The sequence below is a fragment of the Cannabis sativa genome, chromosome 2, assembly GCF_029168945.1.
Source record: "Cannabis sativa cultivar Pink pepper isolate KNU-18-1 chromosome 2, ASM2916894v1, whole genome shotgun sequence".
NCBI lineage: Eukaryota > Viridiplantae > Streptophyta > Magnoliopsida > Rosales > Cannabaceae > Cannabis > Cannabis sativa.
In genome coordinates, this window is record NC_083602.1 from 20,751,127 (window position 1) to 20,823,215 (window position 72,089).

General features: G+C 31.6%; 4 protein-coding genes across 8 annotated transcripts; 1 reads left to right on the forward strand and 3 right to left on the reverse strand.

The window, feature by feature from the left end:
• Window positions 1–15,369: 15,369 nt before the first annotated feature.
• LOC115720282 (uncharacterized) lies at window positions 15,370–16,453 on the reverse strand. The gene is made up of 2 exons (XM_030649437.2): window positions 15,844–16,453; window positions 15,370–15,536 (listed from the first exon to the last, which is right to left on the reverse strand). The coding sequence occupies exons 1-2, from the start codon at window positions 16,451–16,453 to the stop codon at window positions 15,370–15,372; spliced, it is 777 nt and encodes a 258-aa protein (XP_030505297.2).
• Window positions 16,454–16,644: 191 nt separating this feature from the next.
• Window positions 16,645–20,740, forward strand: LOC115720594 (probable glycosyltransferase At5g20260). Of its 3 annotated transcripts, none has more exons than XM_030649741.2 (4): window positions 16,645–17,070; window positions 17,180–17,331; window positions 18,149–18,503; window positions 19,908–20,740. In XM_030649741.2, exons 1-4 carry the CDS (start codon window positions 16,777–16,779, stop codon window positions 20,574–20,576), a joined length of 1,470 nt encoding a protein of 489 aa, XP_030505601.2. In that variant the 5' UTR covers window positions 16,645–16,776; the 3' UTR covers window positions 20,577–20,740. The 3 variants fall into 3 exon arrangements, with proteins under 3 accessions (XP_030505601.2, XP_030505602.2, XP_060966234.1); XM_030649742.2 differs by having other exon boundaries at window positions 16,671–17,074; XM_061110251.1 differs by having other exon boundaries at window positions 16,688–16,802.
• A 130-nt stretch (window positions 20,741–20,870) lies between these two features.
• LOC115720595 (uncharacterized) lies at window positions 20,871–24,126 on the reverse strand. The gene is made up of 2 exons (XM_061110252.1): window positions 23,490–24,126; window positions 20,871–20,993 (listed from the first exon to the last, which is right to left on the reverse strand). Exons 1-2 carry the CDS (start codon window positions 23,639–23,641, stop codon window positions 20,900–20,902), a joined length of 246 nt encoding a protein of 81 aa, XP_060966235.1. The 5' UTR covers window positions 23,642–24,126; the 3' UTR covers window positions 20,871–20,899.
• Window positions 24,127–42,394: 18,268 nt separating this feature from the next.
• On the reverse strand, window positions 42,395–50,704 carry LOC133034828 (uncharacterized). Of its 3 annotated transcripts, none has more exons than XM_061110255.1 (21): window positions 50,474–50,704; window positions 49,741–49,839; window positions 48,685–48,836; window positions 48,377–48,449; window positions 48,107–48,229; window positions 47,794–47,902; window positions 47,502–47,581; window positions 47,196–47,277; window positions 46,824–46,963; window positions 46,625–46,735; window positions 46,398–46,514; window positions 46,230–46,319; window positions 46,084–46,137; window positions 45,794–45,868; window positions 45,555–45,630; window positions 45,336–45,435; window positions 45,087–45,156; window positions 44,639–44,712; window positions 44,119–44,231; window positions 43,436–43,687; window positions 42,395–43,063 (listed from the first exon to the last, which is right to left on the reverse strand). In XM_061110255.1, exons 1-21 carry the CDS (start codon window positions 50,597–50,599, stop codon window positions 42,789–42,791), a joined length of 2,391 nt encoding a protein of 796 aa, XP_060966238.1. In that variant the 5' UTR covers window positions 50,600–50,704; the 3' UTR covers window positions 42,395–42,788. The 3 variants fall into 3 exon arrangements, with proteins under 3 accessions (XP_060966238.1, XP_060966237.1, XP_060966236.1); XM_061110254.1 differs by having other exon boundaries at window positions 43,436–43,693; XM_061110253.1 differs by having other exon boundaries at window positions 43,436–43,699.
• Between the last annotated feature and the right edge of the window lie 21,385 nt (window positions 50,705–72,089).

Sequence of the window (72,089 nt, forward strand, 5' to 3'; positions counted from 1 at the left end):
TAGAAATTGAATTAATTAGTCAAAGGAAAATCTAGATAGGTGATATTTTTGCTTGAAGTATTTTTCTAGTGTATTTAATTAAATAAAAAATTAATATTTAAGTTGATTTTTATCATCATACTTAAATATTTGAAAATTTTCTTATATATATTTAATTAAATAGGAAAATTATATTTTTTGTTGTAAATTAATTTTATTAATTAATTTTGGGCCGACAATAAATTAGAATAATTTTTCCAGGATTTATTTTTTATTTTAATATGCATTTTTTCGAAAATTGTATTCTTAAATACTTTAATTTTTCGAAATGCAATATATATTTATAGAAAATCAAATTTGAGTTGTAAATTAATTTAAATTAATTTTGTAACAACTTAAATTGAATATTTTTCTAAATATTTATTGAAAATTATTACTAAGATGGAAATAATTCATGTTATTTTCATATCCATCTAAGTAAAATTTATAAATATTAAATTAAAATTTATATTTAGAATTTTTCATTCTAAATTGGAAATTTTAATTAAATAAATATATATTTAAAATAAATAGAATAAATAAAGAGAATCAAAGAAAATACAACTCTTTTTAAATAATGAGCTTTATTATTAAGATATTCGATCTCCATTGTGGGTTTTACACCGCGTTTGTTTTAGTGAGTAATCCTCCCAAATAGAGGAACGTTCATTAGCAATTTTGCACCGTTTAACCTCGCATGATAAGTAGTTTGTAAGTGTTTTGTATGGTATGGATCACCCTAATGGTGGCGACCATACTTGACTTGCAAATTATGAAACAATGGTGGAAGCTCACAAGATAGAATTGCCTTGACTCTCGCCTAAACGGGACAACGCTGAATTCCAATCTTGATCGAATAAAAGGTCGCTAGAATGGTTATCATTTTAGATGAGCTGACAACTCTATTCAATGGATGATGCTTTGACTCTCGCCTAAACGGGACACTGTATCAGTTTGTTGAAAAACCTTGGAAATTATTTAGGATTGTCAGTTTTAGTATTTTCACTTGTCATTCCTACTTGCTATATGTTTATAATTTCTGAATTGTGTATGAATTTATATTGAACCATGTTATTTTCTGTTATTAAGTTGTAGTTTAATTTCGAATCTTCATTGTTGGTCTCACTTGGCTTGTTTATCTAATGAGATAAATCCCTAGTGGATTTTCACCATTAGACATACATAATAGCGTTAGATCTCGAAAGATAAATATTGTATATGCGACATCTAGCTGTTCATCAATTGATGACACCTTAGACTAGTATTTTTACGATATGAAACGAAGATTGTATAAATAAGATTACTTTGACTTTCGCTAATCGAAGCATCGTTGGATTCTTATTTATAAACGAAATTATCCTAATTCCTCTTAGCTTATTCATTTCGAATTAGCTCAATAATATATCATTGGATGAATGGTCTATAAATCATTTCATGTCATTATATTTTCTCTTAAGAAATTAAATGACGCATATGATTATAATCCCGAAATTCTATTCCCAATTGATATAAATCCTCAATCTTAGAAATCTCCTGCTTGTATGCGCAAATCAGACTTAGAATTCAATTAGTAGTGGTGGTCCAAGAAAGAATTACTCATTATATTTGGTTGAATTTAAGTCTTTGACTTTAATTTTAGAATCCAAACAGAAATTTTCTTATATTTCTAATTCCAGATACAATACAATTACACTTTCTCAAGTGTTTAATATCCATCTTTTAATTAATGGATCCAAACTGTATGGAATATGAGTTAGGTATTCTGTGACCAGGATCCACTTGCACTATTCTAAGAATTCTTTTATAAACCTAAGTCATCAAAAGACACTACCACATTTTTTTTAATCTATGGCATTTGTATCTTGTTCATAGTGGATTTGACAAGATCAATCTCTGCAAAGAGTTAATATGCCTATATCCACTGAAAGTACTTCATCTCATTCGCAGATGGATGTACATTCAGGGGTGGATATGAGTTTTTCGTTGTATTCTTAAAACGATCACTCTAGATTATACCTTATGCAAAGAAATTTGAAATGTTTGAAAAATTTCATTAATTTCTAGCAATGGTTAAAACCATTAAGGTAAGTGGTTAAAGATCTTGCGAACTGATAGGGGTGGAGAAATAGTTAGTAGATATGCAGTTCAAAGATCATTAATTTCATTTTTGAATTGTATCCAAACTTACCTCCCTAGAAATTTCGAGTTGCATGTTGATGATTAGTTACGAGTCGTTGCCTAATTCCTTCTATGGTAATACAATTTCAGAATGATGTAATGGTTGTATACTTAATGTAAATCATTACTAGATTCATGGATGACCTAATCAAAATCTTAAGAAAAGCTAGAACTGTTAACCATGGTTTGTTAGCTATTCTAAGTGATTAGGGGTGGACTATCCCATTGTCAATAGATAAGAAAGTGTTTGATCAAACAAATACTACTTTTCTAAGAAAATGACTAAGTCTGAAAAACAAGTAGCAAATAAAGCAGATATTTAATTCTTGATTCCAAAAGTGTTCTATCATCTTATTTGATATATGATGATCCCACTGCCTCTGTTGTCTTGTCACAACCGAAGAGGTTAATACCATTTAGTCTTCTTAGACATAATTCACGGTACCTTGTCGTAGTGGGAGAGTTTCTAGGAACTCACCTTCTTATGACTTGGGAGACACTAGTGATTAAAATCCATTGTGAGTTTAAACAAGTAATGGATTGTCAAGATAAGAAACTAAGAAGAAAAGCCAATAGAACTATGGTTTAATCCATTCACATGGAACAACCTAAAGTTTTCTATTATAAGGACATAAAAGGAAATTTCGTTTATAAGTCTATTCAATGGACTTAACAAAACTTCCTGTTCCTAGTATTATAGGTTTGAGTTTATCTAAACCTATGGCTTATGGTATACCTGATAATTACTTACTCTAATGCAAGCAACTTACTTTACTAAGATGCTGAAGCATTTTCTTTCTAATGGCAATTTATAGGAGCTTCACAACTTCTTAGGCATAGATTTTATTTATCTAAGGAAAAGTCTTTACTATTCTAGAAAAGATGAAGCCATGAAAGAATTTCTTAAATCAACAGTGAGAGGTCTTAGATATGCTTTTGTATGTCTTAGACCAGACACCTGCTGTTGAGTGGGAGTAATGAGTAGGTATCAGATTAATCCAGGAGAAGAACATTGGAAGACAATCAAGTAAATCTTAAGATTAAGAAGAGGAACTATATGTTAGTCTATAAGGGTGTGTTTAAAACTCTTAGACTAGACCATATCAGATTTTGAAATTTTCCTTTGTGCTAGAAAATCTTTCTGATAAGATGGTGGTTACTCTGGGGGTGGAATAGTGATTTTGGAGAAGTGTAAAAACCTATCTGAAGTCTCTAGGTCTACCAAGAAGGGACTGAGTGTAAAAGTTGCAGGAAAGGTACTTATTCAGTCTAAGGAAAGTTCTATACATCTTTGGCACCATTCCAAATTGCCTTAAACTACTAGTGTTAATTTCCTGATTAACCAAAAGTAGTTGCCAAAGATATAGAATCCAGTATCCCAAGAGAGTAGACATATAGAGAGGAATTTCACATTATCAATGATTTTGTGATTAAGGAAGAGTAATGGTGGAGAAAAGGTTGTGGTTAATTCAACCTTTCAGATCCTATTACGAGGAGTTTACTACTACTACACTTGATTTGTATATCGAGGTGTTGAGATTATTTGAAACGCACTTTTTGTTTTATATTAGTGCAAGTGGGAGTTTGTTGGGTTTTATGCCCTAAATAAAACTCATTTCAATATAATCAGATTTACTTATTAATATAGATCAGAAATAACATTTAATGTTGCATGGTTCACATGATTTATTTCATGATTATATGTACATAATGTATAAATTCATCTGAAACCCTTTTCACATACTGATCCTGTTTATTGTGCCGTCAACACATTGGAAAGTAAACATGACTATGTGAATAAAGTTTCCTAGATTTATCGGACACGGGGTTTTGCGATATGATAATCTACAACGAGTTTACTTGCATTTGGAGAAGTGCTATGTTCTTTCCGCAGCATTGGTTAAAGTAAAGCTCATGTTGGATGCATGGAGTATGCATCGGAAGGGACCGATATTGAACTTTGACTTAGATTTATTAAACTTACCGTAATATCTATTCAAGTCAATATCGCCTAGTTGATCCTAGATCAAATGTTCTTAATCCTGTTATGATTAGGCTCAATCTTGAAAGGCTATTCGTGTTCTTTGATTTGTTAGTTAAGCCTACTTTTAGGTCAGGGTGATACGTACATTTTGGGAACACGGTAGTGCAATTGAGTGGGAGCGCTAGCATAAACATGGAATCTATAGCTTCTATCTGGCGAATAGTAAGCAAAGGATGATCTCCTTCGAGCTTGACCAAACGAACATAAATGGTGGAGTACTCATTTCACAAAAGCTTAAATATCATTTATACGGGGTCAAGTGTTTTAAGGAATAAATACATTGTAGGGTGTAACGGTAATTTAATCCCTTTACAGTGTAGATCATTCATATAGAGGATCATTGATCACATTAGGATTATAACAATGGATAACTAATGATGTGTCTATATGGTGGAACATATAGAGCATTCTATATACTGAGAGTGCAATTCTAAGTTCTATGCGTGGATTCAACGAAGAATTAATAAGTTAGTGAATTTTAGTGCTAAATTCTTGATCTACTTATTGGAAGCTCGGTTATATAGACCCATGGTCCCCCCACTAGTTGAGATAATATTGCTTGTAAGACTCATGTAATTGGTTTTGATTAATCAATTATAATTCTCAAATTAGACTATGTCTATTTGTGAATTTTTCACTAAGTAAGGGCGAAATTGTAAAGAAAGAGTTTTAGGGGCATATTTGTTAATTATGATACTTTGTATGGTTCAATTAATAAATATGATATATGACAATATTATTTAATAATTATTTATAGTTATTAAATAGTTAGAATTGGCGTTTAAGTGGTTGAATTAGAAAATTGGCGTTTTTGAGAAAATCAGGTGCAGAAAAGGTAAAACTGCAAAATTACAAAAAGTGAGGCCCAAATCCACTAGTATAGGGCCTGCAACTTTTGTAGGAAATTTAAACTGATATTTTTATTATTTTAATGCCAAATAATTCAAACCTAACCCTAGTGGAATGCTATAAATAGATAGTGAAGGCTTCAGGAAAATTACACTTAAATTTTCTATTTTTCCTTCAGAGAAAAACCTGAGCCTTTCTCTCTCCCTATCTTTAGCTGCCACTTCTTCTTTCTCTTCCCTCTTGAATTTCGAAATCCTTAGTGTATGAGTAGTGCCCACACACAGCAAGTGATACCTCAATCATAGTGAGGAAGATCGTGAAGAAAGACATTCAGCAAAAGGAGTTTCAGCATCAAAGATTGAGAGAAAGAGATCCAGGTTCAGATATTGATAATGCTCTGCTACAGAAAGGAATCAAGGGCTAGATATCTGAACGGAAGGAGTCATTATATTCCGCTGCACCCAATGTAAGGTTTCTTTAACTTTATATGTGTTTATTTCATCGTTTTAGAAAGTTCATATTTAGGGTGTTAATAAACATACTTGTGAGTAGATCTAAGATCCTGGTAAAATAATTTCCAACATATAGACCCATAGTCCCCATACTAGTTGAGACCATACTGCTTGTAAGACTCAGTTAATTGATTTTAATTAATCAATTATAATTCTAAAGTTAGACTATGTCTACTTTATGAATTTTCACTAAGCAAGGGCGAAATTGTAAAGAAAAGAGATTCTCGGTTTATTTATTAATTAAGAGACTTTACATGTCTAAATTAATAAATATATTAAATTGCAAAATCATTTAATAATTATTTTCAAGTTATTAAATAATTAGAATTGGCATTTAAAAGGTTAAATTGGAAAAATTGCAATTTTGAGAAAATGGGAATGAGAAATAACAAAATGGGAAAGTTGCAAAGTGAGACCCAATTCCCTTTGTATGGCCGGCCACATTGCAAGAATTTACCATTTTATTTTTTCATTATTTTAATGCCATACAATTCTAACCTAAACCTAGAGGGAATTCTATAAATAGAAAGTGTTGGCTTCAAGAAACACACAACTTTGAACATTGATTTCTTTCAGAAAAGCCACACGCCCCTCTCTCTCTCTTTTCTTCTCTCTAAATTTCGAAACACTTGAGTGAATGAGTAGTGCCCACACACATCAAGTGGTACCTCAATCATAGTATGTAAGACTATGGAAAATCTGCATCAAAGAAGGAGAAAAGAAGATCTAGATTCAGATCTTGATTATGCTCTGCTACAGAAAGGAATCAAGGGCTAGAGATCTGAATGGAAGGAGTCATAATATTCTGCTGCACCCACTGTAAGGTTTCTTAAACTTTATATGTGTTTATTTTCATTGTTTTAGAATTCATATTAGGATGTTAATAAAATATACTTGTTAGTAAATCTAGATCCTGGTAAAATAAATTCCAAAAACTAGCACCAGAGCCATGGTAATGATTTACTTTCATGAAATATGAATTAAAACAATGATTTATATGTTTTTGTGTTGACTTGGATGGTTTCATGTTGGTTTATGTGTTAGTAGATGAATGTATATGTTGTACAGTACCTTTTTCCATGAAAAATATTTTTTTCTATTTTTGAAAATATTTTATTTGGATTCCTTGTGAAAAATTAAGCAATTTTCGTTTTTACAAAACTCGATTCCGATAAAAATTGGAAAAGTTATGAATTTTGAAAAATCGGGAAACAATGGTGTCGAGGGTGGTGCTCACGCGCACCAGACCCTCAGTCACCAACTCATCCACGAGCGCGTGACACGCCCGTGTCACCCTGCACCTACGCCCACGAAGACCCTGCAAGCGCCGAGTTTTCTCGGTGCCCCCCCCCCTTTCGATCCGCGCGCGTATGGGCTGCTAGCAGCCCCTCCTGGGCTGCAGATGCAGCCTACTGGGCAGCCAAATCCAAAATTGCGATTTTTGGGATTTTTTTCCCCAAAAATCCAATTTTTCATGGGATTGTTACCCAAAATGCATTTTTCCAATTTTAAATATTTCTAAATTGAAATATTTCCAATTTTAAAATATTTTCAATTTGGAATTTTTCCAATTTTAAATATTTTCATTTTGGAATATTTCCAATTTTAAATATTTCCTATTATGGTTAGATTTAAAAAAATTTGTTAACTTCTTTAATATTTATTTATTATTTAATTATAAGATTAGATATTTTGATATTTAACATATTTTAAATTAAAAGATAACTTTGTCTTTTTATTTAAAATATTATATTAAAATTATCTTATATGACAAATTAAATAATTAATAAATTTGAAATTAACATAGATATTTTTATAGGTATACTTACCATAATATTTTCAAATTCAAAATTTTTTATTTTGTTAAATATTTAATTATTTATAAATTACAAGTTTAAAAATGATATTTTTTTTATATATATATCATTTTTTCATTATTGGAAATTTATAAATCATATCTTAAATATTTAAATAACCTAGATATTTTGTAGAAATTTGAATATTGCTTAATTTGAGATATTTTGACATATAATTATGGTAATTATTATTTATTTATTATTTTATTCCTAAAATAATAATTATCTAACCAACTCTATTTTAAAATTGGTTTATTTTATTACTTTATTAAATTATAAGATTTGAAAGTGATAATGAAGATTCTTTCTTTCAAATCATTGATCTTATTAGATATTTAATTTAATTTGATAAACCTAGATATTTTAAAATTAATTTCCTTTATTTTTGAGATTTTAAGGTTTGTTTTTAACAACCCTTAATTTTCAAAAATTTAATTGGTTAGTTTAAGAATAATAATTTAATTATATTAATATCTTATTTCACATTTGTTACATGGACAATGTTTGTTTAATTTATATTGTTTATTCAAAATTTTTTTTACAAACCTATTATTTATTTGATCTAAATGGCTATGATTAACTTGTTGACAGATCCAATGATCTGATTTTAATCATAGTCCAATTGTCAATAGATTTTATAAATAATTTGTAACAGATAAATTTTGTACTTCTTTCATCTGTGTAAACCTAGTAACATGATAGGGCCCATCCAAATCATTTGACCTGTGTGAGCCTATATGTTTGCTATTGGGCTTAGATGCATATAGGAAGCCCATTTAAGTTTTACTAAGTAAATGGACTAGGTTGCTAAAATAAAATTTGACATAAGTAAATTTATTTAGGCCCAATTAGATTTGGGCTTATTCAATGAATAACAATTGTTTATTTAAAGGTTAAATTCCTCTCTTTTGGGCTTTGTGTGAGAGTTGGGGGCCAATAGAAGTGGGTACGACATACTGAACCCAGCTCCCCCTCACATGAACTACCCCAATTGTGAAGGCCCATTTGCCTTATTTAAATAATTGTATTAGGTTAATTATATTAGTCTAACCTAATTAAAATTAAATTAGCAACATAATTAACTTTTAAAATATATGAAATTTATTTTTCATTTAATATTTTAAAGTTAATTTTAGAAAAACACTTAGTTAATGATATATATTCTAGATAGTTATTTCTAGTACTAGTTATTATTTCTAATATTAAATAGGAAAATATCATTGATTGTGAAATTAATTGTTTATTAATTAATTTTGGTACAATCTAAGTTTAGTATATTTTTCTAGTATTAAACTAGAATTAATAATTTAGTTTTCTCTATTCTTAATTATTTATTTCTTGAATTTAATACATTTAATTAAATTGAAAATTTCAATATCTAAGTTGATTTTTATCATGATACTTAAATATTGTTATTTTCATGTTATTTAATTAAAGTTGGAAATTATTTTAAGTTTGGAATCTTATTTCAGAATAACTTAAATTTGAATAATTTTCAAAATATATTTTATTTTATTTTATTAATCTTTTTCTCACAATTTCGAAATTGCATCACTTTGATGCAGAAATTTCGAATTTTATTTGAAAAATAGATTAAAGTTGAAAATTATTTATTTTGGACCAACTTAAATCAATGATTTTTTTCATTTAATGATTAATTAAAATAAATGAACTAAAATATATTATAATTAGAAATTAAATTAATTAGTCCATGAAAGTCTAGATAGATATTATCTGTTTTGCTTGAAGTATTTTTTTAGTAATATTTAATTAAATAGAAAATTAATGTTTAAGTCGATTCTTAATCATGATACTTAAATATTTAAAAAATTTCTTAGATATTTAATTAAATAGGAAAATTATATTTTTGTTGTAAAGTAATTTTATGAATTAATTTTGGGCCAACATAAAATTAAGATAATTTTTCCAGGATTTATTTTATTTTATTTTAAAGCATTTTCGAAAGTAGTATTATTATACACTTCATTTTTCGAAATGCAATATATATTTATAGAAAATTAAATTTGAGTTGTAAATTAATTTAAATTAATTTTGAAACAACTTAAATTGAATAATTTTCTAAATATTTATTGGAAATTATTACTAAGATGGAAATAATTCACGTTATTTTCATATCCATCTAAGTATAATTTATAAATATTACATTAAAATTTATATTTCGAATTTTTCATTCTAAATTGGAAATTTTAAATAAATATATATTTAAAATAAATTATTAAAATAAGTTTCAAAAGAAAATACAACCTTCATTAAATAATGAGCTTTATTATTATTAGGATATTCGATCTCCATTGTTGGTTTTACATAGCTATTGTTTTAGTGAGTAATCCTCCCTAATGGAGGAACGTTCATTAGCAAGTTAGCACCGTTTAATCTCGAAAGATAAGTAATCTTGTAAGTTTTTTATATAGTATTGATCACCCTAATGGTGGCGACTGTATAAGATTTGCAAGAATATGAAACAATGGTGGAAGCTCATAAGATAGAATAGCCTTGACTCTCGCCTAAACGAGACAACGCGGATTCCAATCTTGATCGAATAAAAGGTTGCTAGAATGTTTATCATTTTAGATGAGCTGACAACTCTATTCAATGGATGGTATCACTGACTCTCGCCTAAACGGGACACTGATATCAGTTTCTTGAAGACCTTGGAAATTATTTAGGATTGTATGTTTTAGTATTTTCACTTATCATTCCTACTTGCAATGTGATTAATAATTTCTGAATTGTGTATGAATTTATATTGAACCATGTTATTTTCTGTTATTAAATTGTAGTTTAATTTCGAATCTTCATTGTTGGTCTAACTTGGTTTGTTTTTCTAATGAGATAAATCCCTAATGGATTTTCACCATTAGACTAACATAATAGTGTTAGATCTCGAAAGATAAATATTGTATATGCAACATCTAGCTGTTCATCAATTGATGACACCTTAGACTAGTATGTTACAATATGAAACAAGAAGATTGTATAAATAAGATTACTTTGACTCTCGCTAATCGGAGCATCGTTGGATTCTTATTTAAAACGAAATTATCTTAATTCCTCTTAGCTTTTTCATTTCGAAATAGCTCAATGATGTATCATTGGATGAATGGTTTATAAATCATACAATGTCATTCTATTTTTCTTAAGAAATTAAATGACGTGTATGATTATATTCCCGAAATTCTATCCCAAAATGATATAAATCCTCAATCTTAGAAATCTCCTACTTGTATAGGCAAATCATAGAGTTAGATTAGTAGTGGTGGTACAAGAAAGAATTACTCATTATACAGTTACACTTTCACAAGTGTTTCATAACCATTTTCTTTCAATGGATTTAAACTGTATGAGATTAGTATTTTGTGACCAGAATCCACTTGCACTATTCTAAGAACTCTTTGTTGTAACTAAACTTAAGTCATCAAAAGATACAACCATATATTTTATAAATCTATGGCATTTGTATCTTGTTCATAGTGGTTTTGACAAGATCATTCTCTGCAAAGAGTTAAAATGCCTATATCCACTGAAATTAAGTTCATCTCATTTGCAGATGGATGTACATTCAGGGGTGGATATGAGTTTCCGTTGTATTCTTAAAACGATCACTCTAGATTTTACCTTATGCAAAAGAAATTTGAAATGGTTGCAAAATTTCATGAATTTCTAGCAATGGTAAGTGGTTAAAGATCTTGCGAACTGATAGGGGTGGAGAAAAATTTAGTAGATACGCAGTTCAAAGATCATTATTTTGATTTTGAATTATATCCAAACTTACCTCTCCAGAAATTCGAGTTGCATATTGACGATTAGTTACTAGTCGTTGCCTAAATCCTTCTATGGTAATAAAATTTTAGAATGATGCAATGGTTGTATACTTAATGTAAATCATTACTAGATTCATGGATGACCTAATCGAAATCTTAAGAAAAGCTAGAACTGCTAACCCTGGTTTGCATGTTTATTAGCTATTCTAAGTGATTAGGGGTGGACCATCCCATAGTCATTAGACAAGAAAGTGTTTGTTTAAACAAATACTACTTTTCTATGAAAATGACTTAGTCTGAAAATAAAGTAGCAAATAAAGGAGATATTTTTTCTTGATTCCATAAGTGTTCTATCATCTTATTCGTTACAAGATGATCCCACTGCCTCTGTTGTCTTAACACAACTGAAGAGGTCAATACCATTTAGTTTTCTTAGACATAATTCACGGTACCTTGTCGTAGTGGGAGAGTTTCAAGGAACTTCACCTTCTTATGACTTGGAAGACACTAGTGATTAAAATCCATTGTGAGTTTAAACAAGTAATGGATTGTCAAGATAAGAAACTAAGAAGAAAGCCAAGAGAACTATGGTTTAATCCATCCACATGGAGTAACCTAAAGTTTTTTATTACAAGGACATAAAAGGAAATTTCCGTTAATGAGTCTATTCAATGGACTTAACAAAACTTCCTGTTCCTAGTATTATAGGTTTGAGTTTATCTAAACCTATGGCTTGTGGTGTACCTGGTAATTACTTACTCTAATGCAAGCAACTTACTTTAATAAGATGTTGATGCATTTTCTTTCCAACGGCAATCTATAGAAGCTTCACAACTTCTAAGCATAGATTTTATTTATCTAAGGAAAAGTCTCAACTATTCCAGAAAAGGTAAAGCCATGAAAGAATTTCTTAAATCAACAGTGAGAGGTCTCAGATATGCTTTTGTATGCCTTAGACCAGACACCTACTGTTGAGTGGGAGTAATGAGTAGGTATCAGATTAATCCAGGAGAGGAACATTGGAAGACAATTAAGTAAATCTTAAGATTAAGAAAAGGAACTATATGTTAGTCAATAAGGGTGTTTTTAAAACTCTTAGACTACACCACATCAGATTTCAAGACTTGCCTTTGTGCTAGAAAGTCTGCTGATAAGATGGTGATTACTTTGGGGTGGAGTAGTGATTTTGGAGAAGTGTAAAATCCTATCTAAAATCTCTTAGTCTACCAGAGAGAGACTGAATGTTAAAAGCTGCAGGAAAGATATTTATTCAGTCTAAGGAAAGTTCTATACAATTGTGGCACCGTTCCAACCTGTCTTAACTACTAGTGTTATTTCCTGAATAACCAAAAGTAGTTGCCAAAGGTATAGAATCCAGTATCCCAAAAGAGTAGACATATAAAGAGGAATTTCACAATATCAAGGATTTTGTGATTAAGGGAAAGTAATGGTGGAGAAAAGGTTGTTGTTAATTCAACCTATCAGATCCTATTACAAGGAGTTTACTACTATTACACTTGATTTGTATATCAAGGTGTTAATGATTATTTGAAATGCACATTTTGTTTTATATTACTGCAAGTGGGAGTTTGTTGGGTTTGTGCCCTAAATAAAACCCATTTCAATATAATCAGATTTACTTATTAATAAAGATCAGAAATAACATTTTATGTTGCATGGTTCACATGATTTATTTCATGATTATATGTATATAATGTATGAATTCTTTTTAAGTCCAGAACATATGAATTTGTTAAAGATTATAGTGTTGTCAGCACAGTGGAATATAATCTTAATTATATGTTCAAAAGTTTATTCCCTAATTTGTCAGAACACTGGATTTAGACTGACATGGTATAATCAGCGATAGGTATTCTTACACCTTGGAAAAGTGTTATGTCCTTTCCAGGACATTGGCAAAGTTTACCAGTATTGGATGTATGGAGTATACATCGGAAGGGACCGATATTGAACTTTGATTAGATATATTAAAACTTACCGTAATATCTATTCAATTCAATATCACCTGTTGATCCTAGATCAAATGACCTTAATCCTGATATGGGTAGGTTCGATCTCAAGAGTACTATACATGTTCTTTGATTTGTTAGTTAAGCCTACTTTTGGGTCAGGGTGATACGTACATTTTGGGAACATGATAGTATAATTGAGTGGGAGCACTACCATAAATATGGAATCTATAACTTCTATAGGAACTTAGAAGTGAAACGATGATATCCTTCGAGCTTGGCTAAACAGAGATAAATGGTGGAGATCTCATTTCACTTTGCTGAAATATCATTTATACGGAGCTAAGTGTTTTAAGGATAAAATACATTGAAGGTGTAACGGTAACTTAGTGCCTTTTCAATGTAGATCATCTATTAGAGGGTCATTGATCACATTAGGGTTATAACAATGGATAACTAATGACGTGTCTATATCATGGAACATATAGAGCGTTCTATATGACTGAGAGTGCAATTCCAAGTTCTAAGTGTGGATTCAATAAGGAATTAATAAGTTAAGAAATTTACTTGGTAAATTCGGTTCGACTTATTGGAAGCTCGGTTATATAGACCATGGTCCACATACTAGTTGAGACCATACTGCTTGTAAGACTCAGTTAATTGATTTTAATTAATCAATTATAATTCTAAAGTTAGACTATGTCTACTTTATGAATTTTCACTAAGCAAGGGCGAAATTGTAAAGAAAAGAGATTCTGGGTTTATTTATTAATTAAGAGACTTTACATGTCTAAATTAATAAATATATTAAATGGCAATATTATTTAATAATTATTTTCAAGTTATTAAATAATTAGAATTGGCATTTAAAAGGTTAAATTGGAAAATTGGCAATTTTGAGAAAATGGGAATGAGAAATAACAAAATGGGAAAGTTGCAAAGTGAGGCCCAATTCCCTTTGTATAGGCGACCACATTGCAAGACTTTACCATTTTATTTTTTTCATTATTTTAATGCCATACAATTCTAACCTAAACCTAGAGGGAATTCTATAAATAGAAAGTGTTGGCTTCAGGAAACACACAACTTTGAACATTGGTTTCTTTCAGAAAAGCCACACGCCCCTCTCTCTCTTTTCTTCTCTCTAAATTTCGAAACACTTGAGTGAATGAGTAGTGCCCACACACATCAAGTGGTACCTCAATCATAGTATGTAAGACTATGGAAAATCTGCATTAAAGAAGGAGAAAAGAAGATCCAGATTCAGATCTTGATTATGCTCTGCTACATAAAGGAATCAAGGGCTAGAGATCTGAATGGAAGGAGTCATAATATTCTGCTGCACCCACTGTAAGGTTTCTTAAACTTTATATGTGTTTATTTTCATTGTTTTAGAATTCATATTAGGATGTTAATCAAACATACTTGTTAGTAAGTCTAGATCCTGGTAAAATAAATTCCAACATAACTAACAAATCAAAGAACATGTATAATACTCCTGAGATCGAACCTAACCATATCAGGATTAAGATCATTTGATCTAGGATCAACTAGGTGATATTGAATTGAATAGATATTACGGTAAGTTTAATATATCTAAATCAAAGTTCAATATCGGTCCCTTCCGATGCATACTCCATGCATCCAACCCAAGCTTTACTTTAACCAATGCCTTGAAAAGAACATAGCACTTATCCAAGGTGCAAGTAAAGTATGTTGTAGATTCACATATTAGTCAAACCCTGTGTACTGATAAATCTAGGAATATATATTTAATCACATAATCTTAATTACTTTTCACTGTGCTGACGACACAATAAACAAGAATATAAATGTGACATGGGTTTGGATGAATTTATAAATCAAATAAACAAGTAAATGATAACATGAACCAAATGACACACAAATATGTGATGAAAATACTTCTGTTTTTTTATTAATATTTAAAGGATAAAGATTATATTGAAACTGGAGTTTTATGTAGGGCATAAAACCCAACATAAAATTGATTCACAACTTTCTCTTTACAAGTTTTCTATCCAACTTTTATCCTTTGCTGTAGCTTTTTTTGGACAAACCCGACACACTCTATTCTTTACCATTAATTTGATCTGTTGCATTAGAGTAAAGATCGTTTGTTGATTTTCATTCAACATTCTTTCATTTCGAGCAATCCATAGAGTATAAACTAGTGCTGCTACTGCTGAACACAACACTTGTTTTCTGGTTTTTGAGTGTCTCCCCTTCTCGATTTTCTTTGATATCTCCACCAGAGTTGTTGCTTTGATGTTCCAGCAAAGCCATGTCTTCACCTATTCGAGCAGATCCTGTGAAAAGGAACACGAAAAGAAAAGATGCTCGGCTGTTTCATCAGCTTGCAAATAGAGTAGACAAGCTGCGTTGTTAATAATATTGTGCCTGTACAACCTATCTTTGGTTTTTAATCTGTCCTAGATTGCTAACCACATAATAAAGTTGTGTTTAGGAACATTTGTTCTGCACCAAACTAGGTTACTCCACTTCTTCTTCTCTGAAACTGGTTGCAGCAGGTTGTATCCACCTAAAAGTTGTGAAATTGTTTAGGCTCATGGTGCTTTTCACTCTATTCCTTGCATCTACAATCTTTTTTAATACCAGCTGCTGGTTGGGGGAGCTTTATACTCTCCCCTTGCTTGATATAAACACTGTGCACCCATTTAATCCATAGGTTGTCTTTTTTAGTAACAATTGACCATACATGCTTGAAAAGGGCTGCTTCATTCCATATGGCTGTGTTTTTGAAACCTAGTCCACCAACAGATTTGGACTTGCATAAAGAATCCCAAGCTACATTGCTAGCTCCATTAGCCACTCCTTGGCTCCATAGGATATTCCTGAAGATTTTTTCAATTTCGGCAATGATTCTTTTGGGAAGAATGAGAAGTTGACACCAATATGTGTGAATTGTGAGCAACACATGATTGATGAGAACCACTCTACCCGCAAAGGAAATATTCCTGGAACTCCACACTTTGATCTTTGCTATCATTTTCTGCACTAAGTCATTACATTCTTCAGCTGAGATTCTCTTGGCACATTTGGGTACCCCAAGGTATCTGAAAGGTACATTTTGCCTATTGAACCCAGATATATTTAGCACCCTGTGAATTTCTTCTTCCTGCATACCACAACAATCCACAGTAGTTTTTTGAATGTTTGGGAAAAACCCTGAAGTAAGTGAGAAGGTCTTCAGTCCTTGCAACATGAGGTATAATCCCTCTCTTTATATGTATTCTCTATTTTATGTGTATATTTTGTTTAGTGTTGTAACATTATTTAATTCGTGATTTTGTCCTTTGTATTATTTATCATTGAATTGGAATCTTGTTGGTTTGATATTTGTATTAAAGCACAACAATTTTCCAACACACTATTCATTTTAGCCATGTGATATATAATTAATGGCTACAAAAGTTTTCGACCGGTAGATAATAATAGACATTCCTATCATAATCATTCTCTATATTACTTATTCTCTACTTTCTTCATGTGAATATGTTAAGGCAAAGTAGTGTGAGCCATTAAGCCATGGGTCAAATGAGTTTAAAATCGCCGTACGTTCTCTCTCTCAGCTTTCTTCTCCTCTTACTTGTTACCATTTACTTCTCTTCATCATTCAACCGAGAAAACCAACTCATCCCTCTTAATCTTTCTTCTCACCATCATCCCAACAATGCTTCTATCAAACCACAAACCAATTTTCAAACAAGTTATATTTCACCGGCACCGGCACCGGCACCGGCACCAGCCCCTTCTCCGGCGACTTACCTAAACAAACAGTCCCTCACAAAACATGGCATTACTACTGCTCACCATTTCAAAGCACGTATATTATTTAATCTTTATATGGTTTATGAGTTTTGAAAACAAGTACTTAATTTTAGTGCTTTGAAGAACTGTTAATTATTATTATATGTATTTGTGTGAGCAGAATAAGAGCAGTGAGGAGAAAATTGAAGAACAATTGAGTATGGCAAGAGCAGCTATACACAAAGCCATTCTTACAAAGAATTATACATCTGACCGAAACGAGATTTACATTCCTAAAGGATCTATTTACAGAAATCCTTATGCATTTCATCAGTTGAGTATACTTTTTTTTTTATCATTATTATTCATTTTTTTAAAATTTATTATTATTGATAGTTAATTCTTTTGTTTCATTGGCATTATGTAACTTGGAAAGTTGTATAAAATTAATGCTACCTTTTTTCTTTTCTTCGATAATGAAACTAATGCTACCTTCGATTGGAAAAAAAATGTTATTAATCAGTTGTTGATAATAATATCCTTGGTATTTCCAAGAATTATTATTATTATTATTATTATTATTATTATTATTATTATTATTATTATTATTATTATTATTATTATTATTATTATTATTATTATTATATTCATATAGAAACATGCAGTACATTTTCATCGTGTTTCTTATGTGTGGATAACTCCAATTTTTGGCATACTCAAATTAATATTTTTGGTGTTATTAAAAAAGAAATATAGTTTTAGTGGTAGTCAGTAGTCTAGACTTATTCCTTTCCTAAAACACACCATTTGATATTATTTATTAATACAAAGTAAAGGACAGTTGTGATTTTGATTTTATTATGAAAAAGAGCTACTTTATTTCGTCATAATCCCTAAATTTTACTGTAAGAGTTGAATTGGATTTGTATAATTGGTCCTTTTTATTCTTTAGCTTCTTTCTATACCTCTTTTTGCTACATATGATAATGATATGCACTCGATTATTGGATGAAAAAAGAGAAAAATACTATAACATGATCATAGAGTCTTATTTAGTTTTTTTAAAACCAGAAATGATTCATTGAGCTTTGTTTATACGCAACGTTGTGATAGTGAATATTATTTAATTTTACTGAATTTGTGGAATTAGGAGCCACATAGAGATGATAAAGAGATTCAAGATATGGACATACAGAGAAGGTGATGTACCTATGGTTCACAATGGCCCTACGACATACATCTACTCAATTGAGGGCCACTTTATTTTTGAGATGGAAAGTGGGCTGAGCCCATTTTCAGCAAAGAGTCCAAATGAGGCCCATGCATTTTTTCTGCCCTTAAGTATCTCAAAAATCACTGATTATCAGTATAGGCCCCACCATGAGACATTTTTCCATCGTATGGTTCGCGTGTTTGCTGACTATGTCTATGTCATCGCAAATAAACATCCCTATTGGAATCGAACTAGTGGAGCTGACCATTTCTTCCTCTCTTGCCATGATTGGGTAACATCTTTTTACTCTTTCTTTTTTTTTTTAAATTATTTTCAGGGAATAAAACCTAAGTAGTCTCTCCTTCATATCACTATATTAATAAAATTAGATATTGAATTTCATAAAATATAGACCTATTAACAATGCATATATATTGAAAAATATTTCCATCCACATTACTTACATTTCTTTATGGTTCTAAATTCGATTATTTTCAATATGGAGAAAAATGATTATATTATATTATGTTGTAATGGATAACTCATAATTTATAAGGAGTGAGAGCTATTTAGTTATGGCTTATAATTTCGAGGGAGTGAAATATTATCCTTTAAACAAGAAAACAAGTATAATTTTTTGTTAATAAATATATCAAATAATTAAAAAAAATATCTCAGTAAGTTAAGATCTGAAGTTTCAATGGAGTCATTAATTGAATATACGTTTATATTTATCAAGTAACAAGTTTATGAATTTTTTTTTTTTTTATATCTATAATTTTCAAGGAGATTCTTTCATAATTTAAAGACTGATATAAAAAATAATATTTTCTTAAATATTTGATTAGTATTTTTTTAAAAGAGACAAAAAGAGTGAATAATTTTTTTACATAACACTTTAATTTACCTCAAATTTGATTTAAAATCTAAAAATAAGTAAACATGATTGTGTATGTTAGAAAAGATACGGCATACCAACTTGTTTAATTTTGAATTGAATTAGATGATTGGTTTAATTAGATGGTTTTTATTTGCTACTTAAGATGCCCAACATTATATCAACGTGGTTTGCTATATTATTTATTAAATAAAAATGTGTAAAATTTAATATTAAAATACACCAATAATAATATATTACCTCTTATAGTGCTTGACATTTTGAAATCCCTAAAACATTCTCTTTTTATTTTTTTATTTTTTTGAAGGAAATATTCTCTTTTTATTTACTTACACTTATTTATAGCTCATAATTAATATTTAAATAATATTATTAAGTACCAGTGATGTTCAATTCTTTTTAGAAGTGTCGACTTACGATTAGTTAACAATATTTACTAAATGTGTATACATTAGATTATATGAGATCTGATATTTAATTACATTAATAACGATATAACACATAAGAAGGTGCTACTAGCATTTCTCTTAATATTATGTCTATTATCATGATAATTAAATTATTATATTATATATAATTTGAGCATTCTAGTTAAGCACTAATGTGACCTAACATTACAATAAAATAATATCTTATGAGTGGTTAATAATTTTTTATAATAATTGATAAATTAAAGTATATAATTCTGATATTAAATTATAATACTTAGTGTTGCCCCCACTAGTGTCCTTTAAGAAATTCTCACATAACCTAGTAGACTTTGTCAACTCATTAATCTCAATTAATATGATTATTAAGGCATCATTGATTACACGTGATCACCACGAAGATCTCTACAAAAACTTCATAAAAGTGTTATGCAATGCCAACACCTCAGAAGGGTTCAAGCCCACAAGAGATGTCTCAATACCAGAGTACAACCTAAAGGCATTCGAACTCGGACCTCCTCAACTCGGTCAGCCACCAAATAAGCGGCCAATCTTAGCATTTTTCGCAGGCGCAGCCCATGGGGACATAAGGAGCAAACTCTTTGAATATTGGAAAGAAAAAGATGACGAAGTGCTTGTCTATGAAAATCTACCAAAGAAGTACAACTACCAACAATTAATGGGACAAAGCAAGTTTTGCTTATGTCCTAGTGGCTCGGAAGTTGCAAGCCCTAGAGTGGTGGAGGCCATGTACCAAGGTTGTGTGCCTGTTCTCATTTCTGATTTTTATGCAATACCCTTTGATGATGTTCTTGATTGGAGTAAGTTCTCTATACAAATACCACCAAAGAGAATTTCAGAGATCAAAACTATCTTGAAAGGTATTCCATACTCAAAGTATTTGACTTTGCAAAAGAGAGTGTGGAAAGTTAGGAGACATTTCATGTTGAATAGGCCTGCCAAGCCCTTTGATGTATTCCACATGGCGCTTCATTCAATTTGGCTTAGAAGGCTTAACTTTAGGTTGCCATTCAATTAATTAATTAGTGTTGTTATTTTATGCAGCTTTATGGTATATTTTTTCGTGATATTATATTATTATTAGTTTCAAGCTCAGCTTTGTGGTACGAACTGGTTTTTTATTTTTTTAAGCTCAATTATGACATGTTTGTATTGCTATTAATTGCATAATGTTGCTTTCTCTACTTGGTGTTGGTCAGCTATCGGAACTTTTGAGACAAAAAGAATCCCAACAAATCAGCAAATGTTGTTGAGAGGAAACAAAGTTTGCTTTCGTCTTAATAACCAAGTGTAAATTATAAGTATATTCTTTATTTGTGCTACTAACATAAACAATTAACGTCAAAAAAGTATACGGAATTGCTTGTCTCCCTTGGGAATATCTTCTTTAGAAGCCTTTGATTCTAGTTCCTTAGGAAGCCTTTTCTCTGCAGCCCTGAAATTTCATTTGATCAAGAGTAATTGTCATGAAGTGTTATCAACAGTAATGGTCAAATAATAAAAATCGAAAAAAAAAAACCATCTAATTCAACCATTACACTTATAAACTATTGTTATGTGGTCATTCTTCGTGACTCATACTGGTACCTGGACTAAAGTATCTAATGTCCAAACACTTGTGAGATGTTCAACAACAATATTGCTCTACCTTAAATATCATAGTCAAGATCATAAACAAAGTAACTGAACTGCCTAACAAACTTCTTTAGACTGGACTGGACTAGTAAATATCTAAAGTCCTGATAGTTGAGAGATTCGACAATGCCCTACCTTAAGAATCATAGCCAAGAGTTGAAACTAAGAAACAAACTACCTAATAAGTGGTTAAAGTTGTTTATTAGGGACCACTCCATAAAGCTAACCTGTCAACTGTAATGAACGAATAAAGAAGAACAAGAGGAAATAACTTATCAAATATTTCAAGCATATCACTTATTTGGGATTTTCCATATCAATACGGCATGCATTCTTTTAAAGAATTCCTTAAAACTAATTCAAGCATTTTTAGCAACAAAAGTGATACGTAATTTACAACCCAAAGTAACCAAGTATTTCTAGAAGCTCTCACTATCCCATCAATTCTATGGAAAGTGCTAATGTACCCTTACTTGATCCATTAACACTACTCAATATTATGCCAAACAGACTTATATTAACAATCCCAATTCAAGATACAGGAACAATTTTTGCTCTTTAAATATTGACTGAATTGGCCTAAAATCATCATATTTCAGTGCCAAACATACATACATATATATAATAGAGGCAACCTACTTGCGATGCACTTTTGTTTTGTTATTCTTTTGTATTTTTATTTAGGCAATTATGTGTAAAACGATGGTTTTAAAAAAACCACTTACAATCAAATATAATTTTACAATCATAAATAATTAAATTAAGCATAAGAACAAATTCTATGATAAAAATGAAAACAGTTGCTCTTAGGGAAGACATAATTGGTTTAATCTTCCATTTGTAGAAATTTAGTTTCAGAAACAATACATGCATGGTTTCCTCTCAATTCCAAAACATAGATCATGAGATTCAAATATGATTCTAAACTCTATTTGCCTTGTGAAAATATCAAAATAAATTCAACTTATTTTCGTAATTAACTAATAAGCTTAATTGAGGTCTAAGTGCTTAACAATGTTGGGAAAAAAAGGATTGGCAAAACTTATGTGTATTAAACATTTATTTATATTATTATCAAAATCATGTGATTTATATATATAAAGTTATATATAGATCTCTTAATATTTAAAAATCTTTAAATTATTTAATTTTTATATATTAATTATTGAAACTTAGAATTATTGTGTTAATTCTTTCATATTTATTTTAACAAATTTAATAATATTAGTATGTGCATATTTTTTTATTAGTTAAATATTAAAATTTTTGTAAACAAATCTTAATTAAAAATTTTTGTAAAGTTTATGTTTTCAAAAATTATACAATAATTATTGTAAAAAATATTAATATTTTTATAGTGCTAATTTCAAAAATATATGTATATATGTTTACTACTCTCACCGTACCACGTACCACAGTACGGTGAATCCTCAATATTAATTTTTATATGATGATTTTTATTTGTAGCATATAGATTTTGTGAAAGAATGGGTACTATTCTCAAATAATTTTTTATATTTGAAAGGTAGTTTTTTTCAAAAGAAAAACACCAACACCTAAAAGACATATACTCAGTGATGTACTACACATTAGATGATCAGTTACACCTTTATGCACACTCATTTAGACACATATCCAAATTTTAATCAGTGTTTTTAGAGTAGGAGGAATACTAGAATAACTTACCCATTTTTTTCATATATGTAGTGTGCGTTAAATACAATTAGCTGCCTGTTAAAAAATGAGGTGTTATTCAAAGTGGATCTGTTCTATCTTTATGATTCTGATAAAGTTAACAAATTTATTACAGGTATTTTCTGTCAAAAACACAACAAAGTTAAATGCACAGCAAAAAACTGTTAGATAGGTATTTATAATAAAAAAAATGTGAATAGATACAACTATTTTATATATATGATTCTGTTAAAATTAACAAATTTATTATAGGTATATTCTATCAAAACGCAACAAAAGTAAAATGCACAACAAAAAATTGTTAGATAAGCATTTACATATGTATGTAAGATATATATATATATTCACAGAGTCTAAAATAGCACAGAAAGAACTTAGAAACAAGTTACTACTGATTCCTCTAAATTTACAATACACATTAAAAAGCAAATCGAACCAATGAATTTCCCATTAAGCTACTAAATTATAAACCACAAAGTACAAACCCTACATTAAAAATACACACGTCTATATATATATATATATATATATAGAAAGAGAGAGAGAGAGAGAGAGAGAGAGAGAGAGAGAGAGAGAGAGAGAGAGAGAGAGAGATAGTTACTTGGTGGCAGAGGCGGACTCTTCTTCAAGCCGGTTTCTTGTGTGCTTAACATTTCGTCTGAAGATGGAGGCGAACTGCTTTACATCAGACCTGAGAAGAAGAACGACGACACTAACACCAGCTACAGTGAAGATAAAGTTGGTCAAAGCCATTGAATCCAATTCTTAGCTTCTCAATTATAACAATACAAACAACCTTAATCTCAGTATGAGGATTTTACAGAGCTTTTTAGAGATGAATATTGTAATTTTCTGACAACATTATTAATCTCCCAAAAAACTCTGGTATTCAATACTTGAACAAAATGTACAAATCAAGAAGATGCCATACAAACTAACTACAAGGATGGCAACCAGCCCTTTCAAGAAACTTTCAGAACAAGATCTATGGTCTTAAAGTCATTAATGAAAATTAGTAGTAACCATACGCAGGGCGGCTAAGTTCAAAAATAAGTTCTCCGCCTCACTTGGGATTCCTAAGCACTATGATAACCGAGTCTCTGCGTAAAAACATTTTGTTGATGAATCTGTCTTGGTTTACTGACAACACTTAAATCAACTTCTCATATATGGGCCTACAACAAGGGACCCAATGCACGAACACACTTATATTTTTCTTTATAAACACATTATGGTATAAACCATAGAGTTACAGTGTTTATATTTATAAAAGAAAATAATAACATAAAACGATTTTGGTTCACTAATATCCATTACCTAATAGTACAAAAGATTTAAGAAATGTACAAAACTAATCACAAAGCAACACAATCATAGAATCCAATAAGCAACACACAATCAAACAAATATATAATCTACTACTACTGAGTGACATGCAATCAAACAAGCCTATAATCTACAACAACTGAGCAGCACACAATCAAGAACAACAAGAATACATAGTTCAGGTTCAAAAGTTAACACTTCATAAATCTATACAGAATAGATTACATACTCTGATATATAAAATCATAATCCCTATTTTTTTTTATGAGCCAACACTACCAGATCATATTATAATTATACATAATGATAAAGAATAACAATCCCTAAAATGATATATTTAATAACTGATCATGCACATAAATCCAAAAGATATGTTTTCGGCTGCATAGATTCATAATCATGCCCACTAAAGAAAAATGGCTAAATAGAGATATTATACCAGGGTAATCCAGTTGATGACAAATATATAAACATACGCGCACACACACAAAAAAAAATCATATAAAATAATATAAACACACAAAGAAAGATGGAGAGATTGATTGTACCTGTTGGAGCTTGAAGCTTTGCTACCGCCTGTCCTTCGTCGAGCACTCAAGACTGGGGTCTTGGATGGAAGTCGTCGAGAAAGAGAGAGGTTGGGACTGGGACAAACGGAGTCGTCCCTAAGGCTGGGGCTAAGGTGAGAGAGAGGGAGTCGTCAGTGCGGCGGGGTTGGAGATGAGGGAGCGAGGGAGCCGTCGTGAAAAATAATTATGTTGTTTTGTTGGTATAATGAATCAATAGTCGGGCTCCAAGGTTAGGGTTGAAGTTGGGTTGGGGTCTTGGGGATTGGGGTCCAAGTGCCTGGTCGGAGTCCAAGTCCACATTGAGGTCCAAGTCTTGGTCTAGGTCCAAGGTGGGGCCTGTTGGAAATATTTTACCATGATCTAGATTTACTACCATGTATGTTTTATTAACAACCTAATATTGAATTCTAAAACAATGAAATAAACACATAAAAGTTTAAAAAAACCTTACATTGGGTGCAGCGGAATATAATGACTCCTTCCGTTCAGATCTCTAGCCCTTGATTCCTTTCTGTAGCAGAGCATAATCAAGATCTGAACCTGGATCTTTTTCTCTCCTTCCTTGATGCTGATTCTCCTTCTTTGTTGTTTGGATTCTCCTACAGTCTTACACACTATGATTGAGATACCACTTGATGTGTGTGAGCACTACTCTATCACTCAAGGCTATTTCGAAATTAAGAGAAGAAAAGAGAGAGAAAGTGGCGTGTAGAAAGTTTGCTCTGAAGGAATGAGATGCAAGTGCATAGTTTCCTGAAGCCAACACTTTCTATTTATAAAATGCCCTCTAGGTTTAGGTTAGAATTGTATGGCATTAAAATAATAGAAAAATAAATGGTAAAGGGCTTGCATAGTGGGCGGCCATATAAGGAAATTGGGCCTCACTTTGCAACTTTTCCATTTTGTTATTTTTCATTCCCATTTTCTCAAAAATGCCAATTTTCCAATTTAACCATTTAAATGCAATCCTAATTATTTAATAACTAAAAAATAATTATTAAATAATATTGTCATTTAATATATTTATTAATTTAGACATATAAAGTATCTTAATTAATAAATAAACCTAGAATCTCTTTTCTTTACAATTTCGCCCTTGCTTAGTGAAAATTCATAAAGTAGAGATCGTCTAACTTTAGAATAATAATTGATTAATTAAAATCAATTAACTGAGCCTTACAAGCAGTATGGTCTCAACTAGTATGGGGACCATGGGCCTAAATTTCTGAGCTTCCAATAAGTCGAACCGAATTTACCAAGTAAATTCCCTAACTTATTAATTCCTTATTGAATCCACACTTAGAACTTGGAATTGCACTCTTAGTAATATAGAACGCTCTATATGTTCCACGATATAGATACGTCATTAGTTATCCATTGTTATAATCCTAATTTGATCAATGACCCTCTAATAGATGATCTACATTGAATAGGCACTAAGTTACCGTTACACCTTCAATGTATTTTATCCTTAAAACACTTAGCTCCGTATAAATGATATTTCAGCGAAGTGAAATGAGATCTCCACCATTTATCTCTGTTTAGCCAAGCTCGAAGGATATCATCATTTCCCTTCTAAATTCCTATAGAAGTTATAGATTCCATATTTATAGTAGCGCTCCTACTCAATTATACTATCATGTTCCCAAAATGTACGTATCACCCTGACCCAAAAGTAGGCTTAACTAACAAATCAAAGAACATGTATAGTACTCTTGAGATCGAACCTAACCATATCAGGATTAAGATCATTTGATCTAGGATCAACAGGTGATATTGAATTGAATAGATATTACGGTAAATTTTAATATATCTAATCAAAGTTCAATATCAGTCCCTTTCGATGTATACTCCATACATCCGATACTGGTAAACTTTGCCAATGTCCTGGAAAGGACATAACACTTTTCCAAGGTGTAAGAATACCTATCGCTGATTATATCATGTCAGTCTAAATCCAGTGTTCTGACAAATCAGGAAATAAACTTTCGAACATATAATTGAGATTATATTCCACTGTGCTGACAACACTATAATCTTTAACAAATTCATATGTTCTGGACTTAAATAGAATTCATACATTATATATATATAATCATGAAATAAATCATGTGAACCATGCAACATAAAATGTTATTTCTGATCTTTATTAATAAGTAAATCTGATTATATTGAAATGAGTTTTATTTTGGGCACAAAACCCAACAAACTCCCACTTGCACTAATATAAAACAAAATGTGCATTTCAAATAATCATTAACACCTTGATATACAAATCAACTGCAGTAGTAGTAAACTCCTCGTAATAGGATCTGAGAGGTTGAATTAATAACAACCTTTTCTCCACCATTACTTTCCCTTAATAACAAAATCCTTGATATTGTGAAATTCCTCTCTATATGCCTACTCTTTTGGGATACTGGATTCTATACCTTTGGCAACTACTTTTGGTTATTCAGGAAATAACACTAGTAGTTAAGACAAGTTGGAACGGTGCCACAATTGTATAGAACTTTCCTTAGACGGAATAAGTACCTTTCCTGCAACTTTAACATTCAGTCTCTCTCTGGTAGACTAAGAGACTTCAGATAGGTTTTTACACTTCTCCAAAATTACTACTCCACCCCCAGAGTAATCACCATCTTATCAGCAGACTTTCTAGCACAAAGGCAAGTCTCGAAATCTGATGTGGTGTAGTCTAAGAGTTTTAAACACACCCTTATTGACTAAAATATAGTTCCTCTCCTTAATCTTAGGATTTACTTGATTATCTTCCAATGTTCTTCTCCTGGATTAATCTGATACCTACTCATTACTCCCACTCAACAGCAGGTGTCTGGTCTAAGGCATACTAAAGCATATCTGAGACCTCTCACTGTTGATTTAAGAAATTTTTTCATGGCTTTATCTTTTCTGGAATAGTTGAGACTTTTCCTTAGATAAATAAAATCTATGTCTAGAAGTTGTGAAGCTTCTATAGATTGCCATTGGAAAGAAAATGCTTCAGCATCTTACTAAAGTAAGTTGCTTGCATTAGAGTAAGTAATTACCAGGTATACCACAAGCCATAGGTTTAGATAAACTCAAACCTATAATACTAGGAACAGGAAGTTTTGTTAAGTCCATTGAGTAGACTTATTAACGAAAATTTCCTTTTATGTCCTTGTAATAGAAAACTTTAGGTTACTCCATGTGAATAGATCAAACCATAGTTCTCTTGGCTTTTCTTCTTAGTTTCTTATCTTGACAATCCATTACTTGTTTAAACTCACAATGGATTTTAATCACTAGTGTCTTCCAAGTCATAATAAGGTGAGTTCCTAGAAACTCTCCCACTACGACAAGGTACCGTGAATTATGTCTAAGAAAACTATATGGTATTAACCTCTTCGGTTGTGTCAAGACAACAGAGGCAGTGGGATCATCATGTAAAGATGATAGAACACTTTTGGAATCAAGAAAAATTATCTCCTTTATTTGCTACTTTATTTTCAGACTTAGTCATTTTCTTAGAAAAGTAGTATTTGTTTAAACAAACACTTTCTTATCTAATGACTATGGGATGGTCCACCCCTAATCATTTAGAATAGCTAACAAACATGCAAACCAGGGTTAACAGTTCTAACTTTTCTTAAGATTTCGATTAGGTCATCCATGAATCTAGTAATGATTTACATTAATTATACAACCATTGCATCATTCTGAAATTATATTACCATAGAAGGATTTAGGCAACGACTAGTAACTAATTATCAATATGCAAATTGAATTTCTGGGGAGGTAAGTTTGGATATAATTCAAAAATCAAATTAATGATCTTTGAACTGCATATCTACTAACTTTTTCTCCACCCCTATCAGTTCGCAAAATCTTTAACCACTTACCTTAATGGTTTTTCACCATTGCTAGAAATTCATGAAATTTTTCAAGTCAAATTTCTTTTGCATAAGGTAAAATCTAGAGTAATCGTTTTACGAATACAACGAAAACTCATATCCACCCCTAAATGTACATCCATCTACGAATGAGATGATTATACTTTCAGTGGATATAGGCTTATTAACTCTTTGTAGAGATTGATCTTGTCAAAACCACTATGAACAAGATACAAATGCCATAGATTAAAAAAATGGTTGTAGTCTTTTGAAGACTTAGGTTTAGTTACATCAAAGAATTCTTAGAATAGTGTAAGTGGATTCTGGTCACAGAATACTAAACTCATACAGTTTGAATCCATTGAAAGAAAATGGTTATTAAACACCTGTGAAAGTGTAACTGTATAATGAGTAATTCTTTCTTCGACCACCACTACTAATCTAACTCTAAGTTTGATTTTCCCATACAAGTAGGAGATTTCTAAGATTGAGGATTTATATCATTTGGGATAGAATTTCGGGAATATAATCACATGCGTCATTTAAATTTCTTAAGAGAAAATATAGAATGACATGAAATGATTTATAGACCATTCATCCAATGATATGTTATTTAGCTAATTTGAAATGAATAAGCTAAGAGGAATTAGGATAATTTCGTATTTAAATAAGAATCGAACGATGCTCCGATTAGCGAGAGTCAAAGTAATCTTATTTATACAATCTTCTTGTTTCATGTAAATACTAGTCTAAGGTGTCATCAATTGATGAACAGCTAGATGTTGCATTTACAATATTTATCTTTCGAGATCTAACACAATTATGAAACTTAATAATGACTTAATTTGGAGGTGTTTCAAAACTAATTGCATTTTTTCTATTTGTTCGTACTAGAAAATGATTTTAAGTTGGTTATGTTAAAAATAATAATCAATGAAAATTGAACTTTAGATACTATTGTTTATTATTTTAAAAAGAGATAATTGACGAAGCTTAAGAACAACAAAGCTTGGACGAAGGCTGAGAAGAATGGATGGGAAGGGTTCTTACAGTAGTTCTGGTATCAATAGTAGAAGGTCGAGAGTAGCTGATGGTTCAAATCGTGAAAGGGAACCTCAAAATTGTTACTGTGGTATCTCGTGGATTACAAGAATATCAAACACGAAGGCAAACCCAGGTCATCATTTCAGGAGGTATAGACTTTCAAGTGTAAGGATTATATTTTTTTCCCTTATATTATGTTTTTTATTTTTGTCCATTATAAGAAAACACGGTAGTTATTTTCGAAAATTTATTCAAGCTGATGGAGGATGTAAGTTCTTTGAATGGATGGATGTTGAATCTTGTGGAAGGTGCAGAGAAATAATTCTAGGTCTATTGAGGAAGATAACTAAACGTGAAGATCAATTGATGTTGTATGAAGCAAATGAACATTTGAAAGTAAATGAAGATTTGTGAAAGGTTCATGGGTGTGATTTTGGTCACATATGGGTATTGAGAAATTGGAAAAAAAATTCTGATGGTTATTTGTATATTTTATATGGTAAAGTAGTGGTAATCTCTATGTATTGCCAATTTTCAATTAGGGGTGTTCATTGGATCACATCCAATGTTTTTGGCCTATCCAGATCCGATCCAATTATTTATTAGATGTTACATTTTACCATCCGATCTGATCTAATTAATTTCAGTCATCCAATCGATCCAACATCCATTGGATGTTGGATTGGATCGGTTCTATCCATTGGATGTATTTCATATATATTTATTAGTTTAATTTAGGTTTACCCAATATATTAGACCTAGTATTTTTTAGATCAGATCAGATCCATCTAATATTTTAAGTCTAGTATGTATTGGATTGGACTAAATCCATCCAATCCAAAAAAAAAAAGAGTAAAATATTAATGTTAATTTTCATATATTAATTAGTTCGATTAAATGTTGGATGTATTGGATTTTTAGACACCTCATCCAACATCCAATCTGATCCAATTGGATATTTGAAAATAACATCCAATCCGATCCGATCACAATTGGATATCCAATATTTGGCGGTCGATTGTCATTGGATCGGACGGTTCTCATTGGATTGAATCGATTCATGCACACCCCTACTTTCAATATCATGTAATGGACATGGCACTTGTATTGCCATTGTTATTGAGTTTGTAATGTATATGTACTGGTTTTGGTGTTTGTATAACAGATATTGTTAATGAAATTTTGTGATCAAAACTGAAATTGTTAATGCAATATGGTACTGCCAACTTAGGTATACTTGCTTACAGTTTTTGATACAATTGTATTATCAACTTAGGTATATTTACTTGCAGTTTTTGATACACTTGAAATTGTGTTTTAGATACAATTAAAATTGTGTCAATTGAGACAAAAGATGTAATTCTATTTTCGCTTACAATCACACAGTTGCCATAATTTTATTTCCTTTTTTTCAAACAAAACCTGTCTCAAACAAAATATGTTTCAGACATAAATTGTCTAATACAAGATCAAAAAGAAAGCAAAAGATAACATATGGTGTTTCACAAGTATATAAACCTGCGATCAAAAAGATCATACAAGATAACATTCAACTACTAATACCATTAACAAAGCACAAGGCAATGTTTTAATTTTGTATCACAAGTACAGATTGTTTGAAAAAATATATAATATGCCATCTAAGGTGTTTATAAGATTCTAAGTCAGTACCTAACATTCATTACAATATATTGCCCTAATATTTCCACTTATAAAGTCTTATATTTCTATTTTTCACAAAATATGGCCTTAATATGAGTTACAATTCCTTAATCCAAAATACAATACAAAAGATGAAAAGTGCAACAACTAATGTGCAGATGACGGTGGCTCAATAATTATTGATTCCCTTGCTTGTTGCTTGCTTCTCCTCATGTTCCTCTTAACAGTTTGAGGATTTGGATTCTTTCAGGAGGACGACCCATCTTTTTCTTCTAGGGAGATTCCTAGTACCATAATAATTTTTAGGTTAACAAAGTGTGTATACTGTACAAATTTCAATACAAAGTTAATTGACATTAAGAAAAGAATATACCTTTTCTTGTACTAGTTGTTTGCAAGTGGTCTTTGTATGACCTAGTTATTTGCAATTAGAACAATTGTTAGACTGCCTAAATTTCCTTATTTTAGTTGCACCAGGTGGAGGTTCATTCACTTCTCTTCCCCTTGATCTCTTGGGCTTGCCAGGTAGAACAATTTTTGCTGGTAGAAGGATTGGATTTAGGCCTTTATCAGGCCAATGTTTAGGACTAGACATAGGTGCAATTGGCCCTTCATAAGTAGCTGAGAAGGCTTCTTTCTTGTAACATTCAGCAAAAAAATCATTCTCACTAAGATTGAAATACAACAAGCAAACTAATGCATGAGCACAGGGAATACCTATAAGGTCATAAGATCTGCAATAGCATGTTTTGGTCTCTAAATTTATTGATTCCACCTGCCCAGTAGACACTGTCACTTGGAATGATCCTCCAACAGACTTTGTACACTGACATTTCATTACAAACTTCTTATTCTTCCTGACAGATTCTTTTTACTTTCTCATTCTATCCATCAACCAATAACAAACATACTCTAACAGAGTTATGATTGCCTTGTCTCTTCCATCTAGTATGGCTGAGTTGAAACTCTTACAAAGATTACTCAACAACATATCACACTTAGTAGAAGTCCTAAAGTGGGACTTGGTCCATTCAGATGTTAACTTTTTGGACAACCAATCAAAAGCTGTTGCATTAGTCTCCTTCAATTCATTCATTCTCCTTTTGAATTCTTCCACTGTAGTAGCTCTAGCACAAGCCCATAATTGTTGCTTCAACAACAATTCAGGAAACTCCATCTTGAAGTTAGCATAAAAATTCCTAACACAAAATTGTATTTCAAAACCTTCATAAACTGTTCCTAAAGCCTTTTCCAGTCCCTTTTGTCTGTCTAAAATGAAAGTGAAGAATTCTGTGTCTTCTACATCTAGGTCCTCTTTCAGTAGTTGCACAAACCGAGTCCAACTATTAGTGCTTTCCTTTTCAACTATAGCATATGCAAGAGGAAACATGTTGTTATTTCCATTAATACCAATGGCTACAAGTAACATACCTCTACAATATCCTTTCAAAAAGCACCTATCTAGCTTGATGATGGGTCTGCAGAACTTGAAACTAGATTTACATGTTGAGGGCATATATAAACCCTTTCAAAAAACCTTATATCATTCACTAAACTTGTTCTGATGAAAGTTGTGCTGCCAGGATTAAGTTTTACTACTTGTGCAAAATAATCATGTGGAATATCATACTGATCTTTAGCAGTCCCATGTATCTTGGCTATAGCTTTGTTCTTAACTCAATAAAAAGTCCAGGGGGAGAGTTTAGAGTACCTACCCTCAGGATTTTCTTTCTTGAAATCACCAAATGACATAGCTGGATTTTCTCTGAACTTCTCTAAGAACTCTTTTGCAATCCAATCAGCATCCACCAGCCTGTTTTCCCATAAAATTTCACAGCTGTGTTCTTCCTCAAATTTATTGATTCACATTATAGTGCATTCATCTCTCATCCTATGAGCATACATTAACAATTTATAGCCTTCTTCTTTGCATACAACTCTAATTCTTAACCTATCATTGTTAATATATCTGTATTGCCTATCAATGCTGATAAAATGTTCCTTTAATGCTTCTCTCAAGTACTCAACAGACAGGAATTCCATTTCCAATTCAAACGTGATATCTTTAGGCTTGAACTGTGGATCAAATTCAATGTATTTCTTTTTAAGCACTGGTCCATCTTCTTTATCACTAACCAAGCTGACCAAATCATCATCCTTTTCATATCCTCCACCATCATCATCATCTTGGTAAGCTTGACTGCATAAATCATTGACTGACCCCAACCACTGGCTAGGGTCAGTTGTTCCTTCTTCAACTAATTTTGGATCTTGGGTTTGTGGAGCATATTCCTCTTCCACAAAATTTGGATCTTCTACTGATTGTTTTTTTTTTCCTCCTAGTTGGTGTTGCAGATGGTGTTTCTCTTACTCTCTTTCTGGTTTGGGGTGGTCTTTGGTTACATTTTGAGATCTGGTTTAGGGTGTTGTTTTGGATGGTGTTTCTCTTACTCTTTTTTTGGTTTAGGGTGGTGTTCGAGATACACTTCTGGATATGGTGCAGGGTGGTGTTTGGGCTACTATGTGACTGGTTTATGGTGTTTTAGAAGGTGTTTGGAATCTGGTTTGTGGTGTTTTGGAACAACCTTCTCCTTTTCTGGTTTTGGATATTGTTTGAGATCTGTGTTTGGGGTGATTTGTTGAGATTTGACTGGCCTTTGTTTCTTCTGGTTTGAGGTGGTGTTTTGGATGGATTTTTAGACTAGGTTTGGGGTGATTGGAATAGTTCTGTATGGAAAGTTTTTTTCTTGGATTGGGGTGGTATTTTGGTTGTTATTTGGGACTTGGTTTTGGGTGATGGTGTTGGGCTTTGTGCCCTAAATAAAACTCTATTTCAATGTAATCTTTTCTATTCAATTATCAATAAAGAAACAGATTTAATTCCATTACTTGTTTAATGTGTTATTTGGTTCATGTGATCATTTATTTACTTATTTGATTAATAAATTCATCCCAACCCTTATCATACTAATATTCTTGTTTATTGTGTTGTCAACACAGTGGAAAGTAATCAATATTGTGTGATTAAATGTATTCCTAGATTTATCAGTACACAGTGGAACATATAGAGCGTTCTATGTAACTGAGAGTGCAATACTAAGTTCTATAGTGGTTCATGTTGGAATTTTATTTTACCAGGATCTTAGATCTACTCACAAGTATGTTGTTTAACACCCTAAATATGAACTTTCTAAAACGATAAAATAAACACATATAAAGTTAAGAAAACCTTACATTGATGCAGCGGAATTAATGTCTCCTTCCACTCAGATCTCTAACCCTTGTATCCTTTCTGTCGCAGAGTATTATCAAGATTTGAGCCCGAATGTCCTTATCTTTGTGTGTGATCCTTCACAGTCTTCCAATCTATGATTGAGTTACCACTTGCTGTGTGTGGGCACTTACTCTATCACTAAGGTTCGAAATTTAGAAGAAGAAAAGAGAGAGAATGATTTCGGCCAAAGAAGAGAAAAGGGAAGGCTTAGTTTTTCTAAAGAGAAAATTTTTTGACAGAAAAACTTATTCAAAGTTATAATTTTGACTGAGCCATCACTTTCTATTTATAGGCAACTACTAGGTTTAGGTTAGGAATTATTTGGCATTAAAATAATAAAAATATCAATTTGAAAATCCACTATAAGTGGCCGGCCATGGTGTGTGTAATGGGCCCCACTTGGTTTTGCAGTTTTCACAAATTTTATTTCTATTTTCTCAAAAACGTCAATTTTCCAATTCTAACCATTTAAATGCCAAAACTAATTATTTAATAACTAAAATAGAATATTAAATAATATTGTCATTTAATTTAATTATTAATTAGACATATAAAGTCTATTAATAAATAAATAAACCTAGAATCTCTTTTCTTTACAATTTCGCCCCTGCTTAGTGAAAATTCACAAATCAGACATAGTCTAACTTTAGAATTATAATTGATTAATCACAAATCAATTATTGAGTCTTACAAGCAGTATGTTCTCAACTCGAATGGGGACCATGGATCTATATGCTGAGCTTCCAATAAGTGAACCGAATTTACTAAGTAAATTCCTACTTATTAATTCTTCGTTGAATCCACTCTTAGAACTCAGAATTGCACTCTCAGACTTATATAGAGCATATTATATGTTCCACGATATAGATATGCTATCTCATTTAACCATTGTTATAATCTTATTGTGATCAAAGATCCTCTATATAGATGATTTACATCGAGATGGGATAATTTTACCGTTCTCACCCCTCAATGTATTTTGCCCCTTAAAACACTTAGCTACCTGTAAATGATGTTTAGTGATCTAAGAATTAGTCACTTAAACAAGAGCTCATCCATTCACTTCTATTTGCTAAGCTCGAAGGGAATCATCACATGACTTCTATACACCAATAGAAGCTATAGATTCCATATTTATGTTCAGCACTCCCACTCAATCATACTATCATGTTCCCAAATATATATGTATCACCCTGACCCAAAAGTAGGCTTAACTAATAAATCAAAGAACATGAATAGCACTCCTGAGTTGAGCCTAAGCATATCAGGATTTAGATTCTTTTAATCTTAAGATCAACTACTGAAATTGACTTGGAAAGATATGACGGTAAGTTTATAATATCTTAACTAAGTTGCAATATCGATCCAGTCCAATGTATACTCCATACATTCGAAACTAGTATACTTTGCTAATGTCCTGGAAAGAACATAACACTTACTCCAAGTGTAAGTACACATCATCGCTGATTATCACATTAGTGTAAATCCAAAACACTGATGAAACAGGGACTTAGTCTTTTGATTCATATGATCACAATCACATTCCACTGTGTTGACGATACTGTAATTGTGAATAAACATATGATCTGGATTTAACTGATTTTGTGTATAAATGTAATAAACATATTAAACCATTAGCATGTAAAATTCATGCAAACATAAATCACTTCAAATTTCTTATATTGATAACTAATCAGATTGTAAAGAGTTTTATTTAGGGCATAAAACCCAACAGTTCAACGAGGAATTAATAAGTTAGAAAATTTACTTGGTAAATTCTAGATCTGCTTATTGGGAGTTCGGTTATATAGGCCCATGGTCCCCACACTAGTTGAGACAAAATGCTTGTAAGAATCAGTTAATTGATTTTAGTTAATCAATCTTAATTCTAAAATTAGACTATGTCTAGTTTGTGAATTTTCACTATGTTATGGCTTGATTGTGAAGAAATGGTATTTTAGGGTTAATTTATTAATTAAGAGACTTTGTGGAGTCTAATTAATAAATATTATAAATGATAATTTTATTTGATAATTATTTTAATTATTTAATAAATAGTTTTTGCATTTATTGAAGTAGCAAAAAGTGGTATATGTGAAAAATAGATAAAATAGTTGAGAAAAATGGAATAAACCAAACTAGTGCAGGGCCCACTATGTGGCCGGCCACTAGGTGCCAATTTTACTCTATTTTATCAATTTTTTATTCCAGATAATTGAACCCTAACCCTAGTAGAAATTAGTATAAAAGGAAGGTTATGGTCTCATATTATCCAACTAATGCCTCTAAAGATAAAAACCTAGTTTTTCTCTCTAGGTTTATGAGACCTCTTCCTTCTTCTTCTTCTAATTTGAAAATACCATAGCCTTTCTTCACAAAACAAAATTCAGCCATTAGTGATTGAGTACATGTCCACACATAACAAGTGAGTCCTCAATCATAGTATGTAAGACTGTGAAGAATCCAAACAATAAGAAGGAGAATCGGGCTCAGATCTTGGTGATACTCTGCTACAGAAAGGATACAAGGGTTAGAGCTCTGAGCGAAAGAGTCATTTAATTCCACTGCAACCACTGTAAGGTTTCTCATACTTTTTATGTGTTTATTTTCATCGTTTTAGAAATTCATATTAGGATGTTAATAACATACTTGTTAGTAAATCTAGATCCTGGTAAAAGATATTCCAACAGATGGGTAGGAATTTAACTGGCCAATTTTTTTCTTGGTTTGGGGTTGTGTTTTGGATGTTGTTTGACACTTAGTATTGGGTGATGGGTAGGGATTTAATTGGCTTGTTCTTCCTTGTGTTTGGGATCTGGTTTTTGCTGATGTTTTGCTAGTTTGGGCTTTCTCTCGTTTGGATGGTGTTTGAAAGTTGTTCTAATTGCTCTACCACAACAAACAAAAATGGGTCCTCAAAGGAGGTTGGGTATGAATCTTCGTCTAGTATTAAATATCTTGAACCCACAACTCGAGATATATTTATGGTACGTTTTGCCAATCGTCATTTTGATGAGACAAGTTTCTCAGCTTTAGGGAGAGGGGAAAAGAAATTATATGGAATGCACAATCTGTGTGGATTTTATACCCTAAATAAAACCCATATCAATACAATTTGATTTGTTATCTATAGAAGATTAGAAGTCATTTATGTTTACATGTAGTTTTCATGTTTATGGTTTAATGTATACAATTTCTGTTAAATCCAGAACATATAGTTATTCACAATTAGAGTGATGTCAAAACAGTGGAAGGTAATTGTGATTATATGATTCAAAATATAATGTCCCTTGATTCATCAGTGTACTGGATTTACACTGATGTGATAGTCAGCGATAAAGCTTACTTACACCTTGGATAAGTGTTATGTTCTTTCCAGAATATTGGCAAAGTATGCTAGTTTCGGATGTATGGAGTATACATTGGACTGGGACCGATATTGATCTTGGTAAAGATATTATAATCTTATAGTTGTATTTTTCTAAGTTAATATCACTGGTTGATCTTAGACCAAAAGATCTTAATCCTAACATAGTTAGGTTCAATCTCAAGAGTGTTATTTGTGTTATCTGATTTGTTAGTTAAAGCCTACCATTTGGTTCGAGTCGAACGTACATTTTGGGAACATGATAGTACAATTGAGTAGGAGCGCTAAACATAGATATGGAATCTGTAGCTTCTATCTGGACATAAAACTGAAATGATGATTTCCTTCGAGCTTGGCTTAATAGAGATAAATGGAAGAGCTCTTATTTTAGTGATTATATTAGTTTACTAAAGTATCATTTATAGGAAGCTAAGTGTTTTAAGGATAAAATACATTGAGGGGTGAAACGGTAAATTTGTCCCTACTCGGTGTAAATCATCTATAGAGGATCTTTGATTATTGGGATTAGAACGATGGTTAAATATTCATAGCGTATCTATATCGTGGAACATATAGAGCGTTCTATATAACTGAGAGTGCAATTCCAAGTTCTATAGTGGTGCAATGAGGAATTAATAAGTTAGAGAATTTACTTGGTAAGTTCTAGATCTGCTTATTGGAAGCTTGGTTATATATGCTCATGGTCCCCATACTAGTTGAGACAATACTGCTTGTAAGACTCAGTTAATTGATTTTAATTAATCAATTATAAATCTAAAATTAGACTATGTCTTATTTATGAATTTTCACTAAGCTAGGGCTTGATTGTGAAGAAAAGAGGTTTAAGGGTTAAATGGCAATTTTATTTGATAATTAATTTCAATTATTAAATAAATAGTTTTGGCATTTAAGTGGTTGTATTGGTAAATATTGCATTTGTGAGAAAAATAAGATAAATAGTTGAAAAATGGTAAAATTGCAAGTGATGGGCCCACATCCTATGGTCGGCCACATGTGCATGATTTTACCATTTGTTTTATCAATTTTTAAATGCCAAATAATTCAAACCTAAACCTAGATGGATTCTTATAAATAGATAGTGATGGACTCAAATTAAAAGATGATGAAAACTTAATCACATTAGCCTTCAGTCAAATTTTGAGCATTTAATCTCTCTCATATTCGAATCATTCTCTCTCTCTTTCTCTCTTTAATTTTCGAGCCCTATATTGATAGAGTACATGCCCACACATAGCAAGTTGGTACTCAATCATATTGTGTAAGACTATAAAGAATCCAAATCAACTAAAGGAGAATCGGGCTCAGATCTTGGTGATACTCTGCTACAGAAAGGATACAAGGGTTAGAGATCTGAGCGGAAGGAGTCATTTAATTCTGCTACAAACCAATGTAAGGTTTCTTGAACTTTATATGTGTTTAAATTACATTGTTTTAGAAATTCATATTTAGGATGTTAAATAACATACATGGTAGTAAATCTAGATCCTGGTAAGATAATACCCAACACAATCATTATCTCAATTTGATCCTCGTACAAATCAATGTGAACTTGAAGTTCAAAAAATAATTTATTTGTAAAATATTGCAATCATTTACCAGATGGATTCACTGACCCAAAGAAAATTACAAAATTACATATTCCAGCTAAAAATGTTCATGCTTGAATTGATGTTCTAGAAGGAAAAGTTGAAAATGAGTCTAAAGCACGCTTGAAACGTGGTAGACCAGTTGGTTCCAAAGATACAACACCTCGAAAAAAGAAAGGAGCAAATAATCTCTGTGGTCCTAGTGAAGAGGCTAAAAATTTCAAGGAAGATGTTGACATGAACGAATATCTTGAAGAGATTTAGGTACCTAAAAATAATAGAAATAATGAGATCTCAATAAATTATGTCAATACATGAAAAGAATGGGACCTACTTGAAGTAATTATCGACAATATTTTTGCTTATAATATAGCGCTAGAAATTATAAATGAAAATGAGAATCTTGAACCTAAATCTGTCAGAGAATGTCAAAATAGAAAAGATTGGCCAAAATGGAAATAAGAAATTCAAGCAGAATTGAATTTACTTGCTAAACGCAAAGTATTTGGACCTATAGTCCAAACACCTGAAGGTATAAAACCCGTTAGATACAAATGGGTATTTGTACGTTAAAGAAATGAAAAAAAATAAAGTTGTAAGATACAAAGCAAGACTTGTAGCACAAGATTTTCCTCAAAGACCATGTATTGATTATGAAGAGACATATTCTCTTGTGGTGGATGCAACAACAATAAGATATCTGGTTAGTCTGGCTGTGAGTGAAAAACTTGATCTATGATTAATGAGTGTAGTCACATCTTATTTATATGGATCACTAGATATAAATATTTACATGAAGATCCCTGAAGAATTTAGGATGCCTGAGTTATATATAACTAAAGTCATCAGAAAATGTGCTCAATTAAATTGCAAAGATCATTGTATGAATTAAAACAATCAAGACACATATGGTACACTTGACTTAGTGAATAATTATTAAAGGAAGGATATACAAATAATCATATTTGCCCATGTGTTTTTATAAAAGGTTCAAGTTTTGAGTTTGTTATCATTGTTGTTTATGTTGATGACTTGAATATTATTGAAACTCTTGAAAAACTTTAAGAAGCTATGGAATATCTAAAGAAAGAATTCAAAACAAAAGATTTAGGAAAAACAAAATTTTGTCTTGGTTTACAAATTGAGCATTTAAAAAGTGAAATTTTCATTTATCAGTCAACTTATACTGAAACGATTTTGAGACAGTTTTATATGGATAATCACACTCATTGAGTAGCCCAATGGTAACTAGATCACATGATGTGAATAAGGACCTTTTCTGACCTAAAGAAGAACATGAAGAGCTCATTGGTCCAGAAGTACCATATCTTAGTGCAATAGGAGCATTGCTGTATCTTGCTAACTGTACAAGACCTAATGTAGCTTTCTCTGTTAATTTATTAGCAAACTTTATTTCTACTCCAACATATAGATATTAGATGGGGATTAAACATATACTTCGCTGTCTTTAAGGTACTATTGATAAAAGATTGTTCTATTCTAATAATTGTGGGTCACAAATTATTAGCGACGCAGATGCATGATATTTATCTGATCCACATAAAGCTAGATCTCAAAGTGGTTATTTGTTCACTTGTGGTAACACTACTATATCTTGGCAGTCAACAAAGCAAACTTTGGTGGCTACTTCCTCAAATCATGCTAAGATACTTACAATTCATGAGATAAGTTGAGAATGTGAATGGTTAAGATCAATGATACAACATATTCGAGGAACATGTGGATTAACATCCAATAAAGAAGTACCAACAATTCTCTATGAAGATAATGTTGTTGTCATCACTCAACTGAAAGGAGTGTACATTAAAGGAGAAAGAACTAAACACATTTCACCAAAATTCTTCTTTACACACAATCTTCAAGAGAATGGTGATATCGATGTTTAACAAATTCGATCAAGTGATAATCGTGTAGACTTATTCATAGAGTCATTACCAACATCAACTTTCGAGAAGATGGTTCACAAGATTGAAATGCGTCAATTAAAAGATCCCGTGAATGCCAAAATGAGGAGTAATTTTATATTGCACTCTTTTTTTCTTGACCGAATTTTGTCCCATTCGGTTTTCTCGGTGAGGTTTTTAATGAGGCAGTTTTTATGAACATGCAAGGAAATTTATAAATAATAGATATTTGTGGATGTGCAAATTTTTTTTCAAATCGACTACCATTTATTGTAATTATTATTACATTTCCATAGTTTCCTAATCTATAAATCATTTATTTGCATAAATAAAGTTCACCTCATTAAAATAATATGCTCAAACAATTCTATCTCTTTGTAGTTCTAGATCGAATTAAAGTTCTTATACAAGAAGAAGAAAAAAAAAACTTTATTTTTATTTTCTAAATGGAGAAATAAATTATGTTTCTTCTGACATTCGGAGTCGAGGATCTAATCTAGCCTTATAGTTGTAAATCATTCCATAGTACACTTACACTGAACATAAAAAAAAAATGAATTAGTAAAAGTAATCACTTATAAATAAATAAATAAATAAATGCAGAAGAAAGAAGTTACATATTTTAGGTTATCAAATCGACAAATCGTGTAATTCCTAAACAATTACTACATGCGTAATAATTTGAATGAGAAGATTCCTCAAAGTCCAAACTCCATTTCAGATAAATATGCATAACTAGTGATAAATAGTGATACAATGCCTACATGGAGGTTAATACTCAAGTTTGATAAGCCTGTGTTTATTATAAATAATGACATTGGCGTTGAATAAATAACAAAATGACACAGTACAAATCATTCAAATAGAAAAACTTAAATAGCTTTTATACTACAAAATATTGATATTACATCCCAAAATGTTTATAGCCCATCACACAGTCACTGCTGTCTACAACAAATGAGTCAAACTTACATCAGAAAGCAGAGATAACAATTAACTGTCCTTTTCCTTTTCTTTTTTTTTTTTTTTTTTTTTATGTAAAAGACGACAATCTAGAAGAAACCAAAGAATATTATTACAAATCAAATTATATGTTGAAGAAAAATGCAACCAATACATTTCCTGGTGTGGTGACATAGCATATTACTCTCATCTTTAAGATGACTACCAAGCCAGCCACCAAAAGGGGGCAAAAAATCTACAGTTTGAAGCTTCCTTTAACTGTCATCTTGTTGTTCCTTTGTATGTAATTCACATTCCAGATGATGTCCGGTTTATCCTTTGGGCACCCAATTTTGGAGCAGCCGGTTTAGCTCCCCGACCTCTACCAAGTGATAAAGGCTTTGCCTTGGTAGTGGGTGCAGGAGCGGCGATAGCAGCCCAAGGATCGTCGTCATCAACTATTGCACTTGCTTTCAAGTTCAAAGATTTTGATGCTGTTCTTGGAGCAGGAGCAGCAATGGAACCCCACAAATCGTCGTCTTCACTTTTAGCTGTTGCTGTATTTTTAGGTCGTAAACTTGTAGCTACCGTCAAAGAAAATAGAAGAGATGAGTAAAATATCTCATTAGTTAAAGCCACAGCTGTGTAATTAAATGTCAAAATACAAAAATGCAATCATTTGTATACAAGTTTGTTCCTGGCTACCAACTAAAATGGCACAAGGCATAAAAAGCAGCTGATACTAACGTATATTTTGTTACTATGAAGTTTTTGTATGCTAAAGCCTAAGTACAAGTGCAAGAGGGAAGAAAAACCTTATGACTTGGACAAAGTAGATTTTTAGTTGTAACGAGTGAGAGAGAAAAAGGTTGAACATGCATTCAGATTGAGACAGTTCATTTGGCATTATCAAACATTACATTAATTACGTAGAAATCTAATTATTAAAATAGTACCTGCTTGTTTTGGCTGAGAAGTGGGTACAACAGGCCGCTTTTGAGCCGCTTGAATGCTTGCAAGTGCTGGAGCCGGTTTTGGTTCTTCAAGGGGTTCAATATCGTCCCAACCATCCTTGTCGCTTTCATGCTCTTCACTAATACCATTTTCAATTTCTCCCCAGCCATCAGTTGATGTGGGTGACTCCGGTTGAGGTTGCTCAGCCAAATCCGTACTGGAACTTACATGAGCAAGGGCGGTACTTGGATTATCTACAACTACAACTAATATTGTCAAAGAATTGTGTGAGATATTAGATTTTGGAACAAACCATGTATTTATAATAAACACTAATATGAAGGATTAGTAATATTGTGATCATATAGAAATAAGCATTGTTATTTGGCATCTCAAGGTGCTTATCACCACACCGATGTAGCACCCTATAGTTAGTTAGCGGTTTTTCATATTATTTATTAATTTAAAATGTGTGGGACCTGATATTAAAATATACCAATAACAGTATGCCACGTCTTGTGGTGCTTGGCACCTTAAGGTACCTATTAGCATTTCTCTATATAAATATGGCTATAAGGGAAAAAACAATCTACATTAGCATCAAAATTGTGAAAATCATTTATCAAGATGGATGTGCGTCTGTGTGTGAGCCATTCATAAGCATAAAAACCACCGTGATATGCACCTGAGCTTGCATTGGAAGTTGAAGAAGATAGAGGGGCAGTGCTAGTGTTCGCAGGAGCATGTGAAGTTTGATCAGAGGGTTTACCCTTGAGAGTCAACGAACTCATAGCCCATCTGCATGGTCAATAAGAGCTCCAGACTATTACTGACTCCACATAATAAGAACTCAATAAAACATGTTCATGATAAACCTCTTAACAATTTCAGTTCAAAAACAGATATGGAACATAGAATTAAGCACTCCGGCACAGTATACACTATGAGAAAGTAGGAAATAAACTAATGAGGGTATGTCATAAAATATCAAAGGCAAACTTAATTATCAGTTAGTGAATGACAGATTCCTCCATAGAAACGAAGTTATTCACAAACAAATTATACTATCATCAGTACAACCACCAAAACATAGTAGAAGTAATAATATCTGGATCCAAAATAATTTCCCATTCAACCAATGCTTCATAAAAGCCAATAGCATTGAACTATGAACATTATAAAAGTATTATAAAGTAGTGGCATACCCCAATAAACTAGCATTTCCGGGAATTGACGAGAGTCCAACACTTGCAGCCCCACTGGTATCTCCTGAGTTTATCTACAAAGAACGAGAGAAAAATCACCAAATCACACACACAAAATTGTGTTTTCATTTCTTTTCACAAAATCACCTCAAGATAGACTTTAGAAAGCACTATCATTTGGAATAATAATAATAATAATATATATCTAATGAGCCCTGTCGTTTAAAACTTAATTATCATAAATAATAAATGTAAGAAGTGAGAAGGAAGGAGTTTTTTGAGACAGACGGGGAAAGTTTGTGAAAAATTTAATGGGCCAGAAAAAAATGAGGAAAAACAGTATTCAGTCCAATCACATCCAACAGTGAAATCCTTTCTTATATTACATGCAGCCACATAAAACAGAAACATCATTGGAATTAAAAGCGGCAAGTATATATTAACACACCTTCTCATTGTATTGTTTCACTATTTGCATAAATTGATCAACTGCTTGAAATGCTTTTGATCGAACATCACTGCTTGAATAAGTAGAGAAAAAATACATTAAAAAATATGTCATAAAAACATCAATTATATTGAAAAAAGAGAATGCATACAAAGTAAAGCACAAACGTCTAAGCAGAGCCTTATGGTTGATAAGATGGACAAAAATACTGAAATGACGGAATTACACATCAAATGAAGAATGTCTGACCTGTCAGGATCAATAGTAAGGACAACAACATTCGGGAGAATCCGAGTTGCAACCTCATTGATGTCATAATAAGAACTGGTTGCACATAATGCCATGATGCCTGCCACAGAAATCTTTACCAGGTTGGAAAGCATAATAAAGTGCCCCAAAAAGTACGCTGGAAACAAGAGTATGTAAAAAGAAAAGCTAGACTAAATTCCACATTAGAACGTCATATACCTGCTCCTCTGGCAGGGGGAAATGTATCACGCAATGCACGAACAGTAAATGCATTAATCAAAACTCTTTTCCTTGTCTGCATAGGTAAACAGCAAAACATTTGGTAAATATAATGACCAAGTGACGTACGGTACCAACATTTAGTAGAGAACATTAAGCTGAAGATTAAGGACAACTAACAAAAATTTCAAGATTTAGATGTATATTAACAGTACAACTTATAATGCGCAGATACTAACCCCATCATTCAAGTGGCTTGCTATATTCCCCAGCAATATAGTAGTGTTTGTTCTGATTGCTGGCTCTTCATCAACCTGCAAGACTTGCAGAAATTAAAAACAAGATAAACACAAATAATTATCGCGAGAAATATCTACAATCTACTGCATTTATATTTATATAAATCTTAACCATGTTATTGTCAAGGAGCATATGTCTAGCCTAAAATGGTAAAAAGTCGGGAGCATTCACTAAATGAAATTGAAATAAGCTATAGATAGATCTATTGAAATATTTGTATAAGTCACACCTGTAACTTAGAAAGATACTTCAAGAATGACCCTGAAATGGTACGTTGAGAGAGCTGCAATCCAAGTCAGATAAGTAAAATACACATATATTTATATATATAGGTTCAAATGATTCCTACAATTACAGCATACATAGCATACAAACCTTGGGAGCTAGAACAAGCATGGATTTAAGTGTCAATTCTCGGAGAAAAGCAGAGGTATCAGAGAACCCAGTTGCTACATGAGGGTAAACCTAGTCACAAGCATTGAAACGAATTTAAAAAACCACATTCAAAAGTAGGGTTATAATCTTTCTATCATTGCTTCATACTTGCTCATCAACCACGTGTGCCGATAAGGATTCTCCAAATTGATCTATATGTTGCAGGAGACCAACTCTAATAGCTCGATCATTGGAGGCAAAGAGTTTCACAATTGTAGGCAGCACCTAAAAAATCCAAAAAAAAAAATCCACAATTTATATATTAATTTATTTATTTAAATAACTGTGAGCATCAGAGCAAAGACAGCCTCCATAGAAAGCAGAAAAATTGAGACCTTAGCACTGAACTCTTCTGTTGAAAGCCACGAACCCATTTTTAACAATGCAGTCAGAGCGGGAGCAGCAGCTGAACCAAATTCAAGGGCGGAAGCTAATAAAGGAAGCAGCTGTAGGAACCAGTATAAGTGATATGAGCAACATAACTAGAAAAGTATGTTTTGTCCAAAAATAAAATGACAACTCCAAGATCCACACCTTTTTAAGAACAATTGGTCGAGGAAGCTGCTCTGCCAAATTTGGAAGCTTGCGGAAGAATGTATCTTTCTCAACGCTATCTTTCAAATTTAAGATTTCCATGAAATGTATGGTATCCACCAATTTATTTTGGAAATATTCTGTAAATCAAACTGTGATACTTAGTACCCAAAAAATGAAACAAAAGCAAGAAGATGGAAAGCAATCCATGACTTGAGAAGCACTATCTAGCCAAAGAAAAAGAGGAATAAGAATATATATATAGAATACTCCTAGCTCTCTCCTTCTCTATGTACGTGTGAAATTCTAATTACTATCAAGGACTATTGATGCAGATAACTTTTCAGTCTACAAAGCCATTCAAAATCTCACCACTGTTTTCTAAAAGCTTTGATGTATTCAGCCTGCGAGAAGGCAAGGAACTCAAGAGTCGCTGATAATCTGGAAGCAGAGACTGTGAGACAAGAAAATAGACATATGCAAATGAAATGAATCTTCCAAAAAAAGTGAAAGCCAAAGAAACATAATGATATTTTGGTAACTACAATAAATTTAAGAAATACCCGTAAATGACCTCACAGCTGTGGACTAAAATAGTCAAGATGCATGCTTACAATAAAATAAAGCATATAAGCAAAAGATAACATAAAAAAGTGTCCCAGAAAATCTAAAGAAAACCTTAGGAATGGATGCAGTATTGCGCAATTCCTCTGTTTTGCTCAACTTCAAGCCAGAGAAGAGCTCATATATTAGACAGCCTATCAATGAAAACAAAGAATTTAGATTTCTAACAAGAGGCCAAGAATAAAAGTTACCGGTGATCTAAAAAATGCACAAGACACAATGGAAAAGCTCTAAAATCTTGTTAAGATCTCCGGATATAAGCATAGACGGAAGTTATCCAACATAACGCCCTTCTGTTAGATATACCACGGAATTGGATAATAAAATGAAGCAGCAAAACACGTACCCAAACCCCAAGAATCAATGGCCCACGGTGGAGATTTTCTAATTGCAGCCCAGTCAGACTTCGACAACTCCACTGGTTTGTATTGTGATCCAATAAGCCAAGCATATTGCTGGATGCAAGTAACAATTTGTGAGAAATAAACTCATTTATCATTTCCAAAACTTTCTTCTTCTCAAGAGAATTTTTGACAAAAACGAACTCAGAACCAAGAAAAACAACAGCCAGTACCAGTCACAACATACTAAGAGATGTGTGTGCGGTAGAAAATAGACAAAAGCAACTGGATAATCAAATAATATGAATCTTATTTTACCAGCATTGATCCACCAGAAGCTTCAGTGTTATTATCAATCTCAGACAGAACATCAAAAGCATGTAGCTTCCAGTCTAAAGTTGGTGTAACAACAACACTAGCTAAGCAAACATTAGCATGAACCTGTAATAGAAAAAGTTAGTTCAGCAGTATAAAGGAAAAAAAAACAAGTGCATATAGAGAGTGTTATATGAAGAAGGTTTTCAAGACACATGCACTCGTACAAACAAAAGCTATGTCAACAGCATAAGCAGGAAAAAAAAAACTTACAAGTTTGCAATCATTATTTAAGAAGCTCACAGCTTTAGCTATCTGGTGTAGTCCCCATGCAAAATACTCATCCCTGCCAACCAGGTCAAATTAAAAATGTACCACAGAAATAACCAACAAGAAAACTAGCAGATATATCAAAAGTTTTCTGCAAATTTTTTGTGTACAAAAAAGGGATGCTATAGCCCGTTAATCATAGAACCTGAACCTGTAACTATCACTTCATCCATCCACAAAAAGAAAATTGGAAAAAGAAAATACATCTACCATATAAGACAGGGAAAAAAATATTGTTTATGTTTATATACCTCTGTGTGCCTTCTAAACCCAGTTCCTTGATCTTCTCTGATAGAGGCATAACAGGCTCTGTGACAATGTAGATGGTAACCTTTGTGGTGGAGCCATCAAAAGTTTCAGTCTCAGTACTGTGAAGAAACGATAATATATTTGGATGCCTGACCTGAAAAAAATATCAAAAATAAAAATTTAGCTGGTAAGTGTAGGCAAATTTTCATTTTCATGTGATTTCTACATTCTGTGAAACAAAAATGTAGATCGAATGCATGAAGAAATTGAGGATACATATTCAAACTATAGTTCTCTTGGAAATACATGAATCTTGAGGCTCAAAGACAGGAACTCTCGGCAATAATCAGGTAATCTCTAATTAAATAAAAAAGAATTAATATTGTGAGTTCTAAAAACTGTTCATTATTGATATTCCAGAATTTTGAAAAGATTCTTCTTTAACAATAAACCTTTACATTGTTTTATTATATCTAAAATATATATAAATATATATATATATCAATGTGTACCAGTTATGAAAATTATAAACAGGAAAAGATATCACTTTTTTATGCATGAATCAGATAAAAGTAAATATGGGAACAATGGTAGAGAACAATTCAAATCTGCCAAAAGAAAAACATAAGATAGAGTACTTGGCACTACTCCTATTGATTTCTTCAGATTTTATTTTATGTCCAGCAAACTAAAACCCTTGAGAATTTATTTCTTGACATGAAACAAGTAACCATCTAAACTTTCTGGTAGCAAGTCTATGAAAGACTAACATGCTCAGCTAATTCCCTAGAAATAAAAATTTCCTAAATTCTGCAATTTAGTCCTTATACTTAAATCATTAGCATTTTCAGGTCAATGTGGAAATTGAATTGCTTAAATTTAAGCTACTATTTTGATGAAAACTCCAATCAACCAGCCATGAATTACAAGATTACTCAAGAGCTATAATCGCAAAACTGATAATAGTAATAAGCATTCAAGCTAAATGAGTATGTGAGTTTATAGAGTCAGGGGTAAAACAAATTAATAGAAGTTAGTACTAGACATTGCTAACTTACAGTTCGAAGGCGCTTCACACCATTGCGACCAGCTGCTAGATGCCCATCTTGGGCATTACTTCCAGAAAGGGAAAAGATAGATACTGGTGAGCCATCATCCTGAAATGTAATCAAAAAGCATTTAAGAACATAACAACATTAAAACGTACGTAAAATTTTTGATACATATTGTCTAAACATATCAAATCAGATAACTGAGCCCTGGCCTCCTCTAAAAATGATGAAACAAGCAGAAAGTCTCCTGATTTAACAAACAATCTGCCAAACAGTCGATATGAACACTTGACAGGCAATCAATACTGCCTCCACATGATACAGTTGGTAATTACGACTAAAAACAGCCTGATCACAATTAGAAACACTTGAGATTCAAATAAATTTCCCAATTACACGAATATTCCAACTTTATAACCAATTCCATTAGCTCAGCAACCCAGAAATCAGATAATGAAATCATCACGGTTTACCATTTCCAAATAACACTAGTCCAATTCTTCTTCGAAACAAAACTCAAATCGTTAAAGCAATTGCAAAATGAGATCCAACAATTGAAACTCCAAAGTCCAAAACAAAAATGCAAATCCGGAAGGTTTCCAGTTCGAATCACACAAAGAAGTAACAATTATGATCACAATAATCGCAAGTGTGAAGCGAAATCCTACAAAAATTTTGAAATTGAGCAATGATCCATATCGAAATGAGAGATTGGATCGTATAAGATAAGATGTAATACCTTGGAGGTGCCGCGAGAGTGAGTCCAAGAGCCCCAAGCAGAAGAGTAAGGTTCGCCGATGGTGTAGGGCAGATCTTTGGGACCGGCACCAGATCCACCGACCACTCCCTTAAGGAACTTAAACATTTCTTCTTATTATTCTTCTTCTTCCTCTTCTTCTTCGGGTACTCCAAGACTCAGTGGGAGAGGAAAGAGAAGAGAGTCGGAATCCCGATTGGAAGAACGGGAAACAAGCCCAATGAACATGAACTAAACAAACAATGTACGTGTAATTACAATTCAATCCCTTTACTTTCTCAATTTACATAGCGTACCCATTATGTTTCTAAATTTAAAATTATCCCATCCACTACTTACATTCTAATGGGTAAATGTCATTTTGAGAATCGTAAAATTACAGTGAATGAATGGCTAAAGATTATAAGACTATGAGGTAAATTGAAAAATACATATTTTATTTATTAATTAATCAAATTTATTTTTAATTTATATTTAATTGAAACATATCTCTTTTTATTTGTATTGTACAAATACTCTGACATGAGGAAATAACATGAAAAGTATATTGAAGTGACAGGGCAAAATTAGTAAAATGTTTAAAAAAGAGGTAAAAATAATAAACTTTAAAAAAGAGAGTAAAAATAAAAAAGGACAATATAAAAATGGTATAAAGTCTAATTTCCTCATCATATCATCATTCAAAATTTGTAAAGAAATGTCCCTTTTTAGACTATTTATTATTTATATTATTTTTTGTGATATAAAAATATCAATAATTTTTTTTCATATTTTGTATTAAAGATTATGGTATATCTATATTAGTTTTGTTAAAAAAAAAATTATTTGAAAGGGAATGTCGATTTTTTTAACTTTTTATGAGTTGTTGTAGGTTGTTGGTATATAGATTTTATTGTACAATGTATTTCTATTTTGTTGTATGGTATAATATTATTCTTCAGATGATATTTATTTTTTATTTTGCTATGTTTAATAGTGGCATAAAATATTTTTTAGCATAATACAAATATTTTAATGTATGTATATAATTTTATTGGCATGCTACATGTTGACCTCGCTTTTGGCCAACGACAATGAGTCTTAATTGTAAGCGAATAATGATATAATATAATTGTAATAATAAGTAAAGACACAGAGTTTTTAAAGAGGTTCGGCCCCGAGCAGTTCGGTAATAGTCTACTCCCCTTGATTTGTATTGACTGAAGAACAAAGAATGCAGTGATTCTTCTCTTAGAGCTTTTACAATGATATCTCTGAGTATATCTCTTAGATAAGTTTTTTCGACCCCTTGCCCAGTGAGAATAGATCACTATTTATAGGGCTACAAGCCTTGAGGGAAAAGTTTCCCTTCTGTTTACAATGTCTATATTTGGTAAGATTACACATTAAATACAGAATGCACTGATTAAGGGATCTGGATAACTTGCCATATCTCTGTAATATAATCCCAGAATTATAGGGATTGCTTCTGCGATTCACGATGCGAGTGTTGAAGTTGCTAAGTGTTGGCACGCCATTCGGACCGTCCACTGCCCGGCCAGGAAGGCTTCGTTCGTGTAGAAATATGCGATGCTCTGTTCGGCATATCTATTTCGAGCAGATATGTGAAGTCGATTCCACGTGTCACCAGTATGTGATGCCACATTAGAGTGCCAAAATTAGGATAATATTTGCCCCCCAAGTCTGTACGGGACTTCCTGAGTTGTGCGTAGACTTCATCCAAGCTGCCTTTGCATTTGAATGGGTGACATGTGTTAGGCGCGTCTGTTCATGATTCGATGTGAGGCTGACCAGACGTCTCCTCAGTTTTCGGCTAATTAATGCTTTGACTTAATAGTTGAAGTGACCTTTGTTGGTTGGTATCCCTGGAGGAACATCTAGTCACAATACTCTTTCCGGAACGAGTTAGAGTTTTCTTTGGGAACCCTTACACTGTCACTTCTAGCCTTCTTTGGGAAGGAGAAAGACAACCTACTGTTGGGTTTTATGCCCTAAATAAAACTCATTTCAATATAATCAGATTTACTTATTAATAAAGATCAGAAATAACATTTAATGTTGCATGGTTCACATGATTTATTTCATGATTATATATAATGTATGAATTCTATTTAAGTCCAGAACATATCAATTTGTTAATGATTATAGTGTTGTCAACACAGTGGAATATAATCTTAATTATATGTTCGAAAGTTTATTCCCTGATTTGTCAGTTCACTGGATTTAGACTGACGTGATAATCAGCGATAGGTATTCTTACACCTTGGATAAGTGTTTTGTCCTTTCCAGGGCATTGGCAAAGTTTACCAACATCGGATGTATGGAGTATACATCGGAAGGGGCGGATATTGAACTTTGATTAGATATATTAAAATTTACCGTAATATCTATTCAATTCAATATCACCTGTTGATCCTAGATCAAATGATCTTAATCCTGATATGTTTAGGTTCGATCTCAAGAGTATTATACATGTTCTTTGATTTGTTAGTTAAGCCTACTTTTGGATCAGGGTGATACGTACATTTTGGGAACATGATAGTATAATTGAGTGGGAGCGCTAACATAAATATGGAATCTATAACTTCTATAGGAATTTAGAAGTGAAACGATGATATCCTTCGAGCTTGGCTGAACAGAGATAAATGGTGGAGATCTCATTTCACTTCGTTGAAATATCATTTATACGGAGCTAAGTGTTTTAAGGATAAAATACATTGAAGGTGTAACGGTAACTTAGTGCCTATTCAATGTAGATCATCTATTAGAGGATCATTGATCAAATTAGGATTATAACAATGGATAACTAATGACGTATCTATATCTTGGAACATATAGAACGTTCTATATACTGAGAGTGCAATTCTAAGTTCTATGCGTGGATTCAACGAAGAATTAATAAGTCAATGAATTTAAGATATAAATTCTTTATCTGCTTATTGGAAGCTCGGTTATATAGACCCATGGTCCCCATACTAGTTGAGACCATACTGCTTGTAAGACTCAGTTAATTGATTTTAATTAATCAATTATAATTGTAAAGTTAGACTATGTCTACTTTATGAATTTTCACTAAGCAATGGCGAAATTGTAAAGAAAAGAGATTCTAGGTTTATTTATTAATTAAGAGACTTTATATGTCTAATTAATGAATATATTAAATGACAATATTATTTAATAATTAATTTTTATTTATTAAATAATTAGAATTGGCATTTTGAAAATTGGCGTTTTTGAGAAAATGAGATGCAGAAATGATAAAACAACAAAATTGCATAAGTGAGGCCCATTATCCAAGGCCCATGGCCGGCCACACTTATAGGGTTTTATCATTTATTTTTTCATTATTTTAATGCCAAATAATTCTAACTTAAACCTAGGTGGTTACCTATAAATAGATAGTGATGGCTCTCATTCACACTTAACTTTGTGAACTTTGTCAGATGAAATTTGAGCCTCTTTCTATTCTCTATAGCCGAAACCTCTTCTTCCCTTTTCTTCTCTAAATTTCGAAATCCTTGAGTGAATGAGTGAGTGCCCACACACATCAAGTGGTATCTCAATCATAGTGTGTAAGACTGTGGAAAATCAACCAACAAGAAGGATTATCAACATCAAAGGAAGGAGAGAAAGAGATTCAGGTTCAGATCTTGGTGATGCTCTGCTACAGAAAGGAATCAAGGGCTAGAGATCTGAACGGAAGGAGTCATTATATTCCGCTGCACCCAATGTAAGGTTTCTTAAACTCTTATGTGTTTATTTCATTGTTTTAGAATTCATATTAGGATGTTAATGAAACATACTTGTTAGTAAATCTAGATCCTGGTAAAATAATATCCAACAACTGGCCTCAGAGCTATGGTAATGATTTACTTTCATGAAATATGAATTAAAACGATGTTATGTGTTGATTTGGATGGTTTCATGTAGTTTATGTGCTTATTTGATGATAGTTTAGAAATTGCAATATATGTTACTGAAATATTTTTTATTTCGATCTAAAATTATTTTTTCTGGAATGTAGACGAATAATTAATAAATTTAGGCTTTTACAGAACCTAATTTGGATTTTTTATGAATTAGTTATGATTTTTTGAAGTTGAACGAAAATATCAGGATTTGACTGCACACGCGCGCGCGGACGCTCAGACAACATCTTGTCTGAAGGGCAGCTCGCGCCCTCGTCCCTCGGTCAAATGAGGCTGCTTGGAGCCTCTTTCCTAGGCCAAAATCATGCATCCGCGCGCGCAGGGGTATGCAATGCATACCCCTGTGCCTCAAACTTGTTTTCGTCATAACTTTTGATTCAAAAATCGTTTTTCATTGAAACAAAAGCCAATTTTTGGTAGAATTTTGTGTAGAATCTGAATTTTCAATAAAAAATCTAATTTTCAGAATAAAATTAATTTTTATTAATTTTTTAATTAATTAAAATTAGTTTCTAATATTAGTAGGCTTTGAATTTTGAAAATTTGATTTCTCACAAAGGAGCCTTATGGTTAATTTTGAAATTTTAGATTATTTTATTTATTTTAATTATAAGATCAGATATTATTTTTTTTATTAAATTTTAAATGATCTTACTTTGATATTAAAATATTATCTTAAAAAAATAATCTTGTACTAATTTCAAAATTTGCTAACCATATTATATCTTTTTCAAATTTGTTATTTTCAAAATATATTTTATTAATTAAAATTATAAGATTAGGAATATGTTAAGTTTAACATTTTATCTTATTAGACATTTTTTTTATTAAAATTATATTTTGACAAAAATAACATGAAGATTTGAAAATTTGGTTAGTTTAGTTTGAATAGATATTTTAGGATTTCAAACCATAAATTTTTCAAACTTATTATTTTATTATTTTTTTTTAAATATTCTAAGCATATAAAATATCTTATTTCTCAATTAATTTATTTATGTAATATTTAAATTTATTAAATTATAAGACTCAGAATATAATAATGAAATATCTAAATTTAAAATTCAAGATATTTTATTATATTATCTTATTAGAAATTTTAAATAAATTTAAATTTTGAATAAACTTGATATTTAAAAAATTGGTTAGATATTTTTGATTTTTTGTTAGAATTTAAGAAATTTAGGAGTTTGTTGAATTTTGAATTTTTTCAAATATTCTCTAACAACCTAAATTTGAATTCTAGTTAAGATATTTATTTTAAAATTTAATTTTATTTTAAATTTTAAAATTGAGATATTTTAGCTTACTTTCCAGATATTCCAGATCAGTTATTATTGTTTGTATTGTTTGATTATATTATTATGTATTCAAAAAATTTTTTACAAACCTATTATTTATTTGATCTAAATTGCTATGATTTACTTGTTGACAGATCCAATGATCTGATTTTAATCATAGCCCAATTGTCAATAGATCTTATAAATAATTTGTAACAGGTAAATTTTGCAATTTCTTTCATCTGTGTAAACCTAGTAACATGATAGGGCCCATCCAAATCTTTTGACCTGTGTGAGCCTATATGTTTGCTATTGGGCTTAGATGCATATAGGAAGCCCATTTAAGTTTTACTAAGTAAATGGACTAGGTTGCTAAAATAAATTTTGACATAAGTAAATTTATTTAGGCCCAATTAGATTTGGGCTTATTCCATGAATAACAATTGTTTATTTAAAGGTTAAATTGCTCTCTTTTGGGCCTTGTGTGAGAGTTGGGGGCCAATAGAAGTGGGTACGACATACTGAACCCAGCTCCCCCTCACATGAACTACCCCAATTGTGAAGGCCCATTTGCCTTATTTAAATAATTGTATTAGGTTAATTATATTAGTTCAACCTAATTAAAATTGAATTAGCAACATAATTAACTTTTAAAATATATGAAATTTAATTTTTTTATTTAATATTTTAAAGTTAATTTTAGAAAAACACTTAGTGAATGAAATTATTCTAGATAGTTATTTTTTCTAATATTTAATTAGGAAAATATCATAGATTGTGAAATTAATTGTTTAATAATTAATTTTGGTACAATCTAATTTAAGTATATTTTTCCTAGTATTAAACTAGAATTAATAATTAAGTCTTCTCTATACTTAATTATTTATTTCTTGAATTTAATACATTTAATTAAATTGAAAATTCAAATATTTAAGTTGATTTTCATCATGATACTTAAATATTATTATTTTCATGTTATTTAATTAAAATTGAAAATTATTTTAAGTTTGAAATCTTATTTCATATAACTTAAATTTGAATAATTTTCAAAATATATTTTATTTTATTTTATTAATCTTTTTCCACAATTTTAAAATTGCATTTCTTAAATGCAGAAATTTAGAATTTTATTTGAAAAATAGATTAAAGTTGTAAATTATTTATTTTAATTTTGGACCAACTTAAATCAATGATTTTTTCATTTAATGATTAATTAAAATAAATGAAGTAAAATATATTTAATTAGAAAATGAATTAATTAGTCAATGAAAATCTAGATACATATTATCTGTTTTTGCTTGAAGTATTTTTCTAGTGTATTTAATTAAAGGGTAAATACCATTTTGGACCCTCTGTTTTACAAAAGTTACCAATTAGACCCTGTGTTTTGTTAAATGACAAAATGGACCCTGTATTTTCTAAAATAGTACAAATAGGACCCTGAATTGATTTTTTTGTCAAAATAAAGTTTAATTATAATATGATCTAAAAGTGCTATGACAAAACTGTTTACATTTTTTGTATCTGATCGTATTAAGCATTGTCTTCAAGTTGGTTGTATTAAAAAAAAAAGTTGTCAAAAATTAAGCTCAGGGTCCTATTTTTACTATTTTAGAAAATACAGGGTTCATTTTGTCATTTAACAAAATACAGGATCCAATTTGTAACTTTTGCAAAACACAGGGTCCAAAATGGTATTTACCCTTAAATAAATAGAAAATTAATATTTAAGTTGATTTTCATTATGATACTTAAATATTTGAAATTTTTCTTAAATATTTAATTAAATAGGAAAATTCTATTTTTTGTTGTAAATTAATTTTATTAATTAATTTTGGGCCAACATTAAATTAGAATAATTTTTCCAGAATTTATTTTTATTTTATTTTAAAGCATTTTTTCGAAAATAGTATTCTTAAATACTTCAATTTTTTCGAAATGCAATGTATATTTATAGAAAATTAAATTTGAGTTGTAAATTAATTTAAATTAATTTTGTAACAACTTAAATTGAATATTTTTCTAAATATTTATTGGAAATTATTACTAAGATGGAAATAATTCATGTTATTTTCATATCCATCTAAGTAAAATTTATAAATATTAAATTAAAATTTATATTTAGAATTTTTCATTCTAAATTGGAAATTTTAATTAAATAAATATATATATTTAAAATAAATAGATTAAAATAAATATTAGAAGAAAATACACTTTAAATAATGAGCTTTATTATTAGGACATTCGATCTCTATTATTGGTTTTACATAGCTTTTGTTTTAGTGAGTAATCCTCCCTAATGGAGGAACGTTCATTAGCAAGTTAGCACTGTTTAATCTCGGAAGATAAGTAGCTTTGTAAGTGTTTTATATGGTATGGATCACCCTAATGGTGGCGACTGTATTTGACTTACAAAATATGAAACAATGGTGGAAGCTCATAAGATAGAATAGCCTTGACTCTCGCCTAAACGGGACAACGCTGGATTCCAATCTTGATCGAATAAAAGGTTGCTAGAATGTTTAACATTTTAGATGAGCTGACAACTCTATTCAATGGATGGTAGCTTTGACTCTCGCCTAAACGGGACACTGATATCAGTTTGTTGAAGACCTTGGAAATTATTTAGGATTGTATATTTTAGTATTTTCACTTGTCATTCCTACTTGCTATATGTTTAATAATTTCTTAATTGTGTATGAATTTATATTGAACCATGTTATTTTCTGTTATTAAATTGTAGTTTAATTTCGAATCTTTATTGTTGGTCTAACTTGATTTGTTTTTTCTAATGAGATAAATCCCTAATGGATTTTCACCATTAGACATACATAATAGTGTTAGATCTCGAAAGATAAATATTGTATATGCAACATCTAGCTGTTCATCAATTGATGACACCTTAGACTAGTATTTTTACAATATGAAACAAGAAGATTGTATAAATAAGATTACTTTGACTCTCGCTAATCGAAGCATCGTTGGATTCTTATTTATAAACGAAATTATCCTAATTCCTCTTAGCTTATTCATTTGGAATTAACTCAATAACATATCATTAGATGAATGGTCTATATATCATTTCATGTCATTCTATTTTTTCTCTTCAGAAATTAAATGACGCATATGATTATAACCCCGAAATTCTATTCCATGATATATGTCCTCAATCTTAGAAATCTCCTACTTGTATGGGAAAATCTGACTTAGAGTTTAAATTAGTAGTGGTGGTCCAAGAAAGAATTACTCATTATATTTGGTATAAATTTAAGTCTTTGACTTTAATTTTAGATTCCAAATAGAAATTTTCTTATATTTCTAATTCCAGGATACAATACAGTTACTCTTTCACAAGTGTTTAATAACTATTTTCTATCAATGGATTCAAACTGTATGGAATATGAGTTTAGTATTCTGTGACCAGGATCCACTTGCACTATTCTAAGAACTCTTTGATGTAACTAAACCTAAGTCATTAAAAAGACACAACCACAAATTTTTTTTAATCTATGCCATTTGTATCTTGTTCATAGTGGTTTTGACAAGATCAATCTCTGGAAAGAGTTAATATGCCTATATCCACTGAAAGTAAGTTCATCTCATTCGTAGATGGATGTACATTCAGGGGTGGATATGAGTTTTTCGTTGTATTCTTAAAACGATAACTCTAAATTATACCGTATGGAAAAAAATTTGAAATGTTTGAAAAATTTCTGATTTCTAGCAATGGTGATTAACCATTAAGGTAAGTGATTCAAGATCTTGCGAACTGATAGGGGTGGAAAAATAGTTAGTAGATATGCAGTTCAAACATCATTAAATTGATTTTTGAATTATATCCAAACTTACCTCCCCAGAAATTTCGATTTGCATATTGATGATTAGTTACTAGTCGTTGCCTAAATCCTTCTATGGTAATACAATTTCAGAATGATGCAATGGTTTGTATACTTAATGTAAATCATTACTAGATTCATGGATGACCTAATCGAATTCTTAAGAAAAGCTAGAACTGTTAACCATGGTTTGCATGTTTGTTAGCTATTCTAAGTGATTAGGGGTGGAACATCCTATAGTCAATAGATAAGAAAGTATTTGTTTAAACAAATACTACTTTTCTAAGAAAGTGACTAAGTCTGAAAATAAAGTTGCAAATAAAGGAGATATTTATTTCTTGATTCCAAAAGTTTTCTATCATCTTATTTGACATATGATGATCCCACTGCCTCTGTTGTCTTGTCACAACCGAAGAGGTTAATACCATTTAGTTTTCTTAGACATAACTCACGGTACCTTGTCGTAGTGGGAGAGTTTCAAGGAACTTCACTTCTTATGACTTGGAAGACACTAGTGATTAAAATCCATTGTGAGTTTAAACAAGTAATGGATTGTCAAGATAAGAAACTAAGAAGAAAAGCCAATAGAACTATGGTTTAATCCATTCACATGGAGTAACCTAAACTTTCTATTACAAGGACATAAAATGAAATTTTCAATAATAAGTCTATTCAATGGACTTAACAAAATTTCCTGTTCCTAGTATTATAGGTTTGAGTTTATCTAAACCTATGGCTTGTGGTATACCTAGTAATTACTTACTCTAATGCAAGCAACTTACTTTTGTAAGATGCTGAAGCATTTTCTTTCTAATGGCTATCTGTAGAAGCTTCTCGACTTCTAGGCATAGATTTTATTTATCTAAGGAAAAGTCTCAACTATTCCAGAAAAGATAAAGCCATGAAAGAATTTCTTAAATCAACAGTGAGAGGTCTCAGATATGCTTTAGTATGCCTTAGACCAGACACCTACTGTTGAGTGGGAGTAATGAGTAGGTATCAGATTAATTCAGGAAAGGAACATTGGAAGACAATCAAGTAAATCTTAAGATTAAGAAGAGGAACTATATGTTAGTCAATAAGGGTGTGTTTAAAACTCTTAGACTACACCACATCAGATTTCGAGACTTGCCTTTGTGCTAGGAAGTCTGCTGATAAGATGGTGATTACTCTGGGGGTGGATTAGTGATTTTGGAGAAGTGTAAAAACCTATCTGAAGTCTCTTGGTCTACCAGAGAGAGATTGAATGTTAAAGTTGTAGGAAAGGTACTCATTCAGTCTAAGGAAAGTTCTATACAATTGTGGCACCGTTCCAACTTGTCTTAACTACTAGTGTTATTTCCTGATTAACCAAAAGTAGTTGCCAAAGGTATAGAATCCAGTATCCCAAGAGAGTAGACATATAGAGAGGAATTTCACATTATTAATGATTTTGTGATTAAGGAAGAGTAATGGTGGAGGAGAGGTTGTGGTTAATTCAACCTGTCAGATCCTATTACGAGGAGTTTACTACTACTACACTTGATTTGTATATCAAGGTGTTGAGATTATTTGAAATGCATATTCTGTTTTATATTAGTGCAAGTGGGAGTTTGTTGGGTTTAATGCCCTAAATAAAACTCATTTCAATATAATCAGATTTACTTATTAATAAATATCAGAAATAACATTTAATGTTGCATGGTTCACATGATTTATTTCATGATTATATATATAATGTATGAATTCTATTTAAGTCCAGAACATATCAATTTGTTAATGATTATAGTGTTGTCAACACAGTGGAATATAATCTTAATTATATGTTCGAAAGTTTATTCCCTGATTTGTCAATTCACTGGATTTAGACTGACATGATAATCAGCGATAGGTATTCTTACACCTTGGATAAGTGTTATGTTCTTTCCAGGGCATTGGCAAAGTTTACCAGCATCGGAAGTATGGAGTATACATCGGAAGGGACCGATATTGAACTTTGATTAGATATATTAAAATTTACCGTAATATATATTCAATTCAATATCACCTGTTGATCCTAGATCAAATGATCTTAATCCTGATATGTTTAGGTTCGATCTCAAGAGTATTATACATGTTCTTTGATTTGTTAGTTAAGCCTACTTTTGGGTCAGGGTGATACGTACATTTTGGGAACATGATAGTATAATTGAGTGGGAGCGCTAAAATAAATATGAAATCTATAACTTCTATAGGAATTTAGAAGTGAAACGATGATATCCTTCGAGCTTGGCTAAACAGAGATAAATGGTGGAGATCTCATTTCACTTCGCTGAAATATCATTTATACGGAGCTAAGTGTTTTAAGGATAAAATACATTGAAGGTGTAACGGTAACTTAGTGCCTATTCAATGTAGATCATCTATTAGAGGATCATTGATCAAATTAGGATTATAACAATGGATAACTAATGACGTATCTATATCGTGAAACATATAGAACGTTCTATATACTGAGAGTGCAATTCTAAGTTCTATGCGTGGATTCAACGAAGAATTAATAAGTCAGTGAATTTAAGATATAAATTCTTGATCTGCTTATTGGAAGCTCGGTTATATAGACCATGGTCCCCATACTAGTTGAGACCATGCTGCTTGTAAGACTCAGTTAATTGATTTTAATTAATCAATTATAATTCTAAAGTTAGACTATGTTTACTTTATGAATTTTCACTAAGCAAGGGCGAAATTTTAAAGAAAAGAGATTCTAGGTTTATTTATTAATTAAGAGACTTTATATGTCTAATTAATAAATATATTAAATGACAATATTATTTAATAATTAATTTTTAGTAATTAAATAATTAGAATTGGCATTTAAATGGTTGAATTTGAAAATTGGCGTTTTTGAGAAAATGAGATGCAGAAATGATAAAACAACAAAATTGCATAAGTGAGGCCCATTATCCAAGGCCCATGGCCGGCCACACTTATAGGGTTTTATCATTTATTTTTTCATTATTTTAATGCAAAACCTAGGTGGTTACCTATAAATAGATAGTGATGGCTCTCATTCACACTTAACTTTGTGAACTTTGTTAGATGAAATTTTAGCCTCTTTCTATTCTCTATAGCCGAAACCTCTTCTTCTCTTTTCTTCTCTAAATTTCGAAATCCTTGAGTGAATGAGTGAGTGCCCACACACATCAAGTGGTATCTCAATCATAGTGTGTAAGACTGTGGAAAATCAACCAACAAGAAGGATTATCAGCATCAAAGGAAGGAGAGAAAGAGATCCATGTTCAGATCTTGGTGATGCTCTCCTACAGAAAGGAATCAAGGGCTAGAGATCTGAACGGAAGGAGTCATTATATTCCACTGCATCCAATGTAAGGTTTCTTAAACTCTTATGTGTTTATTTCATTGTTTTAGAATTCATATTAGGATGTTAATGAAACATACTTGTTAGTAAATCTAGATCCTGATAAAATAATATCCAACAACTGGCCTCAGAGCCATGGTAATGATATTATAAATGATATTATAGTGAATTAATATAATCACTAAAATGAGCACTCTATCATTTATCTCTATTTAGCAAGCTCGAAGGAAATCATCACTTCACTTCTAAATACCTATAGAAGCTATAGATTCCATATCTATGATTAGCGCTCCCACTCAATTGTACTATCATGTTCAAAAATGTACGTATCACCCTGACCCGAAAGTAGGCTTAACTAAAAAAATCAAAGAAAATGTATAATACTCTTGAGATCGAACCTAATCATATCAGGATTAAGATCATTTGATCTAGGATCAACTAGGTGATATTGAATTGAATAGATATTACGGTAAATTTAACATATCTAATCAAAGTTCAATATCGGTCCCATCCAATGTATACTCCATACATCCGATACTGGTAAACTTTGCCAATGCCCTGGAAATGACATAACACTTATCCAACGTGTAAGTATACCTATCGCTGATTACCATGCCAGTCTAAATCCAGTGAACTGACAAATCATGGAATTAAACTTTTGAACATATAAACATGGTTATATTCCACTGTGCTGACAATACTATAATCATGTACAAATAAATATGTTCTGGACTTAATAGAATTTATACATTAAACAGTAATCATGAAATAAATCATGTGAACCATGCAACATTAAAATATTATTTCTGATCTTTATTAACTAGTAAATCTGATTATATTGAAATGGGTTTTATTTAGGGCACAAAACCCAACAGAAGTTTTTGTCCCCCTCCTACCTTTTGTTGCCTTCCTACCTCTCCGAGTTTGAGAAGTTTGTGTTGCCCCAGTTCCCTTCGCGGAAATAACCATCACTGAGGCAACAGTGGGCAAGAAAATAGGAATGGAACCAATCAAGATACGTTCATGGCCCCATTCCTTTTGGATCATTATGGGGTAGCCAATCTTCGTTGGCCTCCCTTTTGTCTTGACAACCTTTGTCGCGGACCTTTTTATTGCCCCGGCTTGCCTCTTTTTGAAGCCCTTTGCTAACTTGCTTCTTAAGGCCTGTGCAGTCTTAGGGACCTTAGGGAGGTCCTTCACACCTTTTTCTCTTCTAGCTCTTCTAATCGGTTTAGGTATCTTCACATTCTCAACTGGTTTGGGTACCCTGCATGAAATGGGTGCCCATTTGATAGAGAATGTCGCCAGATAGCGATTCTTTTTGCCTCCTTGAGTAGAAGAGGTCACTGATAACTTGTGGAAATAGACTGTCACTTGTGGTGCCATTTTTTCCAGAAAACGATAAACATGATTAGCACCATAATATTAAAAGTAGAATAGTCATCATAATTGGAGATGAAAAGGAGAACGGGTCCCACCGGGCGTGCCGAAAATTATGTTATGCAAAAATTTTACATTTAGAATATTAAAAATAAATACAAAACATAATTTTACCTATGCCAAATTTATAGCATAAGAGTTTATTAATTTAAGTTCGACCCATCAAAGATTATAAGAATAATCTCTTAATTACAATCCTTTTATTTAAAGGAAACACCCTTTGATTCCAATTACGATGATATTAAACTTTGAGGTAAATTTTGGAAAAAATTGGGAAATTCGAAATTGCAGCTGAACTCAGTAATTTTGGCTAACCGAGCTGCCTATATATCTTCTTTGTGAAAGATCAAGCCACTTGTAGTTTAGAATACGTTATTTTAGAATTTTAATATAAGGATTCCAGTAGATAACCACTTTTCAGGGATCCTTTGCTATATGAAAATTTGGAAAAATTTCTAGGTGTATGACCTTTTATGGAATTTTAAGATTTATGTTTTATACTATTTTGCGGTATAAGCGACTGCACTTAGTCTTAGGCTAGCAACTAAGTTGCCTACGTATCCTTTTATAGGAATCAAGTAAAACGCAGTTCCAATCTTTATTATTATTATTATTATTATTATTATTATTATTATTATTATTATTATTATTATTATTATTGATTATGAGGTGAATGACCACTTTTTTATTTTAAATACCATTTAATTTATTATGGCTTTAAATTTTAGTGCACTTTTGAAATTTTTTGGTAAAATTACTATTTTGAAATTTTTGTGAGGTAAACAACCTCTTTTTTGTGAGGTGAATGACCTTTTTGGAATTTTGAAATATTTCATCACTTAAAATTATTTTGGTGAGCTGGTTTAGAATTTTGTACCATTTTTTATCATTTTAGAATTTTACTATTTTTTTTGATAAAATTAAGCTTTGGGATCTTTTTATTATCTTTTATAAATAAAAAGATTGTTTGGCTAATATTTTAATTATTTATTCTAAAATTCGAGGAATAATAATTATTTATTTCTTCAGTAATATCTCAAATTTAAATTTAATTTAAAAAATTAAAATTTAAGATATTGTGCGTGATATTAGCATTTTAGTTTCTTATTTCAATTATATAAGGGAAATATAATTGATATATATAGTCTTTGTCCATTTATTGGGCATATTATACTGTCGTATCATACATCGATAAGAGTTTGACACATTATACTCGTAACCACATACAACATGCCATTGTGTGTGCACATTATGTTTTTTTCCTTTTCTTCGTTTCAGCATAAATATTATGTATATAATTATGAATATATACATATAGGGAAATTTGAATTTCTATGCATGTATTAAGGGATAATTTTTTCCCTAAACTAATACTTTTCTACATTAAAAATATATGACAACTTTTTAAAAACCTCAAAAATACTCCTCTCAAAAACTCAAACCCTTTCTCTCTCCTTCCCTCAAACTCTCTCTACATCTCTCTTTCTCTCTCTATCTTGGCATCTCTTCACCGCCCCACCCAAACCGTCCCACAACCTCCACGGCTTAACCAAAGAGCACGGCTCCGACGACCTCCACGACCTCCGACGACCACCGAGGACCACCCAGCCCCCCTCTCTCTTCCTCTCTCTCAACCCGTGAGGACCACCCAAACGCACCACCACCTCCACGGCTCACCTCCACCACCTCCGACGACCACCGAGGACCACCCACCACTTCTGACGAAGGACCCAACCCCCCTCTCTCGGACCCACCCTCCCTCTCTCTTCCTCTCTCTCAACCCGTGAGTCTCAACCGAAAACCAAAAAAAAAAAACCAGGGGTCCGATGGGTCCGATGGGGAGCCCGACGGGTCCGATGGGGACCAGAGGGGGGAGGGGGTCCGATGCTTGCAAGCTAGGGAAAAAATTGGGTTGGGGTCCGATGGGGGGGTCTGACGAGGCCGATGGGGGGTCCGACGGGTTCGATGCGGGGTCCGACAGGTCCGATGGGGGGGGGGGGTCCGATGCATATGCGGGTTGGGAAAAAATGGGGCTGAGTTATGAGAGGGGTATTTTTGGGTTTTCGATAAAAGTGTCATATATTTTTTAGTTGGAAATGTATTGGTTTAAGAATAAAATATTAAGGTTTTTTATTGTTGTGATCCATTCTTCTGCAACTACTGTCATCGTTGCTGTGAAGCAAGACCTTTTTTTTTTCCTTGTAGCCTGTAGAGGATCAATAGATGGAGTTTTCTCACATCTTAATATATAATGTTAATTGGTTCAGTGAAAGGGTAATAAAGCACGTCGTAATATGTGAAATTTTTGGATGAAAACCTCTCAAACCATAAGCTCCTCCACGATTCTCCTATCTCTCTCCCCCTCGCTCTAGTCGACGCTGACACCGAAGATGTTCAGATCTGGTTGGAGAAGCTCTGGTCAAACGCCTCGTAGATGGCCTTGGGTGTCAGCTCGATATTAATGGATGCATGCACCTAAATTAGTGTCGGCCACGGTGATATTTAAAAATCCATTTTCTTGATCCGCAATTAAATTTCTTGATTCTGTTTTTGGAAACGCTGGTTGGTCTTCCCTCATACCTCCCTCCTTTGAGTATGTTACACAGGTAAGTTTTATATTATATACTTTTATATTTATATTCATATTCTGATTATTTAATTTTGTTTTATAAAGAGTTTCTCTTGTTTTTTATTTCGACGTGATTTTTTGTGTTATCGCCAAAGCTAGGTTTGGTTATTAAAAGCTTTGATATGTATTGTTACAAATCTGTCTGTCTTTTCTTTTGATCTCATCTTTAAGTTCAGAGAGTCATCGCCATTAGAGTTTCCCAAAGAGTAGTGAGCCGACAATGTCCGTCGGTGGCCTGTGGTGGTTACGGTAACATTGAAAGCTGATTGGAGTGATAGTCCGCTTTTCACGCATTCTCCCTTTATTTCGTTCCGTAACTTTGTTAGTATTAATTGTATTTTTTAGCCAACTTTTCTTATTCTTTATTACTATTTATGATTTTTTTAGTCAACTACTATTTAATAGTTTTAAAAATATAATTAATAAATACATTTTATTATAACTTTTACTAGTATAATTTACTATATTAATTTCACATTTATTGTTTGTCAAAAAAATTCACATTTATTGTATTTCATATCATATATATTATTTCTATATCATTTTTTTATTTCTTTTTTATTATTTTTATATATATTGTTTTATAGCGTTTCAGCTTTAAGAATGTTTTGGCTCTTCTATTTTTGCTCTAATCTACCTTATAGTTTTTTCTTTTAATAATTTTAAATTGATTATTCCAATTGCCAAAGCTTTTGTTTATTTATTGGGCTTTAGTTTTCAATTTTATTCTCAGTTTCATTTTTGTTTTTAATTGCTTTCAATGCCATTTTTTGCCGTTAAAACCTTTAGTGTCAAGTACATTTATTATAATTTTATTTATTTTGGCATAAATCTTTCACACTTTTATATTATTAATTTTATTATTTACTTTTAATTTAATTAATTTATTTCTTAATTAATAACGATTTAATTTTAATTTTAAATTTTTGTTATACAAATATGATAAAATATTCTATTATTCATATTTATTAATTATATTCGTATTTATTTATATATATTTAAATATGAATGTTTGATTTATTTCTTTTACTAGCTATTCAAATCGTATTATTATATGACTAAAGTATATATGCTTATAAGACCATAATTATTTTTGCACATTTTTTCCATGGTTTTATGTCTTTTAAGGCTTTTGTGCCTAGGGATGCACATTTTTCCCATGGGGATGGGGCCCCGCGGGGACCCGCCCCTAATGGGGTGGGGATTCCCCGTCTAAATGGGGAACGGGACGGGGGCGGAGATCAAATTTTGTCCCCGAATGTTAAACGGGGCGGGGACGGAGATGACACTCCCCGTCCCGACGGGGACCCGTTTAATTTATTAATTATTTTTTTATTAATATTTTATATTTTATATATGCGTTTGTATTGTTTTAGTATATTAATATCATTTTTACAATTTTTGAAGTTGTGTCTTTGTATAATAATTACTATATTGAATAGTAAATAATATGTTATATTTTATCTTTCATGTAATTTAATAATTTTAGACATTTAAATTTTTAAAATAAACTTTATTTTTACAATAGGGGATTCCCCGCCCCGTCCCCGATGGGGAATAAGCGGGGATGGGGATTAAAATCCTTAACGGGGATGGGACGGGGAGAGCACTCCCCGCTAATTCCCCGCCCCGTGTGCATCCCTATTTGTGCCTTTTATGGTATTTGTGCTATTGTTTTGGCTTGTCTTTATTTGTTTAGGATAGTTTTGTGGTATGGTCATTGGACAAGAGAAGTAATCCATTTTGGGCTCATAATTTCTACTTCAACGACCGTTTCAGTTTTAACAGATAAGTATTTCAAGTTTTTTTAAGTCCTTATGTTTAATATGGATTGGTTTACCATTGTTTCTTTCACATTAACTTAGTTTATTATATTGTCTGGTAATAGAGTTTTATTTTTTGTTATTTTGTAGATTGTTTTGTGGAGGGCCTACAATTACAGAGAATTTTTTGATAAGTTTTATTTTAAATATAATCTGTTTAATATTGATTTTCAGTAGTTTTAAATTAGGGTGCTAGTTTGTTGTTACTAGCCAAAAGGTAATACCTTTGGCTAGTTATACTTAGAAATTTTGTTGTTTTTTAGTTTTTTAGTATTGTTGAGCTTGTGTTTTAGGTTGTGTGTTAAATTCTAAGTTTGTATTTTAATTTTATTTTGAAGATTGCCATTCTAATATAACTGTATTTTTTGGTTTTGGTGTTATTGTGTTTTCAGTTTCGCTACTTCTGACGACAACTATTATAATGGGAAGGTATTTTTCAATATGACAGGGAGTTGTTTGAAGACGTTATAGCTTTATTGTCTAAATTTCTGGGCGTAGTTTTGTCCCATGTTGCTCGCAATATGTATTCTGCAACTCATGGTTTGACAAAATATGCCCTTCGGTTAGACAATGAGCTATCTTGGTTCGAGGAGATTCCACCGCCGATTGTGGTTTGTTGCATTGTTAATCATGTGTGACTTTGTTCACCCCACCAAAAAAAAAATATTAAGGTTTTTTAAGCATAGAAATTCAAATTTCCCTACATATATTATGTCACGAATGACACTCTGAAAAAAATATATTTATAAATATATATTACACATATTTTTTTGATTATCGCACTTTTCATATAAATATATATAATTCTTTTGTTCTAATGTACATGTAATATAATTTAGTGTTATGATTATCTATAAATTGTGCACATATACTAATTCTTGTGGTAAATCGAGTACACATGAATATTAATTTTTGGCAAGTTACGATTGGGATATGCATAAATCATTAATTGTTTTTTTTTTCTTCACACTTTGTGATAATTTTGGTAGCATGACAATTTTAATTTTTTTTTAGATTTCATATATTTTCCATGGTTATATCTCACTTTTGAAGATCTTTTGTAGCTTAAAAAAAGCCTAGATCAAAGTGGTCCATGAAAAAAAAATATAAGAAAAATATTGGATTAATTTTACCAGTATAAAAGTATGTAAAAGTAGAATTTTTTCCTTTATGTCTTGGCTATATCTTATTTTTGGAGACCTTTTATGGCTTAGAAAGATCTATGGAGAAAATCCATTAGAGAAAATTCTAAGGGAAGAGCAAAGCAAAAAAAAAACAAAGATTTTTTTACCTATCACTTACTTTGTAGAAATTCTTGAAGATGACAATTTTGTGCACAAAGCCTTCTCTCTTTCTTGTTTTCTCTCCTGTTTCACTCTTACGTTTAATTCCAAAACTACCAAAAATAATTCTTTATTATGCTGCTTCTCTTCCCTTTTTAAAGAGACCCTTTTTCTTTTTATTTTTTTATAATTTTAATTTTTACTAACCACCCACTTAACGTCGAAGTGGTGAGAGTGGAGAGAATATCTCCTAACTTAACTCTCATCTTGACTGATCTTTTTTTTATTATTATTATTGTTATCATATTATTATTATTATTATTATCACTATGTAATTATAAATAGTGGCAGACAAGATCAAAAAAGGGGACAAAAAATCTCAGACGAGAGAGGCCCAAAAAAAAAACACAATCAAAAATTTGAATAATATTGACTCGTGGATTATGGAGAATTTTAACTACAAAACCACGTAAAAAACCTTGTGTTCATATATTACTTTTCTATAGCTTTTATTTATTCTGTGTGAAATCATCATCGTGAGGCTTAAATTTAGTTAACGAAAAATCTGCGTTAACAATTTAGTGCTTTCATTAAGAGCCTCTGTGAAAAAGCTCAAAAAAGGCCTCCTGACCTAAAAGTAATTGATGACACCGAAGATAATAATCCTCAAGAAGGAATCAGTCATCATCCTGAAAAAGAACCATTGAGTCCTCAGGGATCTATTGAGTCATCACATGAATAGACTACAAGCCCAGGAAAACCCAGTATTAGGGTCCTTGGCTTGACAGACCTTGGGTAAACAACAATCGGCCACTTCCTAACCAGGTTGACTGTAGTTTGTCATCTTTGTCAATACTCCTCAAATACAGTCGAATCGTCTAACTCCATTCCAAATAATTCAAACCAATCAACTTATGGTCCGTGATTTTAGACATCACGGGAACCACATAAAAAACAACGACTAATTTTGAATCTAATTTTATCTCTGCCATAATCTCAAAAGCAAAAACAATTGACAGAGAAAAGGAACAAAAAGAACACCAAAGAATGAACAACCAAAAACGAAGAAGGCAAAAAAAAATATCGAATTACAACCTTAAATAGATGCGAGTGGGCTTAGAAAAATAGAGTAAAGAACGCCGTCGAAGACGTCATCACACGCACCTCCACGCGCAGGCGCGTGGGAAAATGCGCAGAACCTTCAGGCGGCGCGTGAGCCTCACGCGCGAGGAATCCGGCGACCGGACTTTGGGGTTTGGTAGATCGACGGCTGGGCAACACTCTTGAGTGGGCGGTGAGAATAAATTCGCACTCCAAATAAGATTTTCGAAAAAGATCCCTAAACTCAAACCCTAATCTTTTTTTTAGGAACCCTAATTTCGAATCATAAAGCTCTGATACCATGTAGAAAATAGTGAATCGAATTGTGTGTATATTTCATAGAATAGTACACATTTATATACAAAGCTAGGAGACTAAATGTGAAACTACCAATAACAAAATAGGAAACTACTAAATATAAGTTACCCTAATTCTTTTACAACTAATATACAAGTAATATTCTAACAATGAGGATGGTGCCTACGATCCAACCAGATACATACCAATCGTGGAATTAGAAAATTGTCATCTTAGGCGTCGATTGGAGGAAGCAAACCGGCGTAATGCCGAGTTAGAGCGTGAGATAGCCGCAGTAAGGGCAGCGCATGAGAATGGTACCCAAAATCAACCTGACCTTGGGAGAAGAGATTCACGAGGCAAACCTCGCGGCTCGCAAACCAAGGGGCAAGAGACAACCCAGAGATATATTTAGAACTCTCAAGAGATGCAACCTGAGGAAATTGAGGAAAATCTGGGGGTACAACCTGGGATACCTGGAATATCGGACGAAAAATTGCCAATCCTCTCTTCAGGTTCAATAGAAAGAAATTTGCACAAACCCATATAGGGAGAATAAGGTGAACCAAACCTTAAGAGGAAGAGCAAGGTCCTACCGCAGTCACAACAGGAGTAATCTACGAGAGCATCTGAACTTGAA

What these genes read in the sequence shown, in the direction of transcription:
- LOC115720595 (XM_061110252.1), bottom strand. Translation starts at nt 23,641, where the DNA reads ATGGCTTTGACCAACTTTATCTTCACTGTAGCTGGTGTTAGTGTCGTC. An exon ending in GAGTCCGCCTCTGCCACCAA is followed by an intron (nt 20,994 to 23,489) that starts GTAACTATCTCT and finishes ATGAAATTTCAG; the next exon opens with GGCTGCAGAGAAAAGGCTTC.
- LOC115720594 (XM_030649741.2), top strand. Translation starts at nt 16,777, where the DNA reads ATGGGTCAAATGAGTTTAAAATCGCCGTACGTTCTCTCTCTCAGCTTT. An exon ending in CTACTGCTCACCATTTCAAA is followed by an intron (nt 17,071 to 17,179) that starts GCACGTATATTA and finishes TTGTGTGAGCAG; the next exon opens with AATAAGAGCAGTGAGGAGAA. An exon ending in TCCTCTCTTGCCATGATTGG is followed by an intron (nt 18,504 to 19,907) that starts GTAACATCTTTT and finishes ATGATTATTAAG; the next exon opens with GCATCATTGATTACACGTGA.
- LOC133034828 (XM_061110253.1), bottom strand. Translation starts at nt 50,599, where the DNA reads ATGTTTAAGTTCCTTAAGGGAGTGGTCGGTGGATCTGGTGCCGGTCCC. An exon ending in GACCAATTGTTCTTAAAAAG is followed by an intron (nt 46,736 to 46,823) that starts GTGTGGATCTTG and finishes TGGTTCCTACAG; the next exon opens with CTGCTTCCTTTATTAGCTTC. An exon ending in TCCCCCTGCCAGAGGAGCAG is followed by an intron (nt 45,436 to 45,554) that starts GTATATGACGTT and finishes TTTCTGTGGCAG; the next exon opens with GCATCATGGCATTATGTGCA.
- LOC115720282 (XM_030649437.2), bottom strand. Translation starts at nt 16,453, where the DNA reads ATGTTGCAAGGACTGAAGACCTTCTCACTTACTTCAGGGTTTTTCCCA. An exon ending in GCTCCCCCAACCAGCAGCTG is followed by an intron (nt 15,537 to 15,843) that starts GTATTAAAAAAG and finishes TCCTTTTCACAG; the next exon opens with GATCTGCTCGAATAGGTGAA.